At 39.4% G+C, this 72089-nt stretch overlaps 1 protein-coding gene across 1 annotated transcript; it reads left to right on the top strand.

Annotated features, from left to right (window-relative positions):
* Positions 1–50657: 50657 nt before the first annotated feature.
* On the top strand, positions 50658–65568 carry LOC135254792 (endothelin receptor type B-like). The gene is made up of 8 exons (XM_064335295.1): positions 50658–51018; positions 52307–52995; positions 57105–57232; positions 58840–59038; positions 61351–61503; positions 61827–61960; positions 62381–62489; positions 63217–65568. Exons 2-8 carry the CDS (start codon positions 52366–52368, stop codon positions 63352–63354), a joined length of 1491 nt encoding a protein of 496 aa, XP_064191365.1. The 5' UTR covers positions 50658–51018; positions 52307–52365; the 3' UTR covers positions 63355–65568.
* The last annotated feature ends 6521 nt before the right edge of the window (positions 65569–72089 follow it).

The following is a 72089-nucleotide window of genomic DNA, read 5'->3' as shown; positions in this document are numbered from 1 at the left end:
TGTTTGTAGACATTTATTGGTGCATTTACAAATTGTGACATTCTGTATAATTTAACATGAGAGTGTTAATTCAAACCAGGGACACTATTATACTCTGCATGTACGTATAACAAACTGGCGTAACTCAGTCATGTATTTTACCCCCAAAAATATTTTTTTTTTCGTTGTTCCGCACAAATGAGTGAATTGTTTCCAACATGTTTTAATGTATTTTTTTTGCATTGAAAGGTAAGCAAACACAGAAGGCATGAAACAATGATCTATCTATCTATCTATCTCTATCTATCTATCTATCTATCTATCTATCTATATATATATATATATATATATATACATACATTTCCTGTATATATAATATATGTGTGTACGTGTCTGTGTGCTGGCATGTGCACACGTGTGTGTGTGTGCTTGTGTGCATGTGTGTGTATGTGTTTCTCAGATCTGAATGACTTTAAGCTGAAATCGGTTTTGTTCTTTGTGCATATACATAACTATTTGCCTTTTCCTGTCAGTTATTAGGGGAAGTTTTTTTTTGTGTTGCTTATAAATTCAGAAACCATTTTATGACTCCAATGAATGTCCATGAATGTACACTTGTTTGCATACATATTTGTTTTCCTTTTATGACTTTATGAGGCGACCCTACACTAACCTGTGGCATGTCTATCTTTGCTGTATGAAAAGTCACAGTGCATGGAACCTTTTGGGACAGATAAATCAACCTGGAATTAGTCCCCAAACACTAAACAAGGATGTTTTCCACATATTCTACAGTTACCAGCAGGGTCATTAGCCAACCAAATGTTTTAGAAAGAAATTTTTCTCAAGAGATTAGATTCTTGAAACATTTAATGGATAATTTAAATGAAAATGTGGCCACCGCTTCCAAACAGCAAATTCAAGTGTAAACGCATATTCTGTGTGTTTCCCTCTACATTGTATAATTCTTTGAATAATTTAAAGGCCTACAGTATGCAAAATTTATTTGTATTTATTTTATATCAAACAAAGAGAATCAATGTAAACCCATAAGCCATAAAAAAAATATAGAAATGAAGTTGGTCCCATGGATTCAAAGGTCAGAATAAAAATGACATTGGTGTACAGTAATGCTGCAGCCAGGTGGTGTAATTAACTTGAATATATTAAACCTTTAACAGGCAGTCTTTATTAAATTATACATTTTCAATTTGCCTTGACTATATATTGAGCTCAGGTGTGGAACGTGACCAAAAGGAAAGGACTCGGGAACACCTGATGGCTCTGAGCATGAATTATTTTATATAATTGATTGAATTTTTTACAGACATTCTGTTGAGCGCAGTAATAAACCCCTATTTAATACACTGAGCTTATGAGTTATTGAGAAATTGATTTTATTATTTTATACATTCACAGATAGGTTCTAATAATACATATACATATATAATTGAAGATTTTACAAATGTGGCACCATAATGTAAAATGGTCAGACATGGAATCATATGAGGTATTGTGCACATCTAAAATTGATATTTCATAATAATTTTTATTGCATGTATACAGGAAAATATCAAGTTTGTATAGTGAAGATATGGTGCGAAGTGGGGGATCGTTGGTGTGCCTGCATGGCCTTTCATATTTTTGTCCTTAACTGTAAAACATTTTATCGATTGTACCTTTTGTGAAGAATGAGTGTGATTTTCTAAATCTCTTTTTTTCCAAAGACAATAACATTTCTACACTTCAAAGTGTGGTACAGTTATAAATGTATAATAAATGATTTGTAATTGAATTATAAATTATTTGTCACAGAAAATCACTGTTGATGGCTAGTCAGCATTCATGAATGTAAGTATGTTTTTTAAAGAAACTCTAGATTAGCACGATAGCCCAAACAACCAATAAATGTCTACAGTTGCACTGTTGAGATGGAAATATACATAAAGTTTTCTCAATGTGGACACAAACCTCCTTCTTAATAATATAAGAAGTATTAACTTACATTTATTAATGTTAATAGATGATTATCATCTATGTTAATGATGGCACCATATTCTACAGTGTTTGCAAAAATCAATATGGGCCAGAGAGACCTGTAATTACATTGCTTTCAAATAAATTCATGAAATCCAAACAAAATATACCGGTCACACAATTTTTTCCTCCTGGAAATGAATTAAATTCAATTTAGCAGTGAGCAATAGAACCTGATACCACTAATCAGAAATCAAATGTCCCATTTAAGACTTTGTTTGTGTGTAATTAACCCTCCCACTATTCTCTTTGAATCATTACAGATGGCTGACACAGGGATCACAAAGAGATGGTGAATGCTAACTTTCCCATTGTCTTGTCAGTCATGTTTGGGGAGTGCCAACTCACGACATTCACATATTCATTTTTTTGATCCAGAAAGCCAAAGATCCTTTTATATTCAAATGAGATCATTAACATAAGACATCCAGCATTATGAAATCCCTTTCCGTTAAACTCTCATTTGAATGTCTTATATCTTCAAGACGTATCAGGGTTAAAATCATCTGGGCTTTTGTCCCCTGAAAGGGACACCTCAACAGAGTCAAAGATGTGTCATGGACCCAGCCTGTAAATTCATCATGAAAGAGGTCTTGTCTTAGAGGGAGTGAAATTACTGTCACTCTGATAAGTCTGCATTAATATAGGGGACTAATTAGAAGTCATTATAAAAGATCAGAGCATGCTTCCTCTTTCTGAGTTTTTCATACTTTGTTATTATCGATGACTTCATTCGGTCTTTTTTTCCTCTAATCTTTAAAGAGAACATATATATTTTTTGCCCTTGTCAAAAATGTCGCTGATTTTCGAAAAAATTCACGCTGCACCTGAAAATCTCTTGCAGGGCATGCATTATATATTAAAAAAAGCCATTCTCTATCAGAGATGAAGACCGAAATGTTCAGACAATAAAAATGTCAGCATCTCTTAACGTGTGTATCAAATCCTTCAGTCATCTCCGAAAAGCCAAACAAAATAAAAATGACAAGCCCGCTTGCAAAAAAACTTGGGTTGTATGAAAACGTAAGAACTTTGTTTCCGGAACAGCGGCTCTCCAGGGACCGATCCTGACTCCGTCTTTGCTCTGGATTACAATTAACCCTTCACACTCCTGAATTTCAGAGGGAGACGATATCGGTCTACAGATCTGTGTTCATCTGTTTTTTTAATGCTATTCAGGATTCCATAATAAGCTTCCTTCCTTCCTTCCTTCCTTCCTTCTTTTTGAGATCACATATTTCTTAACTGTGTTTTTAGTTGTTCCAGTTATAAAATAAATGAAGGAAGTGGAGCAAGAAAAAGACTGTGAATGTAATTGTTTTATTCAGATACCAGGCCAGTAACACAATCTCTGTGGGCACTTTCATACCTAAACCTTTCTTTGCAGAACTTATTATAACATGGATTTAATTGATGTCCCTTAATTGTCTTGCAAATACAAGCAATGAGACATGCAACAAGTTTTAATAAGTAAGGATATTAGTTATAATGGCGACCCAATGAGACAATGGGGACTAATCAATCATAAATAAATAAATGTTACAAGACTCTGTACCATGATTCATTTTAGAGAGGAACAGGGGTCATGCTAACGGTTTTCTCGGCTAAAGTCGTTGTTACTGACTGTAAAACTCACTTTATGACCAACAGCAGAAGAGACTGTAATGTTCCTCTTACAACCAGAAAATGGCTCCCTCTGATGGATTACCAATGAATGCCACTCCCCTGCCTCATTTATTTCAACCGAAGTACAATGCACCAGTCAACTTGAATTTAAAATCTTCATATTGTACACTGCATAATTCTTGGATAATTATATTCTTTAGCACTGTGGATTTTATTCATGTCTATCCTTTGTGTGTGCATGTGTGCGTGTGGGATTGTGGGACTTGCGAATGTGGTGGATTTTAAACTGAAGAATTTCAAAAACCAACAATGAAATACAAAGTAAAACTAAATGATGAAAGCCAATGATAACTGCTGTATGGCCAACCAAACAGTATCTATTATCTTCCAAAGAATATCATATTTTAAAACAAGTTGCCTTATTTGCAATGTCTTTGTAATGCCCCCTAAGTGTCTGCAGCAAGTAATATGAAAACATTATTATTTTGTGACCATAATCATAATTGCAAAGAGTAGGCTCGTCATTCAAATGAATAATGGTAATTAGGAGATAGCGGGGGGATGTTATGGGATGTGAGCTGACTCTCTGGGAGGGTTATAAAAGCACTGACGGAGGCCCACATTGCAAGAGTCTGTGACGAGACTCAGTGATGTTGAGTGGAGGTACGTGGCCTGTGTCGACACTCCTGAACAAGGATTCACGGCCAATCCCACTGCTGCGTCCTCAGCTCCCTCTCGACTCATTTACATGAGTAATTAGTTAAACTGATTGACACGGCACCTGGCTTTCTGTCACTGCGGGTTTGGTTTTTTAAAGGGCCGGACGTACTAAGCTATTCATTCTGTTAAAACTACTTTGCGCTTTGGGGATCTGCTTGTCTAAAACTAAAATAAATGTTTCCACCTGATTGAAAAAGTTGCACTGAAAAGCAATATTCTCCAGCCTTTGCCTGACAATTTTTAAGTAAGCTGAAACTATTAATTGGACTAATTGGAATTGAAGCTGACTTTATTGCAAGAACAGCTTTGCTGTGCATGTGATATAACATGTGACCAACAGTGGATATGATCTTTAGCTTTCATTTCTTGTATTTTACTGTGGGAAATATGAAGTGCCATGAAATATGACATTTTTTAAAACATAATTGTGACTAATCCTTGAGTTTCTGTTTGACTTCTTGTTGAGGTTTATAAATACAAAATATTAGTTTCACAGAGTGATAAATGTTTAAAAGACAAGGTCGCTTGTTTGCTTCACATAGTGTACAAGTATTTTGATTTGTTTTACTGTATTTTATCATTTTATCATGCCAAAGAGTGAAAAGGTAAAAAATACAACTTTTTGCCTTTTTGTTTACATTGTGTGTGTGCCATGAATACTGTACATCCTTACATATTTCATGTAAGGATGTACAGTACATATTACACATATTACATATTTCAGGTTTTCACTCTCAATAGTATACGTGCCCTTCAAATACTGCCTTCAACCATGTCTTTGCTTAATGGTATTTATTATTTATTTATTTAATGGTAACAAAAACCAAACAAAAATGACCTTTTTAAATGCCCTGTGATTAATAATTGCCTTTTAAGTATAGGGGTAAAGGGTTTTGTCATCCGTACGAGCACATGTGCTATCCACTCTGCATATGTAGTCAGAGTCAAAGCTTTCAGTCAGAGAGCATTCTCAAATAATTTCTCATGAGGGCAAATTGTCTTTAAATGTCAATATTATAAGAAATGTATTCATCCTTCACTTGTGTTATCGGTGTGTTTTCCCTCCTTTACTTATGCAGTGCAAACCTGTTCTTCATAGCACAGGAGACCACGGTGAGATGATGTCAGTCATCTTTAATTTATGTCCGTGAATGTTGGTCCTCAGAATAAGACACACTGCACTCAACAGCTGACTGAGAGAACACAGGCCCTTCCTCAAGAGGCTGACCTGGGTCTTACCAGGGAACTCAGTCAGTCGCTGGATCTGTTGCTTAGGAGGTTTGTCGGGTCCTAGAAACTCTGCTATAGAAGCTGCTCCTTTGTGTGCTACTGCATTTCTCTCTGTAGTTTCTGTCAGCTGTCTTTTCCTGGGGTAAGGAAATAATTTCCTTTCGCTCTCTCTCTCTCTCTCTTTATTTATCTTTTCTGCTATGGTCTTTCCTCTGAAAATACAGTCCAATGAGCAGTTTGTTATCATCAAATGCAAAGATTCACTCCCACAAATAAATGTTGATTGATTCTCTGGTTGATTTATTGAAGGATTGACTCTGATTGAGTCAGAAACAAGCACCTTCAGCCATATCAATGAGTCATATTGTGTGTGTGTGCGTGTGTGTGTGTGTGCTTGCATGTGTGTGCATGCGTGTGCCATTCCGGAACAGGAAGCAGAGAGATTTTGAAGCCCATGTTCAACTTAATGTCCAAAACAATGAACTGCAGGCTAATCAACTTGCATGGCAAGTGGACCATAGACCCTGGAAATAGATGTTTAATAATAACATTTAATGGACTCACACTTTTGCAAGATCAGCATGATCCTAATTCCCATGCTACCACAAGAATGCTGTGAAATATATCTTGATTTTAATTGTCTTTAAAGGGCATTGCTGAAAAGGGGAAACGCCATTTATTTCAGACTCTCAATAAAAGGTGACCATTCCAAATGCTACCCAATCTCTCACATAAAACACCAGAGCTCTCACTGGCCTACAATAACACTAATGTCACAGTGACTTTAATTTATTTCTGCTTACAAACGTATCAAGAGTTCAAGGACCACTGCCAGTTTTTTATGTAAAGGAGACATTAACCACAGGTCTAATAGCTCAAAAAATATGAGCTATAAAGAAACCATTCCACATAGATTTCCATGGTGTGATTTGACATATATTCTATTTCTTGTTTAGTGATAAAAAAAACCACACACACCAGCAAGTTGAGATAAGGGGCAAGCAATATTTTAAGGAACTGGTGTATTTTCTATTTCACAAGAACTGAGCATGTTTAAGTTTCTCTATTCTCATCTACAAAAACATGATAAATTCATGGGGGTGAAAACCCCTGCTAATTCTTCCCTCAGGCCCTCACTGATCCATCCCCTGCAGCTTGGATACCCACAATGCACCCGTTCCCTTGCTGTCTGGGTATGGTTTGCAGTCATAGGCAGGAAGCACTGCACCAGCTGATCACATCGTCTCCCCAGGGACCCTGGTGCCATATGCCATACACCCCCCACCCCCCCACCCATACTGAGCCCTGGGGCCCCGCTTAGGGATGGCCCTCTTCAGGATGAAATGAGGATCTCAGAACACAGGAGAAAGCCCTTATCTTCCCTACAATGAAAGGCCAAACAAACATGTTTCTGTACAAGAGAGAAAAGCAGATTGAAGTGGAGGAGGAAACCCATCAGGTTTTTTAGATATGAAAAAACCTTGCATCTCTGCTCCTGACAATAAAGATTTTTGTGAATAAACATGAAAGGGCAGATATGCTGTAAGGGAGCTTATGCAGTTCTTTCCAGGGCAGAGTACAGTGGCACCAATAGAGAGGCTACATCGTTGTATACTGTAAAGTCAAGGAGCAAAGCTCCTCAGCCAATCAGCACGAGCCCTGCAATCAGCTGCAGCCCGTGGTTCTTTTCTCTCCAGCTGTTTCGGAAGCCCTGGGAGCGCTCAGCAGTGGATAGCCACACTGACATTTCCAATATGGTGCCGCGGCTCGAGCGGTGTGCCAATATTTGCATACCTTTCGTGTTGAAAGGCGGGATTCAGCGATGTTCCGGTGGCGGGAAATCTGGCGGCGAGATGGCGCTCACATCTCGGAGGCCGCCTGCCATGCCTCGCGTCCACATCAATCTAGCCTCCCGAAAGGGCGGGTGACTCAGGGGCCTCTGGCTGCCTTTGATCCTGGGAGACAAGGCCTGGTGCCCCCCCCACCACCCTCCTCTCCTACCCCATACCTCTTTGAGAGTCGCAACAGAAACCCCTCTCCCCCACCCCTAGATGGAAACTGCTGAGCTGATCCTCCATATGAGCAGAACCAATGGCTGAATTACAGAGCACGGGTTCCACATGCAAGTGACACACGTCCCCTGTTGCAGTGTCTTCAGTGAACAGAGTGAGAGAAAGGGAGACACACCTCCGTAAAACTGTGACCCAAGCAGAAATAGAGAGATGTACACACCCACCTTACTCTGCGAACCAGGCACAGAGATGCCCCTGTGAAAAAAACTTGGTGGCAAGACCCTCTGACCCTACCATCTCACATTGTGACCTGAGAGGAGAGACACACTTAAACCCAGGCAGAGGGAGACACGCCCCTCTTCCATTGTGACCTCAGCACAGACAGACACGCCCCTCTCACAAGGTGACCTGCACAAATAAGACCTAATCTCACCACTTTTTAAACACTAGACAGTGTATCCTCACAGTCAACAGCAGCAAGATTTACAACAGTGTTGATACAACATTATGATACTTTATCCCTAAATTATTTGTGATTACAAAGGGCATTAGAACACATTGTGGTTAAAGCCCATATCCCTACTCCTCACTCTCTTCTCCAGCAGTGTCTAATCTTACCCGTAAGGGATGGTGTGGGCGAAGGTTTTTGTTTTAGCTCAGCACTGTGACAGCTGAGTCAACTAAACAACTAATCTTGGTCTTCAATCAGTGCTTTGATAAACGGAATCGGATGTCAGCGTGTTGGGCTAAAACAAAAACTTTCACTCACACTCACCCTTATGAAATGAGACTGGACACCCCATGCTCTTCTCACTGGTGGTTTAAAACCATGCAGCCACAACTAGAAAAGGATCATATACTTTACTCTCCCAAGAAAAAAAATGAAATAAAATTCTAATGCATTTGTGATTCAGTATATACATGCAAACAATTATTTATTTAATTCATTATGATTTTGAATAAGGAGTCATACAAAAACTGTATAGCACAGTGAATCTGGACCATTTTGCATGTTTGAATGGTTTGTGAGGACACCTATTGGAGTACCATGGAAACTGCAACTGTGCCTATTTCTAAATGCGTGTTTCATAAAAATATTGCAGAAAATAAACATATTAATTAAAATTTAAAACATATTCATGTATAGCACAAATTAAAAAGAAAACCACAAGGGCAAAAACATATATGGCATTACATACAAACTGAACAACAATAAAATGCAAAATACATATTTGTTTTTCCAACTGAATTTTTCATTTCTATCCAATATAAAAATGATTTATACATTCAAACACTGAAATATGTAACCAAACTTGCAATCACATTGCACATTCTACTTGAAATATTTAGCAAAGGGTCAAAGGTAAGGCTTGCATTTTTAACAGACATGTCAACATAATCACTTACACTTGCTTGAACTTAACACTGGATATTCATTTACTCAGACTGAATACACACACGACTCAACAATGGCCATCAACATTTCTGTAAGGATGATGAATGCCCTCGTAATATGCATTTCTGGAAAGAATGAATATGCATATTTCAAAGGCTTCTTATCATGTAAGGAATCTAGAGTTACTAAAGAACCCCAAACTGTCTGTATAGTAAGTGAAGATCCATTAAGGGATTGCTAATAAGAGCCCCAGGAAGCACCAGTTTGTGAATGTTTGCTTTATGCGCCCTTACAGAAAAGCTTATTGTTTAACTGAAGAGTACCAGTGTGTACCGATATATTTCTAAGAATCAAAACTGATTATTATCGATATAATATAAAACACATTTCCTATAAATATTGCTAAATGTTCAGTGGAACATATGTATTTTAGCAGTTTATGCAACAATGTATGTTACTGTGAAAAAGGAGCTAATGTATGAATGCCCTAGGATTCAATTGTAGCTTAGCATGCCTGCAGTGACACTATTACTGCTCAACCTTATTCTGTAGGAATGCAGGTTTGATTTGCATGCTTCATGAGGCTGCATCAACATCGAGGCTACAACTTGGTTTTGAAGATACTGATCTTATGTCCACAGTTTCAATAGACTGCCATGGAAAAATCAAGACGTCAGTATAGACCATTATCCATAAAAATAAGATTGGAACTCTTCATTAGGTCTTTTGGAAAGTACAACAGATGACTGAAATTATTCCCTTTCCAGTTGATACTCTATATACAAAATACATTGCTGAATGCCATTGAATTTGAACAGGGATTTTTTTTTTTTTTTCACGTGTTGTTATCGGGAATATTTTAATACATTAACATCTTGTCAGATTTTAATGGCAAGATTAATTATTAATGATTCTGTTCAATGTTGACATGAATGCCTAAAGCGCAATATATGTTTTATTTATTTACTTTTATTGTAAATTAGTACTATTCGTTACACATCTTTCATTTTAATCACCAGCTATCTAAAAATTTTGACACTGTATTTTCATGTTGATCATCGACTGTATGCCAGAAGTATTTTGTGTCAGTGAACCGGCTAAAGAAGGCTATTATTCTCAATTTCTTGGTTGGACATGTATCATTGACTTGACATGCACGAGTCAGATTAGCTATGTGTAGTTGGCTAAAAATGCCTGCCATAAAAGACAAGGGTTATAACTATATGATGCACTAATATTAACATGAACACTAGAAATAAAAGGCTTTAACACAATGCGTTCTGTGTCAACTCTGTCAGCAAGCCATTAGAAAGTCCAGATTTTTTCAGATTTCTTTGTGAAACTGTCATGGTTGTTTCACGACAAGTTGTAAGCCTCTTTGTTTAGGCTACTATAGAGTTCGGCGCTGGCCAACATTGCTTCTCTATGGGGAAGGATGTGTGACTGAAGAAAGAAAAAAGAATCATGAAGCAATCAACCAAATATAGAAAAGAGAGAAGGATCCTTGTTTCAGAAACGAGGAGGTCTGGCCTGACGAACGAGACCGGCGCGATTCAGACAGCTCTTCCCTATTCCCGTTTCCTGTCTCATGCTCCGCGGCGGTCAACAGGTGTCGTTTGTTACCGTAAGTCCTACTTAAAAGAAAGGATTCTCCATGCGATTCATCGTCGGCTTTCATGGACTTGTACCTTTGAAACAAGGCTGTATACAATAAATGGAATAATTCATGGTTTGTCATTAAAAATGAAAGTTTCTCCCCTAGACTTGGGAAATGTTTCAAATCATACATAATGGACCCGCGATGTTCAGAAGTTTCTCACCTCCTCTCGCCATGTTGAGAGACACAAATCCCCACACTCTCTGTGTAGAGGTGCTCGGGGGTGTAATTAATTGGATATATCTCTCATTACCAGGAAGCGAGGCTTCCTGCCGGTTTGATTTTGTACTCTTCCCCTTTCAGGTGTAACGGTGAAGCCCACAGGTCACTATAACCATAACTTTCCAATGTTTCAACGAGACAGATACATTTTATAATTTTACATTTTGCGGTTTAAACAAAATTAATGCGTTCATGTTTGAAATGCTGGCATGTGCTAAACAATAACGACCAATCGTGATATGAACATTGACTTTAATGACACACTAACTGACGCATAAATACAATTTATTATACTATACAATACATCTGTAAAGAAACAACACAATGGGCTACACAGTAGCCTATTATTCAAATGCATAGACCTACAGAAAGTGTGTATGCATACACACACGCGCGCACACACACGCACACACACACACATTCTTACAGGAAAAGGAGGCTGAGGCCCGTGTCATGCATGCTGACATGACCAGTTGTCAAATCCTATTTTACACATAATAGGTAAAGGTTTGGATTAAAAATAAATACATCTGAGTATAGTCAGAATGAGACCTTGCAGTTCATATCCACCCTACTGTGTCTTTGATACATCAGCTTTTTATTTGCATTTGCTAAAACTGTGTGTTTGTCTCCAATCAACTTTATCTCTAAAAGTGAAACTGGAGTCCCAAGCCCACTGAGAGTGGAATAAGATAATTGAACTGAAAAAAATGATCTTGTTACACAAGGGCATTGATGTTACTGTGAAAACAGTGCACATAAAGAAATAAATTTAAAAAAAAGATTTCTTTTGGAAACAGCATTTATTCTGCAAGTGCTTGAGAAGGTGTGAAGACAAGAAGGTGATCAGGTGAGATGTGGATACCAAAGTAGAAAGATGAAAGATGCTTATGGATTGACTGATAAATTCCCACTTTGTGACCGCATGGTATTTTCTTAATTTTTTTTTCTCCACTATTATATTGTCTTGACACATGCTCTGTTCCCCTGGCATTATTTTCCAGTGGAGTCATGACTGCATTTCTGCCCATCTGAGACAGTAGGTTTAGTCTCACCCTTCAGCTGCAATATAAGGAAAATGTAGAAAATATTTAATGCGGGAATCAATGAATAAAATAATAAGGATATAAAAGGCTGTGCAAATGACCCACAGTGGAAAAATTTTCCCTCCAACATGCTTTAACCTTTCATATTAACGGGAATATTTTAATAAGTACTTATTTAACTTTATACATAAAAGATGCTACATAGTCTTTAATGCATTTTGAATGTGGTTTAAAGTTATACCTCAAATAAATTACAATTTACTGTCAAAAGAGCAGGAGAATTATTGAATGAGATTAAAGGTGGTGGCTTATACCTCTGGCAGTGTTTAAATCCACACTTGTAAGTCAAAACTTTAAGGAAGAGGAGTCGCTGTGCACGTGTGCACACACACACGCGTTCGCGCGCGCACACACACACACTTTACATACTTTTGTAGAGTCTCAATGGTTTTTCTGGTGAAATAAAATTTCAATAATAAAATTATATAAACAATGCATATTTCAAATAGCACATTTAGTTACTTTTATTAATGCAGGACGACATATCAGCAATATATTCATGAATTATTCCAAATTAAACAATTTATTATAATTTGAGAATACATTTTGTAAAAATAACGAATTTTTGATTTATTATTTTAACTCATATGAGTGAGTTCAATGCTCATGTGTCATCTGTGTCATTCACAATGTTTACATATTGAGCACAAAGGAATGCAGAAGGTTCATGCTTTTCCTCTTGATTTGCAATAACTGCATGCAAAGGAAGAAAAAAATTTGAAAGCTATGTATAATTTCCAGCTAAACAATGTTTATGCATTTTAATGTTCAGGTCTTCTTTAAATTCTGATTAATTTAGCTGAAACTAAAGGAGTTTGAATAGCTTAATTTGTAAATATATGGTAATTAACCCAATTTCTACATCTCTTCCTATATGCTGAGGCAAGTTTTGCCGAATCAAATCTAAATATACCTGTAAGGCAGATAAACCTTAGACCTGATTTATAAAATTTAAAAAAAGCTTTCTTTTGCTTTTATGCACACTCGGTACTTCTTAACACTGCCATGGCCTTAATTACGTTGTTGTAAACGGGTTTAACAATTGCCGAAGGACAATTAGCTGATATGAACCTACATGTAGATTATGACTAGAATATACGTACAAAAGCAAACCACCTAACGAGGATGCTTGATATTATTCTTAAAACTGAGGAGAGATTTTAATAAAATTTTGCCTGATTTGCAGTTAGTTCTCCCGTAGGCTAATATTTTAATAGTCTCAGAGATACAGAGTTCATTTTCAGAAATGTGCCCCTGTGAAGTCCTGTAATACATTAAAGGCACTTTCATAAAAGATCACAAACTGAGTAGGTACATATCCTTTTTAATGCATTTCTAATCTAATGAATCTCATATTACAATTTAAAAATATGTCATATAATTGTACGAAGTAGCATCTAATGAGATTGAGGACTGTTTGGAAATTGCTTTGGATAACTGACAATGCTAAAACAATGCTACTTCAGAGCTATGTCTGCTATGTCTATATTCTTATAGGCTACAATAGCTCATTTTGGCTACAACAGCTAAATGGGGCGTGGGGGTGGGGGGTGGGGAGGTGGGGGTGGGGTTGTTCGGGTGGTTCAGGGGGAGCAACCAGGTATTACAGGTGAAAAATTTAAAACTAATCCATATTTTTCTCGCTCATAAGTATAGTGCAGTCATTGTTGTTGTGTGTTTGTATGTACAGTGCAGCCCGTGGTCCAGTGTGCTTGTAAGTACAATGAACTCTATGGTACAGTTTGTTTGCAAGTACAGTGAATATCAGCAGCCCTGTGTGTTTACAATACAGTGAAGTATGTGCTACAATGTTTGTTGGTATAATGCTCTGTTCCATGCTGTGTACTCTTAATGGATCAAACATGAAACCGGTTATCCCAGAATAGCCAGTGTGAGTGATATCTAGGAACTAATAACAACAAAAACCAGAGCACACTGGACTGATGGAGCTTTCCTAAATTCAGTCAATGGAGAGGTTCAGATGCAGTACATTTGTGAATGCATTTCTCGGTGTTCAACACAGTTTCTAATTCAGTAGGTCTTGGTGAAGCAGTGCCCTTTGGTTGGCAACTGCTATTTTTCATGCTGCATGTTGATTGGTTTCATGTAGGTTGCGAAAAAAAAGAAGACAAATGGCAGAATCACTGGTCAAACACAATAATTACGTGTAAGTATTGAAAGTATTAATCTCGTGTCCATACCAATATAAAAAGAAGTAGCTTTGAGGAAGATGGTATATAAAGTCAATGAAAAGGTAGATGAAAGTGCACACAGGCCAACATTTAAGATAATATCAGAGGATGCTTAGAGTAGCATACAAGGCCCTCGGTCTTAATCAGTCATTACATATCTTACATATAAGTTCTCCAGCCTGTGCCGTGGAAAAAGGGTCAGAAGGTCTTTTTTTTGCATATTGTGAATTTTACCCTGTGAAACCCACCAGGACCTGCAGAGGACGGTCTCCATAGAACATGAAGTGTCTCACTGGAACTTTCTGCTGCTCATTTGCATTTCGATGTAGGCCAACTGTGAGTGAGTTTTCTCAATACGTCCAGCCAAGTGAACTGAGGTATATGCATTGCCCTTAAACTCATACAGGCAGATTGTCCAATTAAAGCCATCATAACAATGTCACGGTTTCAGAAAGCACTGAACAGGCACCGTCCAATGGCTGGTGTGCCTTTGTTATCGTTGCGCCCTCTAATGGTAAAATATTGTTACTGTAGGAGCCACTACAGTAATTTAATAAATTAGTGGCTCCACCATTTTTTTTTACATTTATTTGCAAAAAAATTCCTGTATCTATGATACAAAATAATGAGGAGGACAATTCTATTGTTTGCAAAAATGTTTTACCAACGCAAGAATTCCAGAGCATTTTTCCTGACAGTCATTTCTGCATAATCATCCTTGAATTGAGGGATTAAAGCCTGTAAACCAGACCCACTTATCCATGATTAAACTCTCCATTTAAAATGAACCTAATTGTCATTTAATTACACCCACGCACACAAATGAATTTAGAAATTTTCTGCTAGATATGGATGGTCTTTTACAGAATGAACTTGGTATTTACATAAGTATAACAAGCATGCATTATTAATATTAATTAAACCATAGCCTTGCATTGCACTCCTGACCACCTGTTGGGCATGTGCTCAATATTTTACAGCTTTTCTCTCTTCGTATTTTTTCCCCCTTTGTGAGCCTTTGATGTTTTGTTCCACATTCTCCCCCTTTTATTTTTCCGTCCTCCGCGGAATAGCCAGAGAATCGTCATGCTCTTCGCTTTCATGAGAGAAACTTTGCATTTTAACAGTTGTCTAGAGATCCTTCTCCTTCTGTGTGAAATATCATCTTTAATAAAAGTGTGAGGGAGAAAATGCTATGAGTCTGTCCTAACCACGCGGAGTTGAGGTCTCAGAGAGACTGATTAGCACTTCGGCTCGGTACAGGCTTCATAATTAGAGGATGTGCTGGTTTGCAGCCACGACTGCTCTGGCCTTGATGCCGTTTCCCAGGGCAGCCCGCGATTATTATAGCCTACATTTCATGGATTCTCTCCCTCCAGCCACTCAGGAGCTTTTCAGATGAAAGGTCTATTAATTTCCTGCAATCTTGTCACAAGGTTGGACTTGCCAAGATGTTGTGTGCATGCCCGGGTACTTAAGAAGACATCAGTGCAGAAATATCAATCAATCAATCGGCTCGCATTTAGCATTGTGCCACTCACAATGGAATCGCCAAAGAGCATTTGGCAGAGAGCGACTCAGAGAAGCCTTTGTAAGAGCATACATATGGATACAAGATACAAGTCACTGGGTACTAGCACTAATGAAAACAACTGTGAGGGAATAATACAAACAGAAGAGAGAAAGAAAGAGGCAGTAGTAATCCTTGAATCAAAATAAAATGATGAATAATTGTAATGTAATTAGTGGCAAAGATGACAAAACAGAATAATTGAGACATTTGTGAGTGAACAGATATTAGGTGCGTTATTAAAAATATGACACAATACAGCTACGGAGTAAGAACCCTTTATATTTCATTAAAGTTTAATTTTCTAAATGTAATTCCAACTTGATTGTGAAAGTGTGTAATTACTTTTGAGTTACCCAATTAATTAGCTCAGCGAGATCCAGATCGGGGTGGTACTTTAAAGGCAAGTCTGTCCATATGGGAGCCGTTACCCCACAGAGAAGCTGTTAATCGCGTGTAAAGTGCCAAAAACCCCTTGGAGTGAAAAACCCTTGCTCTCCCCAGTGAGGTAGCCAGAGGACAGCAGTGAACTGGTCCCCCATAAACCAGTCATTAGCCAGTTAGCAGGCTCTGAGCAGCAGCCTCTCCCTCTATTGGATGGATGTTGGTGAAGATTTCAGATCCAACGTGCATCACCAAGGGTCCATCTTTTACATTTACATACCCCTTTTAATGTTTAGTGTTAATTCAACCCTAACAGAGTACATATGAATCTAATAGGGACCATGTGTAACAATTAGTTTATATAACACTGACCTTTTTACTGTGTAAAATATATGGCAACTTTTCCGTATGTTAAATAAAGACAACTGATTCCTCAAAGGACAGGTTTCACTAGTTCCATTCCTCTTCCACTCAGGCAGGGCGGTGATGTTACAATGATTTTGACATCTGATTTTCTTCAGGTCCATCATCAGATTGACCGTTTTCGTCTCTGGTTACTCGGTTTGAAAAAGGCGAGTTTCTCTTCAGATTTTCTCCATGCGTGCGGATTGCGGATTGCGATGACTTAGTTAATTTTACGTGTTTGACCTTATTTTGTTCGACTTCAATTCTCATCTTGCCTTTCTAGTTTGTCTGTCGATCGGATTTTGTGTTTGACCAATATTTCATTTGAGTTAACTCTGATTGAACTCAGATGCACTGTTATTCACAGACAGATGTGTCAGTTAATAGGGTTCAGTTATACAAAACCAACATCCTTAATTGTTTATATGAATATTGTAGAAATAAACTTTTGCTTTGTTTTTTGTTTAGGTAAAGTTCATGCCAACAAGTATTGAAATTCTAATGAAAAATATGCTTAGATCTTAGAGTCTAAAAAAAGATTTTTTAAATCAGAATCTTATTTACCTCATCATATGATCCTATGTGCCTCTATTTCCCTTTTCGCTTGCAAAAAAGATCTGAACCATTTTCTCTTGGCCTGAATTTTAATCTTTCGCTCATTTCTCCCACTCTCTTACCAAGAGAATTATAATGAAGAGGAGATCTGGCAGTCTGCCGGGATGCCCAAGACCTGGAGAGAGTCAAGAGCGCAGCCATTGATGGCGCGAAATTACCATAAAAGTACAATCAGGTTCATATATTAAAGTGAATGTTTGAGTAGCCTAAGAGATAGACTTTGATTTGCCGTCTGATCAAGCCCGATGCATCTCATTCGGAGAATAATGATTTTTTTTCTTCTCCTAATTTCTCTGTTCGTCTTATCTGCATGCTCTCAGGTAGGGTAACCCCCAGTTGTATTACCTCTGCTTCTGTTACAGAGAGCAAGCGCTTCTCTTGGATGATGGTAACAGGGCAAAATGAATAGCAATTGCAGGGAAAGTCATTAAAAATCTAGACGTTTTTTTCCCAAAGAGGCCAATCCAATGGTTGCAGTTCATGTGAGTATGTATCTCCGCAGAGGCGTATCATATCAGGTTCAACAGTTTCAAATGAAACTGGCCTCGATGAGCAGAGGGGTCCCTTAATGCCCACGAGAATTTTTGGAAATAGTAAGATTGAAATTTTTGAAAGTTGTCGTAAGAACAACCAGACATTTGCCATTTGCTGCTATATCACGGAACATCTGGATAATTTCTTTAACTCTGACCTTTCCATAACAACTTCCTTGACGACCTATGTTGACAACCACAGATGCTGGTTTCAGATTTTAAACATCAGTTTACATCCGTCTGTAGTAGCTAGCTTTGTTCATGTGGCATGGTAACCCGCTGCCTGCATTTTGTCAGAAATGGTGGCATTTTCTTTACTGGCTAACTATAAAAGGCCCAATAAATTAGCCAGATCCTATGAAAGATACGGTCACAAGTTAGTTGAAACTTTTAAAAGGTGTTTGTTGTTTTCACACCCAAAGAGCTCTTTCTGCCCAAGTGCGTGTATTACTTTTTCATGCTCTTTCCTCTGAAAAGGTGCCTGACCGGTGCTTTTCTGGAGAGATGCAGAGATGCTGAATGACGAGATGCAGCATGTTTATTCCAGACGATGCCTCAGGTAAGGGGAGGATAGCCAGAGGCAAGAGCGCTTTCCCCAGAGACGCGCGGGTTTCAGAAAGTGCAAAACTGACATTGCTCATCTATTACCTCTGCTAACTAGACCTTTAAAAATCCGGACAGTTAGCCCGGACTTTGTCTTCCTTTTCTTCAATTTTGCTTATTGCTTATGCATTGTTTTATGTGTAGCCATGTGACAATCATGTGAATTCAGTGTGACTACCTTTATCACTGTTGGGAATATAGCTGGTATATCACGAGAATAGCATTTATATTTCCATGGTACCTTTAACATTTTTCACCAGTGAATCAGCCTTTATATCAACATGGTTGAGAGATTCAGTGGAGTGAGCTGTATATATAAATACAGTGAGGATTTATGCAGAGGTGTGCAGGAGCTGGCGTATAATAGATTATTGTTATAATGGAATTAAATAGCTACAGTAGAACATGATTTTTTCGAAGGTGCAGAGGAATTAAGCTGAAAGCTCTATTAGAAGAGCTATTAGTAGAATGATGTGAAGTGAGAAAACACCAGCCGAGGTGGGAAATGAACTAAAACTAGTAAATGTAGTGAAATGAGATAGACAGAGAAAAAGAGATAGTGAGAGAGAGATAGTGAGAGAGAGGCAGAGAGAGAGAGTGAGAGAGAGAGAGAGAGAGAGAGAGAGAGAGAGGTATGCTCTGTGAGGTGTGAGGGGGAGTGGGGTCACAGAGGTTATGCACTGTAGTTGTTGACAGCAGGAATGCGTCAGCTCCACTGCCGTGTCGCGGTTCCCGTGGCGATCTTTTGGAGACAGGCCTTGCAGGGAGCCTACGGGAATGTAACTAAAGTCAGAGTCCATCCCATTGGTCTCCAGAGGACCAGGTCACCTGTTAGACCCCTGTCACCTCCACTTAGAAAGACAGAATGGCTCTCTCTACCTGTAACTCCTCATAAGGCCTACACCATTGTAACTCTCCATAAAGCCTACTTCACTATGGCTCTACTTAAAGCCTGCTGCATTAGGAGTGTAAATTAAACCTGCTGTATTGTGAGTGCACATTAACCCTGCTCTAGTACAATGCTACATAAAGCCTTCTGCAATATGACCGTACATAAAAACTATTACTCCACATATTCCACTGTTACAACCTACCTTATTCTTGCTCCACTATGACTTAAAATAAATGTGTAACTCTGCTTAAATCGTACTTTACTGTAAACCTGCTCCGTTGTAACCTGTAAAAGCCTTCTCCATATTAACTCTACCTAAAGCAAATTTAATATAACTACTCAAATTCTGCTTCACTGCGACTCTCCATAAAGCCGGTCTTCCCCTTACAATCTCTGTAAATATCGCCAAATATAATTGTATATAGATTCCTTTACTTGCTGCTAATGTTTTCTCATGCAAAAGCCGTTTTTATAAGATAGCTGCATAGTTTCTTGGTATCACATGATAGTCACTGAATAATGGAAAGTTTAAATAGTACAGGGAATTAAGCTGATGCCATCGCCTTGTCAGCATTTTCCTGGCACAGACGTATCAACGTTATATTTGTTTCTTCCAAATTGAAACTCATCAATAACTATGATGAATATGTCCTCCTTTTACAATATTGAGGCTATCAAAATTAAAGTTTATTGGGTGTCTAAGGGGATCAATGTTTACAAGGTCATGGTTTTTAAGTGATTCCTTCTGTCATTAGAAGATATTTAATAATTCATTAGACAAAGCGTATATTTAATTCCTGAAAAATAAGACTGTGATTTTACAGATTATGCCCATGATTTGAATGGAGAACATGAAAATAAACCAGTAACCTCAGATGACACCAATTAAGGTGTTTTTGGTAATGCTCGAGCATAACGCAATTTACTTATTAATTGCCAGTACTTTCATAAAGGCCTAAATTAATAATACTTCTTATTATTTGGCAGAATATTGTTCATGATTGGATTGTGGACCTTTGATGTGTAATTCTTTATTAGAACAATTGACAGGAAAATCAGTCCTTTATGGATTGCAGTACTCAAGAGACAACATTCATTTTCTTTCAAATCAATATAAATGTGACTGCAAGCCTCTTTGATGTCTGGAGCTTCATAAAGGAATAATGTTCGGTATTGATGAAGATTACTTTGGCCCACAGCCAAGGGACACTCAGGGCTGCACTTTCTATCTGATACAAAAAGTCCAAATCCAGAAATCATCTGAAGTGGTGAAATCTTTTCTTTGACAGTATCATTCAAATGTGCGCAATGCCAATAATTAACAGTCAAACTGAAGAAGCATCACATGATGACCGAAGAGAAACATCCGGTTCTGGTTACATTCTCAGTCAAAGTGCAGGGGCCACATATACTACAAACCCAAATTCGGGTCTGGAAGAGTCTGTGACAGAAAATCTGAATAATATTGTTGAAAAACAAAAAAATAGGTTAAGTCTGAATGTAAGGGCTTAATTATACTGTGACACGGAGGCTTATTGATAAAAGGCTGAATTATTTAGTGGGAGGGGGAATTTGATAACGCAGAGGCGAGAGACGGTCCTGCCACACACGGAGAGACGCGGGACCGGGTTTATTATCGTTGGGGGCTGGCGGAGCCCTAATTAAAACATGCCATTGTTTCATGTTTGCTGTTGAATGTAATTAGCTCGGAGAACACGGGACTGGGCCGTCGGCGTCGCCGTGGACGGCGGAGGTGCGAAAGAGCGGGAAAAACCATCGACATGGCGACAGTCTGTGCAGGAGGACCCGCGCTCTGCAGAACGTGGGGCACAGGAACCCCGTTGTAGAGTGAAACTGGGCTAGAGCCTAAAATATTAATTACAGCTTTGTTAACTGTGCAATGGAGCCACGTACAGAGCAATCCCGAGACAAATGAAACTCTATTTTTAGAGCCTCTTGAGTCCTTTTATGGCACCGCAATATTAAATAATAATACATTAAGGATCCTCGTTTTCCTATTCGAATTATATTTTTTTCTCTGTATATTTGTCTGCGTTAAGAATTTGGATCAAATATTTTGCTGATCTGCCAAGCGAGGAAAAACACCACCTTATTTCAAAGAAAATATTAGAAGAAATAATATGTTGGTAAATTGCCTCTTCATACATTGCCAGTAGATCCTATTAAAGCTCTAATTTGTATGTAATTAAACTCTGATGGGGCATAAAGTGGGGATGTGGGGCTTTTGTAGAGTGGTTTTACACTGGAGACAATGAATCACGGGTCCCTTGTGGAATGAGCCAGCCCACAGCTGGGAAAATTACACTTTACATGAAGGCAAAAAGCAGAGCTTTTAATTAAATCAGCAAAATATATTTAGGAATACAGTACTCCACAAAATCTTGCGTCTCTAAATGGTCCTTTTGTACAAGTCTACATAATTGACGTTAAGGCAAATACAAATATTGGTTTACCCATTCTAATGGAGGTAGAGGTTGTTGCTGAACCTATAATTAAAATGCTAAAAGTTCTTTTCCTTTTTTTTCAAGTCACTAATCTGTAATGAGTAACTATGGTTGAAGACCATGAAGTTTTTGATGTCTTGATATGTAACTGTCATTATATGGATTATACAGAACCTGAAGGGAAAACTGAACCCTAAAAGAAGTAGGGAAATTGTTTGGTATTGTTTGCCATCACTTAAAAAGCGCAACACAATAACACAATGGGATTTTATTCTTCATGTATGCATAGCAATTTCTGACATAATGTGGCTTAAGAGGGTAAATAATTCCTCTTAACATGAAAAACACCTAATTAAGAAAAATGAACAGCTTGTTAAAATTCTGAGATTGCAATTGTGGTTGGAACGAAAACCAGCATACACAGTGGGCCCCCAGGACCAAGGTTGAGAACCACTGCTCTAACGAAAAGAATTCAAAAAACACCACAGAACAAGGTGAGAGGTGCCATAGAGATTTGCGCTCAGATCACTGGTTTCAGAGTTTAGAGTGCTGACCTTTACACCATGGAACCCATAGCAACTGCCTGTGAATGAACTCTGTGGAACCTTGGGATCACTGTGGAAGACAGACCATGGATTCTGAAAAGGGCTCCCGATCTGGAACACTGAATGGAATGAATTGGGTCCCAGGTAGCAGTATCAGTCAGAGGGCAATTAGCAGGCCTGTAGAGCGCTTGCATACTGTAGCATGCGAGTGGTAGTGAGATAGATGCCTGCTTTCTCCACCCTTATTTGTTTGACTCCTCTTTCAGGTCTTGTCTTGCAGTCATGCGATAGGGAGAAAGGTATTTAGCATGGGAACCAGAATCCAAGGTGCCCTTTAGCAGTGGTGTTTCATTACAGGCTTTGATTTAGAAAAGAATCGATATCTTGGGTGTGTCTCAATGCTTTTCACTCCTCACCTCCTTTCCTCCACTGATCCTGATGTTGGTAATAAATACGTCCTTCAGATATGGTGGGTTGAATAAATTCATTCATGCGTATTCACATACTGAAATAATGGCAACTTCCATGCTTATTTAGGTTGAGCCACAAAAATGTGGCATTTTGTTATCAGTTGTAAGCAGTCTAGTCTTCGGATTGGATTATATGTGTGATAATAACGTATTGTCTTTCAATCTCTGTGGACGTGAACATGATGATGTCACCCAGAAATGTGAAAAGACTTCCGCAGTAGGATCCCTCGATGTGTCCTTCGCCAGGAGGGGACGAGGAGCAGGAGTTTGAAGCAGCTTTGCTTGTCACCTCCAATATTGGGAATTTGGAGAGGGGGAGGACACAAAGTTCGGGGAAGGAGGAGACAAGGTGGTAGTGGAGGAAAGGAGGTTGGGATGCACTGCTTGTGTGAAGGGAAACCAGTTAATCTTTGACAGTTTTCTCATCTGCAGTGAAAATCATGCCTCGGCGAAAGGTCAATAGAGCCATTTTGACAGTCAGTTATCACAATGCTCCTCCCCAGGAAGCCACATTTGGCTTTTAGTGCTTGTTCACATTTCAAGAACTTAGTTGCACAAATGTCAACAATTCTAAAAAGAAAAACTCTCACACATCTTAGAATTTGCATACTATGAAAGCTGCTTCATCATTAACCAGGAGGCTGAGTGGTCAGCAAATTCAAGCAGAGGGCTCAGTTTCACTCACCAAAAGTCCAAACACCACCCCATGCTGAAACCTGGGACTGAAATCTGGAAATTTAGACCTTCAGTTGGACCCTCTCACAGCTGAGCTATGTGTTGATGAGCAGACACGTTGTCAGACAGTTTAATGGGGATACGCAGCACAATGTTCAGTGCTAATTAAACTGTGTTTTGAGAAAATGTACTCTTTCAGAGTTAATTTGACACTAATCATTTTACCATGGAGGGAAAGGCTGAATGACGCAAATGTGGATTTGCATTCTTGACTGAGACTGACCAGGTGTCCCTGAAGTTCCTACCTCAAGTGAACTCCACAGTCTGTGTTAATGTCCACTGAGGATCAGATAGGAGCAGCAGCAGAGGAGTGAAGCTAGCACTGAGATTGAGATGGTGCTGAGGCTGCACTGTTTGCACTTTGTGTGGTTGTTGGAAGAAGCACTGCAAGCCCCATTAATATTTAGTGCCTCACCTTTCCAGGACACAAAAGAATGGTGTGTGTGTGTGTGTGTGTGTGAGCGTGTGTGAGCGTGTGTGTGCGTGTGTGTGTGTGTGTGTGCACGTGTGCAGAGACAGCACCGATCCCACTGTTGCTAATTACTGGTGTAGGCCTTGAGTTGAGGGCCTCAGCATTCTGATTGGATTTCTGCACTAATAAATAAATGATTATCATGAAAATATAATAGCCACCTCTGTAACCTTTTGTAGGGTTTAAAAAAATATTCTTGGAAACCTGGTGGACATTCATACTTACTGGTTTTTGTTCTTCTCACACCTATCCTCTCTCTACTCACACTTTTTTCCCATTCCAGTTTGTTGCATTGTTACTCTCTTCACAAATGTATGCAGATGTCTTAATGCTATTTTGCCTTCCTCTTCTATGTTGGCCACCTGCCTATAGATTGCATATTCATTTTTGTTTAGTAAGGCAGGTTGATCTAGGTGCTCTCTCATCTTGACATCTTGACAGCTGTTTTATTGTTTTACAGGAATGTCAAAATTCTAAGAAAGTTTTGAACATTTCCCGATTGTTTATATCAAGTTTTAAAAAAGATAAATCAGAACCACATGCATGAATGGATTTCCATAAGAAAGAATAGCCTTTACAGATATACTGTAACAATAGCAGGGCCTGTCTTTCAAGCAGTAGTTGCCAAGTCAAGGAAAGTTTTTAATGCAAATGCATTTGATAAATTTTTCTTGTTCATTCTAAACTACAGTCGTGTCCCCTTCGGTTAAACAAGTGCGTTTGATGACGGGAATTAGTTTATTACGGTGGGCATTGGCAGGGATTTTGAGGTTTTAAGTGTTGGAGAGTGAGACCTTGGGTTGGAATGGGACAAGACTGTTTTTTTTTTCTTTCTTTTTTCTGGCTAAACACACATCCCTTTGAAGCTGCTGATTTTAATGATGTCACAGTGCAGCAGGAAAACTTGGCAGTGGCAGGGGGTGTTGGGGGGGGTTGGGGCGGGCACGGGGGATCGGGGGGCGCCGTCCTAGAGCGGTTCCTCGGGGGGCTGTCCTGCTGGCGCGGAGCGGGGAGCCTTCGGCCAGATCCTGGAGCTGCCCGTCAGCGCGTCTCCCGCGCCGAGCTTCATCGGGCCTGTCAGTTATCAGCCCGCGGTTAGCGCAGCGCTCTGTCACCTTCTGTCAGCCCGCAGAACTCGCTCTCTGGCAGTCCCATCCTCAGCCGTCAGCTCCCCCTCTCTCCCTCTCTCCCCCTCTCTCTCTCTCTCTCTCCTCTTTCTGTCTGCACCGCGCTCCAACACTAATGAGCTCTTTGGAGATTTCCCTTTTTACGGAAGGCGGTAGGGAGAGGTCATTACCACGGAGGACTGAAACTGCTCGAAAAGTTTCGGGTCTGAACGCGGATCCTCTCTCACCTTCCCTCGCCGCGGCTCGGAGTTTAATACGGAAGCGACAGGCGGGGTAATTTAAGATGAAAAAGTAACATTAGGATCACTGAGACGGCGTCTCCTTCCGCGACTGCTCCTCTCAGACGAGGGGAGCGGAGGGCCCGTTCGCCCGATTCGACTCTGCCCTTCTCCCTTTTCCGAAAGCCCGGCCCGTTAAACCGGTGCTCGCGTCGCCTCGCTCGACGAGCGAAAAGGCCGTACTTTTCATCCCTTTTCTCCGGGAGTGTAAATATTGTGCTAGCCGAATATGAAAGTAGCGCAATGATAAGGTACAAAAAAAAAAAAAAAACAGAGCGGCGGGGAAAAAAAAAGAAGATCAAGAGGCGGTCTTGCATGAAGCGAGACCCTGAGGATGTCTTTGTTGTCAACTTCAGAAGGGGAGAGGGGAGCAGAGGAGGGAAGCCGGGAGAAAGGGAAGAGGTGCCAGAGAGCTCAAAGGGCCCGGGGCCTGGACGAGGTGATCAGGATTCTCAGGCCGTCAGCCTCGTGGCTCTGATCTGCAGCAGTGAGCTGGCAGCGGAGCCAGAGGGCAGGTCTGCCCGAACGCACCTTCGGCCCAGCGCTGCTGGAGGTGCCGAAACAAACAGTAATTACCGCGGCAGCATCCTTCAAACGCGTGTTTGGGTTTGTGCGCGCGTGTGCGTGCGCGTGTGCGGGTCTGCGGAGGTACGCGTGTGCCGGGCTGTGTTTGTAGCATGTGTGCACACAGCAAAGTTCTCAGTGATAAATCAATTTATGAGCCTTATATGGACCATATGTACTGTTGGAGATAAAAGAACTGTCTGTCTTTAATGTGTGTGCATGTGCATGTGTGTGTGTGTGTGTGCGTGGAGTAGACAGTAAATCTCTGTCACTGCTATCTTAACCTCTCCTCAAAACACTTGCAAGTCACAGGCAAGCACATCAGCAAAGATGAATATTTTTCCTTCATGTGGTTAGTTGTACTGTCCTAAGAATCATGTATGGTACAATCCATCCATTCTTTCTGACTTCCTATTCATTTATCATGATCTTTCATGTGCAAAGACCACCTTAAAAAGAAACATTGATTGTAGATATCACTTGTACTTCCCCGGTGACTGTATTAGCAGAGTATTAAAATATCATGGCATAAAATAGGTATCATAACTGACTTGAAATCAACCAGGTGAACAGGATGAAGCTCAAGTTGTGACTGAATCAACAACCACATCACGCTGTGATCAAGTCCCAAGGGATCCACAACATTCTGTGATGAAGTCCCAAGTGATTAGTAACATACTGTGTGGTGAATGGCTGGCTCCAGCATACCTGTATCCCCTGTTCTCCCCATACATGTGTCAGCCTCTGACATTGTATATTGAATTCTTATTACGCATCATAGGGTGATCGTAATGTTTTGACATTAAGACTATGTAGAGTTGATATCTGCTATGCTACTACTGAGATCAAACAGCACCATCCTCATGTCAGTGAAACAAACTGGCAATAAAAAGTTGGACATGTCAAATTTATACACTTCACAAGCTGACATGAACTGATTTTGAAAATGAAAAGGTGCATCTCATTTTTCAGAGTATCAAGCTAAAATGAAACTCATAGTACTGGCCACCAACTCCCTGGTTCCCATCAGCTTTCAACTGAAATTCACTCAGATATTCATTTGCATGCAGGATTTGTTCTTGGTCAGACCAATAATGTTCATAAAAACAAATTAAAGCTACAATTTAAATTGCATTTTTGATGTGCTTAATTCAATTCCTGTTTTAATTATATATAATCTTCCAAATCCTACATAATGCATTTTGGTAAATGATCGATATATTTGCATAGCGCTTGCTCAATGAGAACCTCAGAGAGTTACAGCAGCAACCTGATACTGTTCAAGGTTCTGCGTGCAACAGTTCAATGAATCTTCATACAGAAATGAAGAATTATTCAAGTCGTTTTTTTATTTCTGCACAAATTGGTATTTGGTTTGTGATATCAGGATTATGAGCATAACATTGTAAGGTACATATCTGAGAATAAAACACACGCACGCACGCACGCAGGCACACGCACACACAATCCTTTCTGCTTCATGAATCCTGATGTGTGCTTTGCCCCTGATAAGTATCCTTAGGCAGTGCGAAGCTCAAGGTTAGACATTTGACGAGTGTGAGAAATAGATTAATAATAAACAAATAATTAGTTGAGCATCAATAGTTTTATTAACAGTGAGGGGTATAATTGTCACTTTTGGGAGGTCTTGCTTCCTTGTCTGAGCTGCCTAATATTGTTGGGAGTGTAAAAATGTATTCAATTGATCAAAAAGGACCATAATATAGGACCTGGCTGATCGAGCTCATAGGGCTGGGAAATCCCAGTCAGATCTCTGAGCAAAGCACCAAATTCCCTACACAGATTCTAATAGATCTGCAAGGTAATTTGCGCTGTATTCTTTACATTGAAGGCTCTCTCTCCCCCCCCCGACAACAGCAAATAAATCCAGTTTCATGCCTCTACTGAAAAATGAATTGCAGGGCATGAGGTCAGTGCTGTGACAATGCAAGATCTTGCACTGGGATATCATGCCTGAATGTGACTAACAAAACCAAACCAGTCTTATGAAAGAATGCTTGGATATTACTTTACCTTCTCATCATAAGCTCTATATATGTGAGTCCTAGTATGTTGAGAGCGGATCTGAGTTTATAGTGTAATCGCTTTTACGGCAAAACACCTGATGAGCATATAAAGATCACAGCAAATATACAAGTACCTTAGAAGCCTTCCTCCACAGCATGCATAGAAGACGTCTGTAAAGTTCTCAATAGAATAATGTCTTTGCAGTCAGCAAAATTCTGAAGCATTGCATTCTTCAGCTGCGACTCTTCGCCCTTTTTCACCAAGAAAACATCCCTCCTCATTATCAGAGTAGCTTTATTTGACACATTCTGTAGTTAGAAAAGACACAGTGCAGAAAAATCCAAAGCATCTGGAGTTACCAGTTCAGTATTCACATATTAATGAGGAATGGTACTTCTAATAAATATCTGAACGTTCAACAACACACTTAACTTGACATACATACAATATGCATATGGTAACACAAACTGTGCCTTCATTTTGCTGCAGCTTGTTATGTGAAATGGAAATATTTACACTTTACTATGACATTTTTTTATTGTATTACTTCCTTCATACATGCATTTAAAAAAGCCAAGACGATGACTTAAACAAGGGAACCCTATTACACATTTGATTTATAACACTATTATGAAGGATTTTACGTTTTAAGGAAATACTTTGCGAAGAGATTAATTTAGAGATTCTTTAGCCTCTCTATCTGTGCACCTCCAGTGAACAGCTTTGCTTGTTAGAGAGGGTCCTTCATTTAAGTTTTGTTGACTCCTAAAAGCCCTATAAAAGTTGTCTTTTTCCCTTTGTTCTGACCAATAAACATCTAGCGAATTCACCGCCCTGTTTGGCATTGTTAAATCACTGTCGAACACTTGGATTTCAGTGCAGTTAATTGAGGCATGGACGTGCAGTGAGTACACAGCGCAGTGTGTTTCTGGTCTGTCTGTCTCAATCTCGCCCTGGAGACAGTGTAACATCTTCTCCCTGGTAGGCGCTCAGAAGGGGGTACGGCCTGTCAGGGCTCCGTGCCACGCCCCACAGAAATGCTTCCTCTCTGGGGCCGGGGACCATCTGAGCAGCCCTCCTCAGGGCTAGGGGCCTCGTTAATAATGCAGACCTCAACGAAGCACTCGCATAGCTGCTATGCACATGACTACTGACCACACACACCTTACACGCAGCTTAAAGACAAGTTACAAAGCCTTACACACCCCTTACAATACAATTTACATATAGCATACACAGATTATACGACTTATGCATCCCTGATGCACAACTTACATGCGCCTTACACATGATTTATACACCCCTTACATACTGTTTACATGCACTTTACACACCCCTTTCACACACTTTACACAAGTCTTTCACACTCCCTCCACATACATAACACATGCTGTTCACACGGCTTACATTAGCGTACCACCTGCTTCCACTCCTTCCATGCACTTCCTGATGGATCGTTGATTATAGTGAAGGTCCGCTTTAACCATGGCTGAGCAACATGCTGCAGCACATGTGACCATACAGGCGCTAATATCAATGCCACGATGCTAATAGTTTTTTAATATCCCTGCTTTTTGCTTCTGTGGTCTAGAACGCCTGCCTGATGTTTTATTTAATTAAAATGTTCACAGACTTAGCAGTTCTTAACAAAAGTATGACAACTATATCAACACATCTTGGATATTTCATGCTTAAACTTTAGCTCCCCTTTCCTTAACGTTCTGGTTTGATGCAATGATCAAACAAGGCGATTACATGAGCATTTAAGCTCACGGTGAATGAAGGAAATTTGAAGTACCAAGTTATATTTTAAAAAAGATAACATGCACTAATGGCTTAGACTGATTTCAATCTCATAGTTGATATCTTCAAAGGAAAGGCTAATGGCAGTTATGTAGTGTTGAAATTGAGTTAGAACCACATGATGTAATCAAATAAGAGGTATGATGGGTCTGAACTGGATATTTGATATGTCTGACATGATTCTTGGATGTCTCTGTGGACTCTACTGGTTCAAATTAGTTACCCAGTTGGACTCATATACAAGACCAGCATCTGCATATATTAAAATGTGACAGATCTGTGTGAATGCAATATCTTGTCTGAGAAGAACGATAAATACCAAATGAAAAGATTAGTCAGTTGAGTAGCTTATTTGCTTCTACTATTTTCAGTAGCTTTGAAATGTGGAATTATGGTTTAATCTATTAGCACAGATTTATGAAGGGACATCAACACAATGGTACAAAATGAAAAGTCCTTGAGGCACCCATTCTCACATCAATCAGACGAGGGATACATTTTTCTTTCGTTGTTGACCGTACTAAAACAGGTCACTAGATGGGGCAAACACGCAAGGTAATGTGTGTCTGATACTGTTCAGCTATGAAACGTGTAGTTATTATTTTGCTCAGAAGTTTATAATTCAAGGGATTTTTGGAAAAATAATTTAAATTTTTTAAAAAATTAAGTCATTAGTAAATATATTATAATATATATATATATATATATATAATATATATATATATATAATTATATTATATTATATATATATAGTATAGTATATAGTATATGCACAAGTGTGTGTGGTTGTTTGTGTGTGTGTGCCAAATGTAAAGAAAAATGAACATGAAATAAATGATTAAATAAAATAAATAAATATCTGCACCTAATCAAAAAAAAGAAAAAAGTTTTGTGATACATCTCATCATCTAAACTGTTTGAATCCTGGTTTAAAAACAGCACCAAAAAGGGACCACTGACAGTCAGAGTATCAGTAATTAAAAGTACCTGTTGGGCTAAGCTATGTATCTACAAGACCCTGTAGGTGCTCTTTCACTTTCATGTGAATATACTCATCTGGGATATGAAGCACTTTGGTAAGGGAGGGCATTAGAAGGACAGCTTCAGAACTGTGCCAAATAATTCTGTTCCCCCCTAAAGATGGGTTCAGTTTGGGGACTTACGTAGTATTATAAAATGCATCTTTTTTGATTCCTGTCATTTTTATGATGTTGGCCTCTCCCCAGTCGTTACAGTGTAGATCAAAACTGTATAAATGAATCATGAAGCCATTTTAGAAGTCTACTTGTCCTGGGATGGGGGGATATAGTTTTCACAGGCCTTTTCTGTGTAATTAAAGCAGTCGATGAGTATTAACAATTAAAACTGAACATCTTATCTAAAGCCAGGAAAACATGCTCTTCCCGAACGTGTGAATTCCTGAGCTTCTCAGACCTCGAAGATCTTAAAAGCATCGTCCCAGAAGCGTCTCCTCAACCTCCTCTGTGACTCTTACTCCCTGGCCCTTGGCCCCGCCCCTCATGGTAAACACGTTTTTTAAAAACTTGTTTGATAAGTTTTTCTTCACACCAGGGGGACTCGGTCTTATACAAAATACATGTTCCATCTGGTCAAACTTGGTAAACTTAAACGTACCTGTCAAGTGGATCATTAAAGATCGGGTCGAGCCCCAGAGAACCCAGCCTGTATACGTTCCGGCTTTAATTAAGGAACAGCCCCGATTTCGAGGGCCCCTAAATGGGGAACATGGGCCTGGCAGCGGAGCACCCTGGGCCTTCTCTGGGACCGAAGCGATGGCTTTCATCGCTTTCGTGCCGCTAATCTGAAGTTCTGGAGAGAGAGAGGAACATCCGTCTGGGCAGAGGATGAAGGGAAGAAAAGTGAAATTCCTCAGAGAGGAGTGAGTTCTATCCTTCAGCACAGTAAGATTCTCTGTTAAATCGACTCTATCAGAGTTTATGTGAGCCCAAAAAAGGGATAAAATGCAGTCTAAAAGTACTCTGTACACTGTATATTCTGTTGTGCACAGATATTCAGATTGCAGTCTCCCTTTTATTGTGACTCATTCGTAACAAAACCAGCCAACGTCCCATTCGACAGATCAAGCTGTGCTAGCCTACGCACCACCGCATATCTGAGTCAGATATATCTTTGAAGCCTGGTTCTGATAAATGCGGGTCTCCAGCCAAATTTTCAGTCCAGCAGAAAATGTGCGTAAGGTGTGCGTAAACTAAGTGTAAGGTTTAAGTTTTTCTTTTTTAAAATTCAATGTTATTTTTTCTTTCAGTGCTAGTATTATAGCAGTTGCAGTCTTGTGCTATAAAAAACATGTTGTTTAGTGCCCTAGTGCCCAGGACAGTTTACAAAACAGTTTCCACTGTAACTGCACGTCTGAAATAAACAATGTTTAATGTCTCCTTCCTTTTCAACTTTTTGGCTTGAGTTTTATTGGCTTGAGTTTATTCTAGGTTGTTTTTTTTTTTCTCTACCATTTCGTCCTACCATTTGTCTCTAGCAAAATGATCTCTGAAAAACAAAGAACTGCAGGAAGTTAAAGATTCATCTGACTAATGCCTCAGTTCTAAAATGTATTTCATTGTTATATTACTGTGTGTGTGTGCGTGTGTGGTGAGGGGGGGTTGTGGGTTGTGTAGTGTTCTCGTGCTCCTCATAATCTTGGAGTGTGATAACAGTAACAGGACGGGGTGGAGTCGTGGTGATAAAAATCATTTTGATCTTCTTCCAAACAACTGCACCTCATTAAAACCCCTCTATTACCTCGCAGATAAACATAAACATCACATGCAGGAAGTCTGTGATCACTGACGTAAAAGCCTTGACCAGAGATTTCCTTCCTCTGCCCGCCAAAGAGGTGTCTGCCGATTCCATCACTATTACACTGTGGATTCATCCATTGTTGATATTGGGAGCGTGTGCATTGACCACCCTCCTGCAGAATTTATATAACCAAAGGCTAAATTGAAAGCCAGAGAGGCTGCTAATGCAGTCTACATTATCTGCCTATGGTGTCTGTATTTATTTATTTATTCAATTTCTTTTCAAAAGCATAATTACTGTTTTTACAAAGTACTTCTCATGATCCATAATCAACAATTATAATGAGCATGAAGAAAAAAATTGCTCATTTAAGTTTTCTAATTCAATTTAAAAACAGGTTGATAAAATACTTTTTTAGAAAATAAGGCAATGGTTCTTTACTTTAAAAAGCAAGGCAGTGTTATCAGGAGTGTGTATGTTTGCATGCATGCATGTGTGTGTGTGTGGGTGTTCTTGTGCAGGAAATAAACAGGATAAAAATCAGTTTTTAGCTTTTATTTACACCCTTTACCGCAAAGGCTCTTTCAAATCAATCTGTTTTCATTTGGAATGTGAGAAACGTGTACAGATAATATTAATCACCTCCTTTTAGAAACTGGGCAGTTCTGGGCAGAAAAACATGATATATTCTGGAAATAATTTCAGGCGCAGAAGATAAATTTGTGCAAGCAAAAAAAGTAATAATAATAATAATAATAATAATAAAAATAGCAAAAATAAAAATAATTTCCTCAGTGCAAGTAATTGCCGAACTTGAGCGCATATTCATGTTTGTATCCTGCAGGAAAAACCAAACAACCATGACCCCTTGTGGTAATTTAGATCAAATACCTCACATACAAAGAAACATGTGAAAATCCATAATGAGTTCAGTGATTAAACATCAGAATTATCAGCTCTATATTATGTTATATATTGATTGTCATCTTAGAAAACCAGCTCAAAACAAATCATCCAATTGACTCATTAAAAAAAAGTACTATTATGGTTCAATTCTATTGACAAATAAAAGATATGTTCTCAAAGACATTTATGAGAGTTTTCTATGCATTTTATAAATGTATATTAAAATTGGCAGAAGTTGAAGGTAAAAAATACACAATAAATTATACTCTTACACCACAAATAATCATGTTCGTTCATTTCAGCAGCTGTACACAGTTTTAAAATTATTTTCTCCTCACAAACAGACATGCACACTTTTAGGATTGTTTCTCTTTTATTTCTTATCTTGAAGAACTCACAAAAAGCACTTCTCGGTAATTGTTGAATTGTAACGTTTTGATTACAGTCCACTTTGCCGATGTAATGTGATTAAAAGAAATAGCAATAATTATATAAAATCTTTTCTGCGAATCAACTGCAAATTGAACATATTTTCCAAAATGACCAAAATTAATATTGATTGTTCAGAAGTCAGACTACACCCAAATAACCCAGGTAACCAAATAACACCTTCAATAAATGTCGTTTTAAAAACCTCAAGTTTTGTGTGGCCATGTATACACCTAAATGTTCCTGGCAGCGCACTATGCTGGTCTGTTGAGCTCCAGTTTACTCTCACTCAATTCTCCCCCGGGTACACTGCACAATGGTGGCCATGAAGGGAGGACACATCTCTCAATGCGATCACAGTCAGGCGTGCGGTGATACAACTTCATTTCTGAGGGGGGGAAAAAGTGCCTCTATTGAGAGCAGTTTACAGCAGTGTTTATTCTTAGGGCAGTTTTTAGTGAGTCAATGCAATCCCGCTGTAGGCACTCAGCTAATCTGCCTTCAATCTGAGTGTTCTGACCAATAAACAGGCAAGATGGCAACCGCACCACTACCGGAATGCCTGCGTATATAAACACATCTGAGACTCAGAGCTCTGAGTCACAAAGAGAAAATCACACATGAAAGACAGAGAACATATTGATTTGGCGATACAACGCGGAGCATCTCGTCAGTATTTATAACAGCTGTAATAAACATCAATGAGAGGTTATATAATACCTTTGAATGTGTTATTTAGAGCTTATGGTGGTGGTATGTAGCCCATATATAAGAAATGAACCAAAAAATTAATTCTTAAAAATAATATGTTTTTAAACATATGTATTAAAGAAACCACTGATACAAATGCAGTTTCCTACATTTTGATTAAAAGCTAGATTCTGTAGGCCTTTGATATGCAAGAGCTTGACATGAAGAAATTGTATATTGTCTTAGACATTTCCCATCATCCTTCCTTTGAGCCATTGTTTTACAATACATTCGGTCAGAGGAAACCGTTCAGCACTAACAGTAGGCATGCTGCCAAAGTCTAAAGTCAGGGCTGAACTTTGGAAGAGGTTACGGTTTTCACATGGAATTTTTCAGGCATTCATTTAAAGGAGCATTAGCTTGTTATATATGAGCTGAACAGTACTTAAAGGATGCAGTGCTTTGTCAGTTTCATTATGAAGCTGAGCCACATGCAAAAATCATTGTCAGAGTTACTAGAGGACCAGCTTAAATATTTAAAAGGTTCTAGAATCATACTGTTGGTTTAAAGTCACAGGAAGTTGAATTTGCATTAAAGGGCAGACTGATTAGTGGACTTGTCACATAAGGCCTTAGAGCTGAGTTTAGTTTAAAAGTAAAATACCGCAACTACTACTGCTACCACCACCACTACTACTACTACTACCACTACTACTATTAATACTACTACTACTACTAATAATAATAATCAGAAGAAGAAATGGGTAGAGACTCCTGACCAGCACTGTAAGAAAAGGGCAGACAAAGGTCTATGGCTTAGACACATCTGGGCTATATCATGAACTAACTATGACTAGGAGCCTGCAGTAGCTCGACACAACCTCTTTTATCCCACTGGCGTTGGTCGGGCTGGAGTTGGCTAGGGTTGCTCAGAATTTTGTTGCATCAGCTCCCCCTAGCTACTCTCGAGGTTGCCTGCAGATTACCCATTGTTATCAAGGAAAGATGTGTCTTTCCTTGTTTTCCCGTAGTATGCTGTATGGCTTGTAAAATGGATTACAGTCATTGGTTCATGGTCGCTGAGTGTTTCAATTTTTATAAGCATCTAAAAAGTTCAAGCTTTTATGTGTATTTGAGCCAGGTCCTATCCTTTATGTATTGTGAACTCCAATCCCATTCCTTCGGTAGTTTAATAATTATTTAATAATATAAAAAAAACATTACAAAATTGTGAAAATAATTTGATTTGATGCTTACTCTCAGCATGTGTATAAATATCCCACCACAAAATGCTCTAAATATGTTTATTGTTTCAGTATTGTAATAAATAACCAAATAAGGAAATTGACACATTTTATATTTCCAATAAATTCATGATTCAAATTCAAGGTGCTTTCATTAAACCTATAGTGCTTGCACTCGTTCTCGTGTTTATCAAGATTCCCAAGATTGTAACTGTAATCTAATGCACACAAAACTACAAAGCATATTATGCAACTGACACACTTTCCTGTTTGAAGCAAATGGGCCTACGTCACACTCAGACATGAGGTTAACTAAACCAACCATTTCCAGCCTTATCTGAGGCGTGTCCATCTGATAAACAGGCCATGCGACTTCTTGACTGCACTCAATCCCTTTCTTAGAAACGTATGATCCAGACCCTTACAGAGGTTTACAATACGGACATACATTTAAACACACACTTTTTTTCTGAAGCATGGTTACATTAGTTAGCTTTATAAGTTTTTAAAAGTTATAGCTCCTGTGTGTTTTGCAGATTAGTTGCAATTTTAAATGCATTTACTTTGTGTTTTAAAAATGATTTTGTTTTTCCCCATTGATATATACACTGTCATTTTTTGTATTTTACAGTATATTGGGCAGTATGATACTGTGAAATTATTTTACTGTTTAAATGGAATGGAAATGCATTGTGAGCAACCATTTCCTATACAGGGTATGGAATACAGTACTATAAGTTGTACTGTGAAACCTTTCATAGTTAATGTTTCGTCTGCACAAAAACTGACCAATGAAGAAGAACAGAGATTATGAAAAGCTGATGGAAGTGCTCCTCAAAGGTTCAATACAGCTGTTGGACTGGACAGAAGGTCCAGAATTAATCCCCATGTGACATCCTTCATCAGATAATATTTGGACTTTGATTGGGAAAAGTATTAGAGACCCCCCCCCCCTCCCCTCCCCAAACATATACAGAAGCGTTATTGCTATTTTATTTTTAATGTGTGAATAGGCTATGGCCAAATTAAACTTTTAATTAATTTCATGTAGCCTAAATTAATCTCATTCAAAATTAAATGATATATTGTCAGTGAGATACATCCTTCTTTTGCAAAGCTGTGGAACAATACACAAAACTTGTAAAGTTTTGATTTACAGTACATTACTGCGCTTCTACAGACAAGTTCAATTTTTAGCGCAGTGGTTAGTGCAGCTGCCTCGCACCCGGGAGACCCAAGTTTGAGCCTCGCCAGATCCACGCTTGCCACATTGGTGTCAGAGTGGGATTGAGAAGGAGGGGCTTTAATGGGCAGGGTGATGCCTCACAAGGCAGCTGGTGCGTGGCATGTGAGCATGAGGTAGGGTTGCCAGATGCCCGGTTGTCCACTGGAATGTTCGGCCTTCAAATTATTTGTACAGGTCCGGTTTGTGGTACCAACCATACCAACCAGTTTGAGCCTTGTTAGGTCCTCAGTGAGTTACATAGGTTGCACCGTACAGTTTTGTGTTTAACAATTAGTGATTACAGTGTTATACTGTGTTTGGATTTGCAGTAAAGTACTGTATTTCACATTAGGGTAATAAACCTGTAAATTAATTTTCACAGGGACTTTTTTTTAACAGCGTAGCGTGTTTAGCCAGCCAACCAGGGTAACTATCCTCATGTTGTGTGAGACCTGAGGCTGAAATCCAGGCCAAAAGATTTCGAAAATGGCTCCATCTTTTCTCCAGTGTTAAAGAGCCACGCTAAAGGGTCGTCTCCCCGCTCCGTTCCACATCAGAGAGCTCTAGATAAGAGCTGACCCACTGACCCGTGGGAACTCGTACCCGGCTCCCATCGGGCTCATTGAGAGCCGTGTGAAACCACACGTCGCAATCAAACCCAAAGGACACATAAACACGCACAAATATTTATCAGCAAAGAACGAGAGAAAAGAAATATGTGGTTCAGCATAAACAGAGATTTGTTTGGTGTGAAGGGGAAACCTGAAGACTTTCCTTCCTTCTCTGGGTAGCCATCCAATGTTTGGATAAGGGGCGAAGGATAAGACTCCCAAACGCAGGGCGCAAAGGTCTGTGCTGAGTTATCAAAATGGCAACTGCTGAGGGAACCATTTTTCTGCCACTTAGTTTTCATGTCCGTATATAACATTAAAACACTGATGTACTACAAATGTTGGTCAAGACCTGTCCTAATTGTTCACATGCTGGAATTGTTGTCTTGAACAGTTTTTGCATCAGGAACTATATCTCAACCCATAATTACAGAATGGATACACCTGTGTATGCAAACATTGACAAATCTTTTATGTCTTTAACTTCATTTATATTAAAGAATCCACAATACTGATGACTACACTCCAAAATAAAATACTTGTCACAGTTCTTATAGTCTCAGTAGGTATTTTTTCAGTTATGGGAAATTTGGATTTCACACGTCTATGTTAAATTTGTTAAAATATTCTGATTAGGCTGATAACAGTACACACGCACACACACACACACACACACTCACACACGTTCTATTCTGTCAGTGCTTTTACTCACATAACTTATGTGGGCCCCCAATATAAAAAAGCAAATACACAGTGTAGCAGATGCTTTCACAGTGATATAAGTGATTATTTTAAGAAACAGTTCTGCAATCAAAAAGGGAACTGTTTCCAATTTCAGCAGAGCCCCAGAACAAGCAGCTTTCCCCACTGCTCAGAAATCCCTCCTCTCTTTCCCTCTCAAAATGGCTGCCATTTATCTCTTTGCAGTCCTGACCTTGGGCTACATTAACTGGAAGGAGTCTCAAGTGGATCTGGAGAACTATTTTCTTCATGTACCAGCATTAAACTGAGCCTTAGAAGCTGCCTCTCCAGGAGACTTGCTATGACAAAACCAGCAAAACACGTTTCCCTTTTCAGCTCCTCTCAGTGGTTGATGGACCATCAATATACAGTATGAATGCAGTTTCCAAGGTGATTGACTCTAAGAGGCTTTATTAAATTTAATAGCAACTTTTCTAGTTGCTAGTGAACTCCAGACAGAACTTGGACAAGGGGATAAGCATGACGGTATGTCGCTCCAATTACATTCGGTACACAGATTACATTCCTTTCATGGTTTATGCAAGACTTGAAATGACCAGATTCCTTCGTTTTATACAGCTGAACAGCTCAAAAGGCCTGGTTATGGGGTTATAAAGCATAATCTCTCAGACATTTTGTGACAGGGCCGCATTACATAACAAATCATTACTAATCCTTTATTTTTTTGTTGAGCATTCAGTACTGAATGTTGGGCAATGAGAAGGTTTAACCCAAGTGAAAATAAAAGAGACCACATTGTGTGACATGCACAGATGGTCTCACTGAGATCAGAGAAATAACTAAGCCAATGACTGAACATTAGAAGAACACGAGAGAGATAGAGAGAGAGAAAAAAAGAGAGAGAGAATATTCACATGGGTAACAAATAAACAGCCAGTGAGATTTACTGAATACCTGTACAGCACTGGTGTGAAAAGATGACATTTTAACAAACAGGTTAGGTTCTACAACTGTGAAACACATGTTCACTCCACGTGGAAGCTCTATGTGTGCATGTGCTTTTAAATATAAAGTAATGGTATGGGGAAACCTGTGACATTGAAACCTATGAGTTGATTGTTCTCAGACTGATGGAAATAATATGTAAAACCAGATTTTTTTGAGAGGATGACCTGTGGTGCACACTGATTAGGTTCAGAGAAGTCACTGAACAAAAGCAAAAGGACTGACTTTATCACTGAGACAGACTTAGACAGTTCTTGCTCTAAAAAAATCTCCCTGGACCCAAAAATGTGTCAAACAAAGTTTGTTTAGATATCCCAACACCAGTGTCATTAATGTAGGCCTGGGGCCAACTTCCAGCTCTTTCTTTAGATGGGCTGGTTGGAAGACCTCCACTCTAAGACCATCCAAGACCATGTCCTTGACCAGAAGAACTCAGCTGTGTCAATGACCACACACAGCTTTAAAGCACGGCCATGGTCCTACACACACACACACACACACACAGTGAAATATTCAATAATAATGATAGTAATAATAATGATCATACGTAATATTGGAAAGATGACTATACTACAATGTTGAGGAATAGTATGCTGCACCTTGAATCATTACTACTTTCCAATACATTAGCATTGTCCCTGTGTGTACGTGCCTGTTTATTAATATGCCTTACTTCCAGTAATCTATTCCCATGGTAATGGAAAATAGGATAATTCATTTTTAATATGATTGTTGCTGTTCCATATTTTGAATGATGTGTTTTGGAATGTTAAGTGCTACAATCAATACAGGCATTTGTGTGTTTCTGCCCATAATGCTCATAGGATTCTAAATGTGCCATACTATTTCCAGCCTTAACTGCAGTAAGTGCTATTGATGATATTTGTGATGATCATTTATAACGTGTCCAGCATATTGCCATTCTGGGTTGGTCTATTCAGTTGTTACGTGTCATAATTGTGAAACATCAACGCTAGCATTGGTAGCTGAGATATATGCACAGAATGTTAGGCAGCACTCAGCAAAATGATATGTGATTAAAATGAATGTGTAGGCCTTGATACATTTCTAATTCTAAGAATGTGCTATGTTTTTTCTGTTACCATATCTGGGCATTGCTGGTAGCATATAGTCAGAGGTTATAGCCTGGTGGTCACTCTCATTTTTGGATCCTCAGTATGGAAGGATTACATGGTCAGAGGGGCTAACTGATAGTTGCTTTGTGTATTTGGAATTTGAGAGAGTTTCAGGGTGTGTATTCTTAGCGTTCCCAGGCTACGGCTTTCCGACGTCCCAGAGGGCCATTCCCAGAGTCATGTAGCAACGAAAAAGTAAGCTCCTCCCACTTGTGGTCACATGACTGAATCCCATGACAGAAACAGCGGCCTCCAAGTGGCTGTCTTTCCCTGTCACTCATTCTCATCCTCTTTCAGCTTTGCCCTGAAAGGGTGAGTGGAGAGGAATATGGACATCATCCTCTTATATATAAGTTTGCGTTCCAGGAAGTAAATTGTTTATATTTAATTATCTGTGCTATTCAAAGTAAGGGGGAATGTATCATGATAAAGGAACTGCTATAAACAACCACAGGAAATTAATATAACAACCAAGCATGTGTCCACAAGCGGTTACCTTGTGTGGTTGTCTATCACACAGCATCATTTGTCACCGTGGCTACCACATGCCAGTACTATTACCCATGACTAGTGACGATGTTACTGTTGCCAGAGATGTGACTACAATAACACAACACTGATGGACTTTTTAAATTCAAGCTACAGTGTCTCACTGTTTGCTGATATGAAATATACAGACTGCCTTCAGTTTCTGCCTCACCAGCCACAGACTGAAAACACACCTGTTTACACTGCATCTTGGCTCAACAAACCATGACAATTTATAGTGGGTTTACTGCCACGTGGTGTGCACCATTAACACTATTCCCAGAAAACCCATTATCAACTCTACTCTAAAATCCATTTGCTATATGTGCTCGGTCTCCCTTTCATACCTATTATGATACTTAATCTTATGATCTAGGTTTATGTAGTGGCTAATATGATAGATTGTGACACTGACAACTTGATACCATATTTTTATCTTTGCCTAAACCTTAATTCTGTTTTATAAGTTGCTCTGTATAAGAGGGTCTGCTAAATTTCAAGAAGGTATTGCAATGTACCTATATTAGATATGCCACATGCCATTGTGTGCAAATTTCCACCCTGGAAGAACTAAAGGAGAGCCCCACAAGCTTAAGATGTGACTCTGTTGCTTGCAACTTCCATCTGAAAGTGATTATTTTCCATGTTGCTGCACAGCTGCTCAGTGAGCTGGTCCAGAAATAACCAGTGGAGAGGCCATTTGGCATGGTGCATTTTATCTGCACAGGAAGTGGTTCCATTATTGGTTACAGAAAAATAATAATAGTTTTTCTTTTTTTTGTCTTTTCTGAGAATTCAATTTTTGGTACACGTTTTTCAAATGAAACAGACAATGTGCCCCCCTGTTTTAGCATTGATGCTATCAGTGCTATGCCTTGGGGAACAAATGTCATGATCACAACATTCACACTGGGTGGCCACTGGTTTACCGGAGTAGCACTGCCTGACCCTGAAACTTACTCCAAGGGAGAGAAATGAAAGGATTTGGGTCCCATGGTAGAGGCTACCCCACCAGAGGCACAGCTATCTGATTCAGAGCCAGATAGGCCTTGCCCCTTCAGTAACACCGAAGATGTTTATTGACTGTTCTAAGACACAGTCTGCAAGTAAGAGCTCATAATCAAATTTTAACATTCAGAAGCTGGAACTAATTCAGATTGACCAGAAACCATCACGAGGCTCATGCGTTGAAGCTAAACTATTACTGTGTTGCTGTCTTTTCTGCAGGTTCAGTGAAAAAAAAAAATAGTTACTTTAAAATATAATAATAATAAAAGGAATTACTGGGGGGAAGTACTTGCCACCACAATATTATACATGAATTTGTATCATTCTTTGATGGGGAATTTATTGCTATTGCAGGACCAGGCTGAATTGATTATTCAAACATAAGATGTTGACTAAACTTGCCCAAAGCATACAGAATGCATTCTAAAAAGACAAATACACTCTCTGTCTCTCTCACACAGACATAATCATTCCCAGACAGTTCCTACCCTCTTCTTTCTGAGATCTAACCTCTACCACACAGCTGGGCAGATGGAGAAGGACAGAGTCGGGGGAGTGGCTGGGACGGGGAGGCCCGGTTTCATAAAATGGGGAGGGGGATGGGGGTGTGTGTGTGGGGGGGGGGGTGGGGTGGTGGCACAGGATGTAATGGTGGGGGTGAGGGGTTTCCCTTAGGCACATTAATCAGTGCAGAAAATAAACACAGTGCATGCACAGAGAAGATAGATGATTTACTCAATCTCTGCAGAAGGCAGCTGCACCCAAACACATTAATCTCACAAAGGAACATTTCTGTGCAATTCATTGACATCCCGGAATCATTATTTAATTGCACAAGTTTCAGGCATATCAGATCCCCTTGCTTGTGTGAAATATCAGTTTACCTCTGCTTCAAGCAGTTACAGAAGTAGACCAAGAAACTACTTTTGGAATGGAAATTAATGCAGCTGAAATCCAATTAAATGGAATTAAAATGCCATACCAGTGTGGTAAGCATAAACATGATATAACTAAATGACAATATGTCAGATTAATTTAGTCTGTGGAACAGTTTGTTGACGTTTTTGGTTTTGTTTACTTTACCTACAGCATTGTCAACAATGCAAATTGGCAGAATTAAAAAAAAATTTTTTTTAAGTTTGTTTGTTTTCTAAGGAAATAAAATGGATCAATGTGTCTTCAGTTAAAAAAGGCAATTCAATTGCAAAAAGATCTAAAGTGTAGTTTAGGTCCCCAAAATAGCAATACGTTATACTAAACTAAAAACAAAACAAATATGAGAGCTAACGTTAAAGCAAAAATGAGCATCTAACTACTTTATAAACTGAAACCACTGAAGTTGCATACAGAGGCAAAAATTTGAAAATGTTAAAAGCGGTGAAATATCTCTCTAAATTCCAAGGTCACAATCTTCACTTTGCATACAATAGCGGCCAATTTAACATGTCAGCAATGATGACAATAGGTTTCACTGATTGTGTGCTTTGTTAGGTTAAAAAATATGGGTTGCTTTGATAGATGAAAATGTTATAGGAATATTATCACAGCTGTGGAGACGGCCTTGTTTTCACTCTGATGAGCAGCATCGATCACAATAACAAGGGAAGCACCAGAGAGGACTCCCATGGACATTCCTGTAATAATAATAATATATTCCGTCGGAGCTCCAGGTCTGTAATAGCAATGTGCTTTCCTGTACTTGTTGGTATAACCCCATTACCGCCTGCTGTTCTCTATTCACAGGCATTAATAACTCAGGAATTTCACTCAGTAGACCTTTGGTCTTAAAGAAGCATTTGCCCCCTAGAACACCAAAAATGAAGGAGTCATTTCTGGCTCTGAAACAATTACTCAACTTTGTTTCACAGTTCAGACCGCCATCAGAAAGTAATGGCAACAGGTGAATCCAAGTTTCATTAAAGCAGTGAATGAATCCTAATGAGTCTTTTTCCCAGAGGGACTTCACCCTCCAAGACAAGAGTTTATTTCATCCTCTGTGTTTGTGCAAGCTATCAATCAAGCACAGTCACACAGGCAGAAACAAACAGCTAGATGTCAGATTTTAGCTAGGGCACATTTGTTTCAGTAACATGATATATCATTCTGTTTAAATTGGTCCTGCAGAATTACCTGAAACTAATACACAGCTATGCAGTCGTCAAGATAACAGTAAAATTATTGTTTAGTTTGAAGAAGGCTGGCCTGTGAGCTGTGGACTAATTCTTGCAGTCTGAAGGTTTGAGGTGTTAGCTGAGCCAGCAGGTAAGGCTTGCAAAAAAGTCTACAGAACAGAGGAGCTCAATTAATATGTTTCATAAATTTTCAATGAATGCAGGCAGAGGATAAAGACGTTTAATAATGTTTTATAACTTCCGCTAATGAACGCATGCTAATCAACCCATGTGGTGAACATCAAAGTTGAAGGAAACACTGTGTGCAGTCAGAGATGATAAAAAGGGAATACAATGTTCTGTAACACTGGGAAGGAAAATTCATGTGAGGGCCAGCTGCTGTGAAGAGTTTTTCGACGTGTGTTAAAACACCCTAAAGAACCAGCAGAACAGTGAAAACAAAAGAGGTGGGAAAATGGTGTAAAGATATAAGGTACAAACGGTATGGCAATGTGATAAAAGGGTGCAGAGGTATGGTAAAATAATAAAGAAAGGTTGTAAAGTAGTGTAGATATGGTATAACAATTTATAAATGTGGTAAAATGATGTAGAGTTGTGGTAAAAAGGTGTACAATCCTGAGCTCCCTTTATGTGTATTAGCATACCTCATGATTGATTTACATGATTAGCTGTGACCACTCAACTTTAGATGTAGTGGAGAGCAGTTGAGATTGCCATGGATGTCTGGGCAGCTGCATGTTACAAAATAAAATATCAGTTGTTGATTATGTGATTTATGCGTAATTATCAAATCACCTTAAAAGCTGAAGAGTAAACTCAGAAGCTCACGTAATATTTATTCATAAGAGCCTGCCAATCAGAATTTGGTTTACAGATGAATAAATGAATTATATGGTCAATCATTTAGACTGAAGTAGAATAATGCAACATAAAATGAGATGGTGTGAGGATCTTCCTGACATGATGAGGACCACAAATCCTTTTTGTCTTTTTGACATTATATTTTCTGTTTACCTGGATTGTGTGGTGTAGTGCTCAGCACTCAACGCTAGCACGCCGTGCTCACATTAAGCCCAGGTGCTCCAGACCAGCCCGAGTTGAAGCCCTCTGGGTGATCGGACGAGGCCGAAACAGCGTCCCCGAGCCAGCCTTGTTTCACCAGCTCTCTGGCACGCCGTCTGAGGCGAGGGAAGATAAACACTTTCAGACGGAAGCTGAGTGGCTGCCGTGCAGATGTCCGCTTTGATTTGCTCTGGAAGGACGGCTCGTCTTCTCCCTCACTGTGATTGGGAGGTTGCTGGCAGCAGGCTCAGAGAAGAGGAGAAGGAGAAGATGGGTCTTTACATGCGCTTGCTTCACTAAATCTGCTAGTTTTGAGCTTAACTAAAATTTTTAAGTTGTTATGGCAACTACAATTCAGGTTTTATTCAGAAAACATAAATTTTATTGTTAGAAACAAGTACATTTTCTGAATTAATGAATGTTAGTTGCCATAATTTGAACTCATATTTTTTTAATTTAAGTTAGCTGAAAACAAAAATATTTAGTGAAGGAAGTTGCTTTGAAATATTGAGTATTCTGAATATTGTTTTACAGTGTGGGACAATGTCTTATAACAGTTTCACACACACAATTTGGGGTTGACACGAAATATTGAACATGGGTTCATCCTGCGTTTGACCCATTCACACCTCACTATGGTCATGAGTAAGTACCGCCATTCACACAAGACGTGAAACGTTTTAGATAACGCATTATGTGTTTTTTAAATATTCACTCTTACATATTTACTCGTGACAACTGAGTCATCCTCTTCTTGTGTGAATCTAGCTGTGAATCTAGACAGCAAAAAATAAACATAAATCCGGAGGAGTTCGGTTCTAATACATATGTACATAAATAAGGTTTCCATCATTCATATGAAAGTTCTGTGCCATTATTCATTGAGATCAGTTTAGGCTAGTAAAACACAACAAAATCAAGAGTCAGTCAGCTAACCATGCTGTTTAGAGTCATACCAAAGCCAAGCCATGTAAATCCCAGGTCATGAGCAGGGTCATGGACCCGGGTCAGATAACGCGGGTTGACCCTTTCACAACAAAAGCAAACACGGGATTTACCCAGGTCATTGCATGGGTGTGTGGGAATTTTTGTGAGGAAACCTCTGTTCCCCTGTCCTGAGTGACCAAAAGTGAATTGTTCAGTGTACAAGGCCTGACTGGTAAGTTTTTCAAACATTTTGCAAAGTCATAAAATCTTTTAAAAATCTTTAAAGTTGTAGTTAAATGGGGGAAAAAGCAAAGTTAGAGATAAATGTTCATTGGATTAAGGCCAATATCGTTCTAGTATCCAACCAACAATAAAGTGTTTCATAATTATGTGGAAGAACTCTTACGTTGTAGGCAAAAGGATATTTGTTCCTTAGTCTTCTAATAAATTTTACTGTGGGCTAATGTAAGGTATAACAACTAAAATTTCTACAAGGTAGTAAGGTAGTAAAGTCACTTGTACAATCCTGTGTATATAGAACTAGATACTATTGTTTAAAGATTAAAAGAACGGAATAATTTTGCAGCTGAACAAGTTGTTTGTTTTACAGGATGTAGAGAAACCTGAAGTGTTTGGCCATATGTCACAACTTAATTGCATTGCCAAAGACACCACTATCTGAGCTAATGCCTAGGAAAGTGCCTTTGAGAATCCAGGCAGTTCGATGCTGACTCATCCTGCATAGGTTTCGAGAATATTCCAGATAAACAAAGCGTCACACAAGCACAGCCAAATTGGTCAGAAGCTTTTCCAACATTACCAAAATGTTTTAAGTGTCGAGTGAAGCCAGATAATGCTGTGAGTTGCAGCAGTCTTTCAGTAATTTAACAAATTAATGGCTCTCATCGCCCAGAGTTCTGATCCTCATTCATTTCTGGGAAACTGAGAAACAGCTAGTACGTATTCCTTAATTTATTGTCTGCAGTCATTCTGTATTGTCCGATGTGAAGATTGGAAAGAGGAATGGTTCTGACCAGGGGTCACACCTCATCCCTCAAATGAGTTGTCCGGTCATTTGCGAGTGGCCGTACAGACAGAAAAACAGACCTTTCATGACCTTCGTCACATTTTGTGTGCTCAGTAAGAACAAACCGCTTCCTCAACATGTATAACATCTAGCAAAAGACAAGTTTTGCGTCACATTCTCTCTATGTTAGAAGCCAACTAAAGACGACACAGCAGTAAATCTACAGGCAAACTTGTATGCTTTCCCAAGATCACAAAATATTATGTTTTATATGACAGTGGCAATTATTTTCCTTATCTTTGATCGTGCAAGTCCAGTTTGGAAATTTATGTTTCGTTCACCACAAAAAATAGAAAATGTAAAAAATATATAGGGTATTGACTGCATGGGAGGAAGTTGGACAGCGTGCAGCAAGAGTGGTGAGTACACAGATCCTCCCATAAAGGGTTCAAAGCTAATTTTAGCTTCCTTTAAGAAAATAGTTCCAGAAACTCTCCGTGTGTCTCTATGCGAGTCTCAACCGGCATTCCGCAGCCAATGATGCCGCCAATGTGCAGCCATTTCCCAGTGTCAGAGCAACAGTCTCAGTGAAAATGAAACTGGCCTCTGACTTCTTTTTTCATTCTTTTCAGCAAGTGTCCCAGTTAGGAAATCGCTTCCATCCTACCGAGGCCGGGTTTAAATTTCCCACAGGGGATGCGCTAATATACTGGCAGCACATTTCCACAGACACCATCAGAGAACAAGAAGATGAATTAGCAGGCAGCCTGCCATCTTTCAGTTCAGACGGAATGACATTAATACGTTATTAAGACCAAAACAATAACACAACAACAACATGAAAGTCAAAACAACAGGGACCAGGTAAAGGTTTCATCATTTATATATTTATGCATTTATTAACAAAGCCTACTACCTCTCCACAGCGAAAGTGGTATAGAAACTGTGAACTACCAAGGGACTTTGAAAACAGATTCCATCAGCAAGTCACGTTCCGTTTAATAAAATATCAAACACTGTTGACCATGACTAATTCAAGAGTTATGACATTTATGCCTTCCATTACAGAAAACACAATCCTTTAAATTTAATTGACAATAAATATTAGCATTAGCTAATTAGGTCATGTTGTCTAAGTAGTTAGCAAGAAGAACTTACATTGTTATTAAGCAAGTATTACATTGTTATTAAGCGAGTATGTACTGCACTATATTTTTTGTGCATGTGACCACATAATCATATAAATTGCCCTGTATATAATGAATGCATTGTTATGTGTTTTATTTTTACCTAATGTATACCAGAACAAAAGATACCAAAGATTTCAGACAACATGTAATTTGACAAAACTGTGCTCAAATACTAAAAATAATTACATTTTGGAATGAATGCCTGAATGATTTGTACAATAAATACCTCTTATGATCCATTATGGAGAAATATCCATTATGGAGAAAATACATTATTTTGTCCAGGCAATTTAATTATAATCTTGACATTGGATAACATTTAAGTTATCTTCTCCCACATTATTATTATTATTATTATTATTATTATTATTGCCTTTAAAGAATGCCAGTGTTCCTTATGATAAAAAACAGCAATACGCCAGCTGTTTGTAATCAATATTACATAATTGTGCACTCGTGTATTTTTAAGTACACACTTGTATAATGTAATGTGTGTAATTATTCACAATAACAGTTTGCATTATCTGATTAAAATATGCCAGTGCTATGCATATGGTGTCCATTTTTTTCAGATTGATACATAGTTTCTATGTCACTGGCTGCTTTGTGAATAAGGTCTTGTTATTCGTTTTGCTCCTGTGGTAGTAACCAGAACAACGTTCCAGTCCTTCTGGAGAAGAGAGTCAAATAACAGAAAAATATTATCGAATAATAACAAATACTGAATACACTGAATAATAATAAATAATGAATAAACTCAATCAGTGTTTGGGTCATGACTGACTGACCTGTCATAGTGCATTTGAAATGTATTAACTATCATTGATTTCACAGTTAGGACCGTGACATTCTATGTAAGTATTTTCCTATGGGAATGTGTTACCATTGTACTTACTGATATTGTCAACACGATGATGCAGACCCGCACGCTCCATAATAAGCAATAAAAATGACCTTTCCTGGGGGTGGCGTGGGGGGGCTAAAATAGGCTTTGGGAAAAAACACAGCGCAACAGGAAATGAGTATTATTCTAGAAGAGCTGCAGTTCCCTCCTATGGGAATGCGGCAGTACACATTGACTTTTAACTCCTGTAAACACACTGGACGTCACTGCACTACAGGACAGGTTGCTACTGGATGGCGAAGCCAAGCCAGCGGACGTGCATATTTATTTAGCTTCATCCTGCCGGCCCAAACCTCTCCATCGAAGTACACAAAACCTACCATGCAGGGTCAGGAAAGCCTTTGAGACCCGAACGGGGTTTATAACATAAGCAACTGTTACATAAATACAACAACATGTTGATGTCCTCCTGAAGGCGTTTTGCAGCCTCGCACATGATTTTAAAGACCTGCTTCAGTAGTTTTGAAGAGTTTTTGGGTGGTGATAAAACCATCTGTTTAAACCAAACCTGATATGCCTGGTGTGTTAGGTTCCTTTACAACACACTTAAACATATCTGTAGTGGGAGAGACCTTCATCTGCTAACTGTTTCAAGTCACATTGTCTGCTAACTTGCCTGTATACTGGATTTCCTACATCTCTTCTTATCTTTGCGTCTCCCTGATGTCCTTTAAAAAGGACCCCATACTGAATTTAGATAATGAGATAATGGACAGCTTTTTGGGTGGGAGGGAACTACAGGTGACTGACTGTATGATGGCTTCAGGAATGCAGTAGGAAGTGGCTCCTGACAGGTCCAATAACTGTTCGGCAGGTTTTAGACAACCATATCAATGCAGGCTGCAATCTGCTGACTACATGGCTGTGAGATACGTAGTGGACATCAATGCACTGCTGAAAATGTGCAGCAAAAAAGTAAAATTATGTTTTTCCCTTTGGTTGTGACCAGGGGAAAATTGATTTAATTTTTTTTAGATTTATTTAAATGTTTTAGTTTTCCTTCTTTTCATTTTTAACTGGCCTGATCACACTCGTGAAACTACAATTATACCCCAATGCATTCCCTTATTAATGAACACAGGTATAATGTACAACTGCTTAAAGGATGCAGATATTTTTTAGGTAGTCAGGTTATCAATTACATGAGTTGAAATCCCTGACCTTTTTAATAGATAGTCAATAAACAAAGAGTTGAGTGATGTGCGTTTTCTTATCTCAGTCCAGTACTGTAACACGTAGCATATGGTTAAAATTGGAGGAAAAGTTCAAAGTAAAACTTGAATCTAATCCTGATCTATGTGCCTCCCTTTTCATCCAGGAACGTTAAAGACGGGAGATCGGGTCACGCAAAGCGATTTCCCTGCTGCTTTCCTATACCTCTCACTCCTTCGATTCTTAACTCGGGAGCGTTTAGCGAAGGAAATTGCCGCGCGCTGGGGGCGAGCTCGGAGAAGGAGGCAGCGGCAACAGCTGTGCGGTTCCCAGACGCCCGCGAGCCGCGACTCGGAGATGATTGTCAGCAGGCAGGGCAGCGGAGGCTGGCGTTTCCTCTGGGGCCCCGTCGGTGACTGGGGGAGGTGGAGAGATTTACAATCACACCCAGTCAAAGTGCTCCGCTGCTCCACACAAAAAAAAAAAAAAAAAAAAAAGAAAAAGGAAAAAAAGCCCTCCCCAAGACACCGGGAGACAGAGCGCTAGGGCTGCACCTCACAACAGACGCGCAAACCAGGAGGGACGACGCGCGCTTTGATACTCCGTTAATTACTCATGTGATGTGATTCGGGTGTCTCGGGGCAACAGCCGAAACTTCTTCAGCTGGTTCCAGGGGAGGCAAACATTTTAGGAAGGGTAGGTGAAAACCAAATTCATTTATTATTTATAAATGTATCAGTTTGCGTTCTGTCACCGGGTCCCACCAGGGCTGTGCCAATTCTGAAGTGTCATGCTAAGCAAAGGGATGTCTCTGCTAAATAGTTTCTTGTGTAAAAGGTGACATTTGGGAGTTTGAACAGGAAATACGATGGGCCAAAACATATCTAATGCACAGTGCTTGTGATAAAAAATTTTTAAAAAGAAAGCACTAATATAGGCTACAGGCCTTTTCTCATTGACCTTCTTTGTTTGGTGAGATATAATACTGGTCCAGTTGTTCACTATTTGTTTTTAAGGATCTATAACTACTGTTTTTTTTTTGTTTTTTTTTACAAAACTGTTCTGTCTGTTTATAATAGACCGAAGACAAAAATCACTTCCAGGAAAAATAATTCCTTTGCTCAACTGCTTGAAGGTCACATGGTTGCATGTTGATTTAAAAAGTACAAAACTAATATCAGAACTGCAAATGCTTATTGTACTTTAAGGATATGCTTTTGCATTCAAGAATGCTTTTAAACAGACAGTTGAAACATGCATTGATTAATTGTTCTAAAACAAATGAATTGTTCCGAAAGCAAATTTGTGTTGCGAAATGTTGGGTCTGTGGCTTTAATCAGAAACAGAGGAAACTCAAACAGCCGCACCAGACCTGACGAAAGCCACGAGACAAACTGTCAAAACAACAGAAAACAAAAAGACTTGTATTTATCCCCACACCACGCACACGATGCTTTCACTTCCAGGAACTACACGGAGAGGGCACCTCGTCTGCGGTTTGATTGTGACGAGTCATGGCATTGCCATCTGTGCCCCTTCAGCAAGGCTGTGTTTGAAGTCAAGATATTATTGTCAGCTCGGTGTCAAACATTCAGTGTACACTTTCTGTCAAACTTTAATCCTGACAGTTGAACTTTCTGCCATTTTTGTCAGTTTTTTTTTTTTTTTTTTTACCTGCTACTACATTGATACTTTATATACAGTTATTAGTTCAAATTTGGAGAACAAAGTCAGGGATACTTTTAATATTTTAATTTTGATTATTGAAAAAAATATCGAGAATTGGCTGGCAGGGGCGTTAATTATAATAATAATAACAATCAACCTGTGTGTGTGTATATATATATATATATATATATATAATATATATATATATTATATATATATATACATATATGTATATATATATATTACCTGTCTGAACAGCTTGAAGGTATTTCTTTAGAAAAATAATACACTGTTTCTCTCTTTTTTATCTGACCAGCTCTCTGGTGGATTCTTATCTCTTTTTGCCTGCAATCGAAGTGTGGAGTGTGCGTGAACATGGCCTTTACAGTCCTGCTCGCGTTGCAGTTGGTGATCTACATGGCCGGCACTGGAATGTGTCAGAAAACCTTTTTGATCAAATTCCCAGACACTGTCTCCCCCATCCCGACTCAGCCCACCGTCCTGCACAACTCCGGAGCCCCGACCCACACCCCCCTCACGGCCGGTCCCTCACTTTTCATCCCCGAATCCGACAGCACCCCGGCCCCTGACCGCCCGTCCACGTCCGCCGACCCAGCTGCCTCCAACCCCCTCTCCGCCAACTCCTCGGGCCCCGTCCAAAACTCCACTGGTTCCCAGGCCCACCAGCCCGATTTACAGCACGCCCCCGCCCATAACCAGAGCTCCATCCGCTCCCTGCAGAACGAGTCGAACGGCTCGGTGAAGATACGGAGAATCCCTCCGTGCAACAGGTCCACCCCCATCGCCATCAAAACGCACTTCAAGTACATCAACACGGTGATCTCCTGCATCGTGTTCGTAGTGGGCGTGGTGGGCAATGCCACCCTGCTGCGGATTATCTACAAGCACAAGTGCATGAGGAACGGGCCCAATGTGCTGATCGCCAGCCTGGCCCTGGGAGACTTGATATACATCATCATCGACATCCCCGTCAACGTCTATAAGGTAGGACGGGAGAATCCCTTTTTCCTTCTGGAGAGTTCTTTAAGACAGACGTGGTTCTTTCAGACACAGTGTGTCTGTCCCTCTCTGGTTCCGTGATTTATAATTACCTATTTGATCTGTGCGTTCTTAATGGAACATATCACGGTGAACTCAGTTTGCAGGCAGGAACGAAAGGGTTTGCGGCGTTACTACTAGGACCCGACGTGCGGTGTGACCCTTCCCCCAGCTAAATCTTCCCGATCCCTATCGGGACCTCAAAGTCTTTTTTTTCCCATGAGAGCCCTGATATACGGCCAAGTAAAATAAACACATGAATCATAGTGCGGTCTCAGAAGGAGGCATTTGGGCTTTCCAAAAGGTTGCCACTGCGCAACTTTCACATGCACATCCATCATCTGCACTAATACGCCACATAAATAAGCATAAACAGATTGTTGGATTCTTAATGAAGAAGTGGTGCACATTTCCATAGGCCTGTATTTCGAATTCACATGTAAAATGCTCAGTATTATACTAAGTGCATATTTTACTCTAATGGAGTACATGTGACCCCTCTTAGACTCCTATGATCTCAGTTTTAGTTAAATGAATGCTTACTGTATGGATGTATACATTCTCTTATCTCTGCGTTTAAAAAAGTAGTTATAATGAATGTAGGAATGAGTGCATTGAAAGTTCAGTGAAAAAAGGATATTATTTTGTTATCTTGGGTAGTGTTGAATAATTTCCACCTTCTTTAATATAATCATACAATTTCAATTCAACTGTATGATGTGTAATAACAGTATACAGTATGAATGGATCATGGGTTAGACAGGAACAGAGCTGAATGCTGTGCAGCTTTTTAAAATCCAACTCTAATCCACTGAGCCCACTTAATTTACATATGAACATTCACACATCCAAATCTAACTGAGAAATAGATCTCTCTAATTATCACACGGTCTGACATTGTTTCATGAAAAGTGTGGTTTGTATGTACCGGCTGTCCAGTAATGATCATATTTGATTCAATGCACATTATAACTTGTGAAACAACAGCCAGGAAAAGAAAGTCCAGAGTTGCAGTGCTACATTTTTATTTTCTTGGAAACATGTTGTGCATAATTCCCTTTCTTATGTAACTATTGCACTGCACATGAAGCGCAGAAAGCAAGCGATAACAGATGGATTAAAATACTTCACAGACAAGCAGAATAAAAAATCCATATCTCTATGTAAAAGGCCTTTTTTATCTTTGAGTGATTTACCATGATGAGTCAGATGAGTCAGCATTGCTTCAGAAGTTTATTATTATTATTTAATAGCCTCTGCATTTTATGTTACCATAAATAAGACAGTAGGGACTTGGGTAACTGCCAGCTGCTAACAAAAACCATATCATGTAGCGGTCATGATCACAAAGTTGCACATTTCATTGTACTTAAATTTGTTCTTGCACTTTTGTTTGTTTCCATGAGTTATTTTCTTTTTCTGCGTTTGTATGCATATTTGTTGCATAGATTAAATTTAGAGATAACCTGATTAACATTTTAAAAAAATCTTACAATCAGAAAGTGATTTCTCAGCTTTAGACAGGTAAAAGCAATTTATGCATCCGATGCTGAACTTTTATTCCACATACTACATGGAATCTGCAGCATGCCCAATCATATGCTCTTGTCAGTACATTATATTAAAATGCAAGCACCATTAACACACTTGTAAGCTTCAAGAAAGCCTTTCAAGTCTTTAATTTCATCCAAAATGAGTCCTTCACTGTCTTTCAAATAAATGCATGCTTTTTTTCTGGGAACTGATTTAGATTATTGCTGATTGCTAAGTTGGTTGTGAAAAAAAAAAAAAACATTTAATTGTCAGGGGAAATGTTGATTGAATCCAGACCTAACAAAGGTTGGAAATCAGAAAGTGAATTTTCAGCTTCATGCCAAACTGATAATGGGGATCAAATTTAATGTGTAATGTGATATATTCCTGGGTGAATTGCCTTTCATGACTATACTAATTTGAATTATTAGACAATTCATTTATCAGACAGTTAATTTATCATCTACAATGTTCTTGTTAATTCTTCCCCTGGTGAACATTGTACTGTTCTGTGAGGTTTGTTTATATGTTACTGTATCAGCAGGAGTGCGTAAGTGTTTTTGTTTTCAAAGGGTAAGATTCAGAAATGAGGCATTAATATATACGGAGAGGTATTAATTGCATAAAAAGTGCACTTTGGCTGCCATATTACCCCTGAAGTATGCATTTACAAAATTACAACTGTAAAAAAATACTCTCATCTATGTCCACATTTGTGACATGCACAAAGGTTTGCAGATGTTACAATGCATATTAAATGGAAATGTTCACTTATTTCTGCATATTTCTGTTCGCTCCCAAAACATGGAGTAATTCTGTCTGTAAATAAATGTTGGGGTTGTAATTAGGTACAAAATGGACATTTTGAAGGCAGGAGTGTTGATTACCAAAGTCTCCAGGATAAAAGTTGTCATGATAAAATGAACAATCTCTGCAACCATAATTAGTTATTAAGATCTTATTTAATCAGCACTCATAAACTGAATAACATTATCACCCTGCACATTTTCTCTCCCCCCAGACAGTGAAAAAAGCTTGTGTCTCCTTTATCATCTAAAGCCAGTGAGACGAGTGTCACAGATTTGAGTATTCCATGACTACTTTAGCTAGTTTGGTCACTGAACTTTGCGATTCTTTCGGAGAACAGACGACTCTGCTCTTAATCTTGTCCCATCTTGGCTCAGGGCCATCAGAAGGCCACGAGGAGGCAACACATCGCAGGTCCCCCCACCCCCCTCTCCACCCCCCCATGACCATACAAAGAACATAACAACTGAATATGTTTGCCAGCTACCAGCCTAAATCCTCTGTGTTTGGGTTCCATTAGCAGATAAGAGACTAAATAAGACTGAGATATTGACTTCAATTCATTCAGAGCCCAGGGTTTGAACAAGACATTTGAAATCACCTGTGACCGAAGGAAAGGAGGTCACTATTTAGTACTTTTGTATGAAAAATTGAATGCAGGAAAGTTGCCTTGGTTGTGGTGCCCCACATATGTATTACAAGGCCTGTTCCTTTTGTTATAGGATGTTTCCTATGGGTTTCATACAGATGCCAAAATTAATCCACTCCACACACAATTTAACAGCCATAAAATGGCTACCCAGAAGTTGCATTCTGTTATGTTGTAATTAACTGGAAATGTAAATAATGAGTCAGGATGTGTCAGCGAAGACATTTATCTAAACACCCATCAGAAAGGATGTGGACGATCCTTTTCAGGGAAGAGGCAATTTCTGCTCAGGGAACGCTGCCAAACTGGAGCCTGGATGGGACCTTTTGAGGGCAAGGCCGTTTTTCCTGCTGGAGACAGGGGAGATGCCGGTCAAGGGCATCTCTCTGGAAACCACCGCCACGCACGTCAGAGGAGTCATTCCTCTGAACGCCGACAGCCTTCGCCCACACCCCGCTGCTGGGAAACAACTTTTCAAGTCAGAGACCTGCAGCCCGAGTGCTAATTAGTCCCTTAACGGGTCAATAAGGGAGCCTACCTCCTTATATATGGCCTTACTCATGCCCTTGTGCCAAAAGAGGATAGTGGAACTATGGATGAAGTACTCCCTCACCGCAAGTATTTTTTACAGAATCAAGAAGTTCTTGATTCTGTAAAACAGTGAGGCCAGGAGAAGTTTGCTACTGCAAATGAAAACACAAAAACAGCCACACAGCTCCAGACTGAACTCGCTGTCACCGCAGCTAAATTCTTTATTGAGTATTGTAGGGGGTGGACTCTTTTGGAAATGGAAAACACTGAGGTTGCCTGGGTGCTTAAGGCTGTGCGATCCGAAGTGGAAAAGTAGCTACTGAAGAGAATCAGGAGGTGGAGATACAGGTCATCTGTGATTTAATAGAAAATAGTATTTACGGATATAACTCTCATTGAGTTCTGAATCTGTGTAACAAATGAGATGAAGCACCACACAAAGCGACACCTGTAAAAGCTATAGTTCGTTGAGACCCACAGTACATTTTCTGAAACTTGGTAATTGTAATCAATCCCATCATTCTTCTCTTTGTAGCTCCAGATGATGCAGTGGCCCTTTTCTGACAATGCCTTTGGTCTGTTCCTCTGCAAGCTATTCCCATTCCTACAGAAGTCCTCATTGGGAATCACAGTATTCAGTCTAATGGCTCTCAGTGTGGACAGGTATGTGTATGTTTATCTGAACAGGGTCTATCACGAGCTTACATTTATACTGTGAGGAAATATTTGTTTGGTTTCTTGCTGGTAATTGAGATACTGGACAGTACTTATCTATGCCTGTTGAAGCTAGAAGAAGACAAGTTGTGGTTACAAATTTGAAAATATATACATGTTTCCTACTGCTGCTATAACTAAGAAATAAAAATAAGGATTTTTGATATTATCACAGCAGACATTCCATTTTTTATGTACTTTCTGTGAGTTGACTTACTGCTTGATAGTATACAAGCATTGGAATACTTATCAATATTCATCAGGAAATAAATATTTTTGATCTGGCCCAAATTATTTTATCTTATTTCTATGGGGTTATTTGTTTTATATGTTTATTATTTTAGGAGAAAAAAAATCTAATTGCTAAGGAATGTAGTAGAGCAGTGAATTCAGTTCAAGTTTCTAATTTCATCAAAATGTACTTATTCGGTCATACTGAGAATAAGATTTGTGCCATATGTGTGAGTTAATCTAGTGTCATTCCAATTGTTCACTGGAAGAGGACTGGTTATGGAAGTTATATTTACATAAATTTAATTGTTAATCTTGCTGTAACAACACCTCCTTCACTATTTAAAGAATACATTTTGTCACAAGCAAACACAATTGTACAGAAAGGAAACAGGAAATAAACACAGCTTGAGGAGTTTCCACGGTCATATTTTTATGGTTGTGGTTTAGTTGTGCCTGGTGCACCTACTGTGAAGGTGGGGTTCAAGACCAATTGTGCTGTAGAGAGCAATAAATCCCTCCTGGATAAAGGAAGGAAGTGAGTCAGGCTTGTGGCTGTTTGAGGTCAGCAGTAGCGGAAGGCAATGAGGTCACAGAGAGCTGTGTCCTCCTTTAAATAACCTCTTCCTCCATGGCAATATTCACAGACCATCCAGCCACCTGCACTGGCCTGTTTATAAACTGCCCCATAAAAGTCCTGGAAGGAACCAAACAGGCTCAAATCTGCTCAATATATCTGCTATCACTAAATACCCCCCCGCCCCCCCAACCACACACACACACACGTTTTATCTCTAATCTGTGTATTATATTATATTTCCCAGCATTCCTTTATGTTCAGTCACAGCAGGTAAATGCTAATGATAGTATTTTATTTCCAGTTCGGTCATAGGCACAAGGCTGATAATGGTGTGTTCCGAGTTTTTTTGGCCATGGTTACTGGGAGAAAGATGGCAGTGCCTTGTGGGTTTGATCTTAAGCACAGAGGGCTGATGAAGGCATGTTCTTGAATGTTTGGCCAAAGGTATAGGGCTAATGAGGGTGTGTTCCTGTGTGTTCCCTCTTAGGAACAGGTTTAAAGATGGCGTGCTTTCGCGTGTTCCCTCTTAGGAACAGGTTTAAAGATGGCATGCTCTTGTGTGTTCCCTCTTAGGAACAGGTTTAAAGATGGCATGCTCTTGTGTGTTCCCTCATAGGAACAGGTTTAAAGATGGCATGCTCTTGTGTGTTCCCTCTTAGGAACAGGTTTAAAGATGGCATGCTCTTGTGTGTTCCCTCTTAGGAACAGGTTTAAAGATGGCATGCTCTTGCGTATTGTGTCGCAGGTACAGGGCAGTGGCTTCCTGGAGCAGAGTGCAGGGAGTGGGCATACCGAAGCAGACAGCCATCAAGATACTCGCCATCTGGGTCCTAGCCATCGTCCTTGCGGTGCCCGATACCATCTGTTTCAACATGGTCGAATCCAGCCATGGCAGCATCTCATTTCGCACCTGCATGCTTAAACCACCGAACGGCACCATGGAGGTACCGTACTTTATACAGTTATCTATTTAATAATGTCACAAGTGTCAACCTGCCTAACGTTAAAATTAACTCGGGTGTTACATTTCTTCCAGAGGAATAAAGTGTGTAATTGTACCAACATGCTAGAAAACAGCTCACATGTGGGAAATTGTTCTACACGCAAGGCTTGAGGAATTTTCTAAATATATTTACTGAGAGAAGAAAACGCACCGCATCCCAAAAACAACATAAAGAAATATGAGCCAAAAGATAAATAAATGAGCACAATGAACTTTTACTCAAAAGAGGAAACAGTGTGCTACAGACAGAAATAAAAATCCAAATAAACAAGAACAACATATGATTTAGAGTTTTAAAATGACTGTTGCAAATGAGAATTGACTTCAGCATAAAATAAATGCATACTAAATTGATTTTAGGATAAAGTAAATGTGTTCTCCGATATGAAAATCCAGGGGGAAAAAATTAAGAAAAAAAAAGCAAAATGCATGCTTTGGAAATGAGCCCTATGTTATTAAGGTTACTCAGTATGCAGGCGTTCCCACACCACAAATGTTACAGTAAATGGAACTCCTCTTGGGCACTTATTTGACCATCATGGTCTGTATGAGGTCCCTGTCCTCACCATTTCTTTTCTTAATATGTCTCATGCTGGCTTGAAATGAATCCACCTACTCCAGAAATAAAGCCAGGAGGGCTGTGAGAGCTGGCTAACGTCATCACTAGAGCCAGGGCAAAGAGAGCGGGTCCACAGGAAAAGGTCCATGGCCGCATTGTCTTAAGACTTACCCATTCACAACTTTACTGCGCCCATGGAATACGATGTACGTCAGAAAAGCACCTTGACTCTATCACAAGTCAACGCCCATATCCACTGTTTTTAAACAGGAAAGTGAGGTTGCAATGTGTTTATTTTAAAAGGCAAGTGATCCATCACAGAACAGTTCCCAGACCTTTGAGAAAGTCCCCTTATGGACATAGAATATACAGCAATATAGGAAATATCAACATATTTACTATACTTTACAGTATACAGGCAAATATACTAATTATTGCCATCTTCAGATATTGCAATATATTTATTTCGGTAAAATATATTTTATCATTACAATTCCACAACTCCACAAATTCATAAAATATTGCAACATATTCATTTTCCATAAGGGTCAGAGGAATTCTTAACATCATTTTCCAGAGTCTGGAAGCATTAAACATTAGGTGAAAGAAACAATACACTACACAACATAAGGCACAAACAATATTTCACTGTTTGTATGGTAATGGCAAAGGCTACGATGCTAATTGCCAGTCACATGTCAGCCTGTAATTCCATATGAAGCAGAGTTAAAGCAACACCTAGCTACTCACACCCTCTATATACATGCTACTGTATATAAACACCAATCAAAAGCCCAGCTACACTGCAAAATCAACTCTGACAGAATACTTTTAACTGTAACACTAACAAAGTAATATAAACTCATATAATCTCTATATTACAGTTCATTTAAAATTTTTCCGTATACTTCACATTAATATAAACGCAGGAGCCACCCATTCAACAGCTGAAGGACATTTGCAGATTTTCACAAGGACAAGAAAGTTAGAAGAATATTGCAGCCAGTGCTCCCATTGTGCCAACAGAATTGTTGTTTGAAAGTAAAAAAAAATTTTAAAAAACTGTATGAACAAACTCCGAAAATGCATGTATATACAAAAGCAAGAAAGCAAAATCAATAGGCTGAAATTCTTAACTCACCGTCCCCACCCCCTCAGTGTAACACTGTCCTTATTCATAGAAATGGGGGTTGTTAATTGATTGCAGGCTGGCAGGTTAGCACCAGAGGGTTGGATGTGTGTCTTTTCAAAGCAGAGCCAGATGTGCCCATATCCTAGAGCATTGTGCCAAGACTTTGAATAAACCACAGGAAATATATGGGCCAGATGCATATGGAACCTGCGCTAACCTGATTTAAATCAGATTTCAAGGGAAATTATGCTTTGCACTGTGTTTCTGGAGCAGTACCATGCACCCAGAGCTGTACTGATATAGTGAATATATGTGGCATAGACAGATCTAAATGGTATAGATCTATTGGTCCAAATCACAATGGTGTCTGTAGTGCACTTTTGCCTCACATAGAACTCTACACAGAAACTAAGCAATTCTGTTTAATCATATTGTTAAAAAATATATACAAAATATTTAATTATTTGACACAATGGTGCAGTGATGAAGAAGGCCGTTGCTGTGTTGGTTGAGCTGACTCTTTGAGGACTAGCCTGAGCTAACTCTTCGCTGTTCCCTCCAGATGTATGTGCATGTGAAGGACTGGTGGTTCTTTGGGTTTTACTTCTGTATGCCCTTGGTCTGCACGGCCATCTTCTACACCCTCATGACGATCAAGATGCTCAACCACAGAAAAGGCAGTCTGAGGATTGCTCTCAGCGAACACCTTAAACAGGTAAGACAATACCATCACCTGCTCCCCAGTGCACCCACAGACACAATCAGAGAGACTCTGTAGGATTACAGCAGCCCATCTGCTGAGAACTACATCAGGAAGCAAATAAAGCCAGAGGTCTGTATGAACACAGAGCTCCCCCCTCTGGGTGGCTGCTAGATAGTGGTACCATTAAAAGTTCCTTTCTCCCATCAAGAAGTCCAATCAGTCCTGAAAACTCTGACATGAGTTTCCTGTGTCATTACAATCTCTATCCACTGTAAGGCCTCTGACGCAGTAATTTCTCTGAGGATAGTAATTAACCAGGAGTTGGTTTCTTTCAGAGGCGGGAGGTGGCTAAAGCTGTCTTCTGTTTGGTTCTGATATTTGCTCTGTGCTGGCTACCTTTGCACATGGGCCGCATCCTGAAATGGCTTCTGTACAAACCAGAGAGCCCCGACCGGTGTGAACTACTCAAGTAAGTAAAGCGAGAGTCATCAAACCACAGCACAACTCGTAAAGCAACGGTTTTCTGTTTTGTATGAATATATTCTGCGCCAACCTAATGGTGTCTCTGAAACATGGCAGAAGATTATTACAGGTTACGAAAATTGGTACAATGTCTATCAAATGAACAGTACAGGTAATGCCACTGGTGACCATGCAGTAGACATTCACTTGGATTTATTTGGCATGTGTTGTTCCCCTGTGGAATGTTTCTTGGAATGTGTGGCTTTATGCTTAAGAGGAAGACTAAAATAATTGCTTTTATGTTAGGATTAACATACTGCACTTCCACCTGTCACACACTGTACATCCCCGATTTTGTCTTAATTTTGAAAACGCTATGAGGTAGTCACACTGTAGTTGATATTCACAGACATTCCCTTGATTTTAGCTTCCTGTTGGTGCTTGACCACTTGGGCATTAATTTGGCAACTGTGAACTCCTGCATCAACCCCTTCATCCTCTATTTTGTCAGCAAGAAGTTCAAAAATTGTTTCAAGGTAGGTCTCTCCTTGCATTTTACGGAGCACACACATTTCTTTTTTCGCTCAGTTCATCCCATCTGAAAGCATAAGTCTCATTCCCTCCCAACTCCCCTGCTCCCCGACCCATGGGACTCTCAAAGCTGTGGGACAATGAAACCTGATGGAACATGTTGAGAACATTCTTCTGAGAAAACCAAACTTTGGTGGTGATTTGTTGCAGACTGATGTCACATTCTGCATTCTGACAGAGGACCCTAGAGAGAGATGAAAGCAGTCCCATTCTCTATGCTTCCAAACAAGCGATAATGTTCAGTCCCAAAGCCCAGTCTGGTATCTTACAGGTTGCTGGGACTGCAGACTTCACTGTCACCTACAAGAAAGCATTATGAAGCAGTGATACTGACAAACTAACCTGCTTTTGTGTTCACTGTAAAACTTAAAGGCAAAATGTTCAGCAGTCTTTGGTCTGCACAGGCCCACACCTAATCACAGCTAATATCCTGAAATAGAGTGGCCTTTCAGAACACTGGAAGACAGTACAACATGGCATACATGTATATGCATGTGTGGTCCATGAAGCAAAACAGCACGGTGAATGTTTTCGTCTCTTTGCTCTGTAATCATGGCAGGAGTCTAAACAGTGCGCTGTAGTTGCATAGTATGCACACTTGATGATCTCGCTCTCTCTCTCTCTCTCTCTCTCTTCTCTCTTTCCTCTCTCCCTCGCTCCATCTCCTCACAGTCTTGCCTGTGTTGCTGGTGTTACTCTGGGACATTAGCCGCCAGTACACCGCAGAACGGCACAAGCATCCAGCAGTGGAAGAACCAGGACCCCAACAACCAACAGGCGGACCACAGCCAACGTAAAGACAGCGACTGAGTCATGCGCTGACTGTGGGCCTGGGTAGAGGGGGGTTTCAGCGCTTTTAAAGAGGGTATTTGGGCCCTTTCCATACAAGGCACTGAGGCTACACTCGCTTGTGCAGAGCACCGTAACAGTTCTGAGCCAAACGCAATGAAAAAAAAAAAAAGCTAATTGTGTACAAGTACACAGACAATGGGACCGATGTGCTCACAGCGTTTCCCAGATCGCACAGATTTGGCAGCGAGCGTTTTTCCTGAGACGATGAAAGCATTGTTTGCGGCGGAAGAGGAGGGGAGAGAGATTGGAACAGGATACACCTGAAGCCGAGCTGTGCGTAAACCTAATCAGCGGCCTCGCACTGAGGGCGAGGCTTCTGGGAACAGTAGGAAGGAAGTGCGGAGTGGCCTCCATGTCAGAGCTAATGGAGGAACCCAACGCTACTGTCAGACCAGGGCCCTGTCCTAGCGTCCTCCTCACTCACACTCATATTCTACATGTACTACGCAGGGTATTTATACACATCTGTGCACTTGGTGTATGAATGCATACACCCAAACATATCTAAAGTAGGCTTGTTCATAAGGTCATGTACACACTCCCTGGAAGACTGAAATGAGAGCCATTGAAGCGCAAGGCAGAGGTCGTTTCTTCTTTTAACCTCGTAAGCGTTTGGATTATAAAAGGTTATATGCTGTAATAAAAATGTACTTACGTGAATAATCCAACAGAATATTTTGTATGTGCTCACACCGCATTGTATAACCATCTGAGCACGTTAGGAAAAGAAAAGCATAACGCATCACTTTCTATTGAAACGAAGAGGTGCTGTCACCTTGATCCGCTCTTACAAGTTCATTAGCATGGGTATGCTTGGAACTGTATTTTGTGAGTGATTCATGCACACTGTTCATTTGAGCTGTTGGGTGGTCCATTCTGTTATGGCAGAGGTCTAATACACTGATGGGCCCTGAGGTTTGGCATCGAATCTGGACCGTGGCTTGTAGCACTGAAAAGTGAGATGCAATTGGCTGCAGCATTACATTAGGGATAGGAGGGTTTCAGTTACAGTGCCTTATCAAGCACGAACAACTCCCATTGGATGATCAAGTGAATTGAATTGAATTCAATTCAATTAGGGCGGCATGGTGGTGCACTGTAGCCTCACAGCAAAAAGGTCCTTGGTTTGAATCCAGGGGATTTCCGTGTGGAGTTTTTATGTTCTTCCTGTGTCCTGCGGGTACAGTTTCCTCCCACAGTCCAAAGACGTGCCTGTTAATTGGAGAGTCTAAATTGTGAGTGAATGGTGTTTGTGCCCTGCGATGGACTGGTGTCCTGTCCTGGGTGTAGTGTCATTCTCCAGCTCATATCCATGGAAGCGTGACTTGATGTGCATTAAGAAGCAGTGCTTGGCATGTCATGCTTGGGAGCAAGCATGTGCTCATAATATGTGGTTGGACGTTCCCAACTAGGGAATCGAAATAAAATAAAAAAAATCATAAATACTGTTCATTTAACACTTTACATGTCTTAAGGAAGATCTCAAATACCATGGAGAATTAGGTCACAGACAAAATTATACCTGCCAATATTGCCAAGGGGAAGTGAATGTAAATATTTAACAGTCTATTCCAGATATACAAATGAAAAACTGCATATAACAATGCATTCAGCCAAAGCTTTATAACTGTGAAACATGTTCTTCAACTGTATAGTAAATCTATCATTATTACTGAGTTATTCATGTTTGTATTCTCTGTATTGTCATGTTTGTGTATAAAAATCATATTTTGTGTATGTCATCCAATGCCTGGAGCAGGATTGACTTGGTCTTGTTTAAGTCTGAAATACTAAACTGTGGATGGGAGGTGTACAACATAACCTAAAGAAAGGGAAAACTTCACTCATAAGGAGCATGTGTGCATTTCCATATTTATGATTTTATTTGTGTGCGTGTGAGAGAGTGAGAGAGAGACAAACTCAAGACTTATACCACCAATATTGTAAGAAATTGCTTTGTAAACTTTATGTACTGCTTATGTCCACGTTTTATTTTTTTAACAACATGAGGTGTGACAATTTTCAGCATCACTCTCTCCTTAGAATAGTCATGTAACCTCTCTGCACAGATAAACAAGAAAAAACATATTTGTGAAAGATTAATTATGAATGGTCAACAGTATTAAAATACTCTATATTCAGAGTCAATAAATTGCACTTAATATTTGTGAACTTGTTCATGGGATCTTTTTTCAAGGCAATGTTGATCAGCAGAACATTATCAAATTATCGAAGTTATTGCTGTGATCTTGCATTCTCCTGTATTCAAGACATTTTAAAAGTATTTCACTGTGGCACTTAAGATGGCAACAGTAGCCTTTAGCCATCCAGTATTTGCAAAAAAGCAGGTTTCTTTTTCTTATTAACATTGTCAATGAAAATCCACAGCTTATTTTCAATAAAAGACCATTTTAAGGACAGGCAGCTGGTTGTTCGGCTGCAGTTCTTCTGATTCGGGTCAGTCACGGGAGGACGGCGCTGTCGGCTACGGCTGTGGTCACGCAGCGACGCGCTGTCTTCGCACGGAAGGGAAAAGGATCCTTGTGGGAGCCGGCTTTTCAGTGTCCCGTGAAGCAGGAGTTTTGTCTGGGAGTGATTTAAAACGCGCTGTGACCCGGGGCTCTGGCGGGTCGCAGGGATTGGGGTCATTTGTGTCAGTTCCACGGATGTGAGGGGCTTCGGAGGCACAGGAAAGAGCGGATGAGAAGGACAACTGTCAGGAACTCTGGGGAAACTTCTGTTTGGCACACGGGTTGAACCTCGCGTCTCTTTTGAACTTGGCACAGCTCTAGCGTAGCCCGTACTCTCAGATGGGAGTAAAAATATCACAAATAGAACTGCAACCTAGGAAATGATGGCCAGAGGGAAAATAAATGGAGGTTTAACTTATCTGATATGGCTAATATGTGTATAGATTTTTGGACCCGAGGTGTGCGCTCAACTACAATATATTAATCGTACTCAGTCAAAATGGAGTGTAGCGGTACTGCTTAGCTATTTGTTTAATTGCAAGGCTATTTTATGAAAAAAAAGCAAGCGCAATGCGCTTTGCTAAAATAATAATAATAATAATGAAGGAATAAAAATAAAACTTTTTTTGTGCTTTTTGAGAACAGTAAAACAGCACTGGTAGATTAAATGTTTATTAAAACTACTATCATACAATTCAAACATTCAGCCTATACAGATAAACAAGGCGTTACAGTACAATGACCTGCCATAAAGGCAAGGAAAGTGGAATGGTATCAGTCCACATCACACACCATCCACGGAAATAGTATTACTGATGCTCAATATTTACATGTCAATGTTCATTAACTTGATGAATGACAGGGTGTTGATGATACATTAGTGACATTTCCTTGGTCTAGAATAACAGCCAAGAAGTTCTGTTACTTATCAAGTGCAATGGCTGGTGTTTTTGTGTTGTCCATTTCCGCAGATTTATATAGTTGCTTAGACTGTATGGTACGAAACATTTGGAGCTGTTCTGAACCAAGTATTCAACAAGGTTATACGAAACTTAAAAACTGAAAAAATAACTGACAAAAATAACTCACTCACCAGCTAATTAAGAAACACAAAGCCTATGCCAAAATCACAACTCTGTCATCAGAATCTTATTTTAATCTTAATTCATGATTTGTAACTATGTTTTTGTAAGCACTATACAAATAAAGTTATTCTTCTTCATCATCTTCTTCTTCTTCTTCTTCTATTTCTTCTTCTTCTTCTTCTCTTCTTCTTATTATTATTATTATTATTATTATTATTATTATTATTACTTGTACTCAAAGGTTAAACATTAAGAAGTGTTAGGTTAATGTAATAAGCTAGTTGTGATAGTGGTTAGGTCAAAGTGTAAACTTACAGCTTAAAGAATGTTTGTAACATTTTTTTAAAAATCAATATCTCTACATCAACTTTCAACAAAAAAAAGAGACATTTCTTGACTTGTTTTCAACTGCTCTGTTTGTCAAAGAGATTCCGGGGCAAGTTTTTCTTGGGAGTCTGGTGTATGCCAATGTTTCAGAATTCCTCTTGAACTGTGGTTGAAGACGTGGAAAATTATGTCTGCCTTTTGACGTAGGAAGGAGCAAAAAAACTTTGTGAGTTTGTGTGACGTGCTTCTGCCTGTTGGGAAAGAGAGACCAGTTTTAGTTCTGAGGAATTTGGTGGGAAAATGATCTCTTGCCAGCACTGAGCTGAGTAACGCTCTCAGGCGAATAGGGAGGGGGCACAGAGGGGCCAGGGGAGGGCCTTTATATAGAATATGACTGTCAGGGCCAAAGATGTTTCCTAGCTAAATATGTTGAAGGCCAATAGTTGAAAACAAGAGGGAAAATCGTACATTCAGTTCCCTGCTGACATTTAGAGGCCTCTGTGTACCGTTAGAACCATCCTTCATTCAGAGCGTTTTAGATCACAAAAGCCTGCTGTTTTCCCCTGTCATGCCTGCATCCACAGTGTTTGTTAAAAAGGTTCATATGTACTGTATGTCCTACAGACTGCTACCACAGCCCTCTGTGTAAAACATGCATAGTCTCACCTCTAAAATAATTTTGAATGTAAGAGCTACTAGGGGGTGCATCTGAACCGCACCGCAATACCATATTGGGACATGCACAGATAATGCAATGTATACAGGTTTTAGCCTTCCTGACGTTCACCAATGGTATTTGGATGGTATTTGGTAAATAAGAGCAGTGGAACAGGTGAGCACAAAATGGAGAATGAAACAACGCTAATTAGTTGTGTGCAGAAAAACACATTTCTCTCCACATTGCCAAGAGTGTAAGATGAAAAGATGCCACCACCAGATCTGCCAGCCAACCGTTTGTTGACACAAGTGCTGATTGTGATTCGCAGCCTTGCCGGGCTGTTTATAATTGCCCATAGTGTCACTCCGGCAGAGACGCTTTCATGTCCAAATGTAATACCTGCTCCAGTGGAACACCTGTTCCCGGGGGCCAGTCTGTTCCCAGGTGAACATTTGTAACAGTGGATTACCTGTCTCCAGCCTACATGGTCTAGGACGTTACTCGTCTGTGTCAAATACCTGTGGTCATACTTCATGCCTCTGTAATGAGAAGGCTTTGAACCTGTGACTAGCATTCCCAAGACTAACTGTGATGTTCCTAGTTTCTGTAAGCCACTCCGGATGAATGTGTCTGCTAAGTACATGTAATGGCTGTTCAAGACCCAGATTGAAGTTATCAGCTCAAAATAAAATTTTAAAATGGTTCTGGACCACAGCTGTGTGTTGGATTCCCTGTGAAATCTTCTTCATAAAAGCCAAAACAGACAAACTGGCATAGGCTTGCAAAATATGTCTGTTCGGATATATTATCAAAGTGTGTTTACTTTAAGAATGAGAATGACTTCATCTTTCATGCAAAAGAACTGAAAACTTTTCTCATGCCAGCTCTCTCATATGTGCTGTTCAGAGCGGGAAATGATTCCTGATTCCCTTAATCAAATAGCAATGCAGCAAATTCAACCCTATTGCATACTGTAGCAAAAACTCCTTAAGAGTCTGCCGTTATATACCATCGTTCCCTTCATTTGCATAAGTCTGCTTAAGGCATATTATTTCTGCAGATGACTTGAGACCTTCTGAGGCAGCTTCCACAAGTATGTATATCATACTTTTCAGCTAACAGCCATACCAGACTTTGACATTTCATCTGAGGGCTGAAGCGATGCAGAGTTGGGCTTGGTTAGCATTTGAATTCGAAACTCCAGGCAAAACAATGTTGCTGGTGGAAGTAGCATTTGTGAGCCAGAAGGGAGCAATCTTACCTCTGGACCACATATAAATCCAATGCCCTAGCATTGCAATGGGAAACTGTGTTGTAGGAGGTGCCATCTATTGGATTGGATGTTGAACTGTTGTCCAGAGTCCGTGTAGTCAATAAAAATTACATGATACATATCGTAAAGATTTCCTCTGGAGTCATGGATACATTCTCAGTCTGGCCACTTAATCACCTGCCAGTATAATTGATTCAACTAATTTCCTCCCTCTCAATCTTAGCTGATGTGTCAACTGCCACAAGATGGCTGCCATGCATCACCCAGATGCTACACGTAGATGGTGGTTGAGGTGATGTCCCACTTTCACTGTAAAGTACTTTGAAATCATAAAGCGAGATATACGAGAACCACCGATCATTACATTGTATTATGACATTACATTATTTTCACTCATTGAGTTTTCTCAGGTCTCCCAAGAAATAACCAAACCCAGTCCTGCTCAGCTTTAGCCCTAATATGTGTCCCGTGAGACCTCCTAATGCTTCTATCTCACCCTGTCACGTTACCAGCATGTGAGATGTTTTTTTTTTCTGTCCCCAAAGCTGAATAATCATAAATGTGAGAGGTACTGTGACCTGATTTACTGCATGAGCAGAAGCTGCCATATTGGCTAGTGCCAACACTGTGCCCTGCTTCCTGCATCTACAAAGCCCTAAGTAGCATTGTATCAAATATTTGTAATCATTGTTTAAACCATTCTACATTATTTAATCTCATTCTGGTTGAATGTGAATGATGAAATCATCTGAAAAATGTTTTGGTTTCATTGAAGCTGTTCCCTTGTCAAATTAAACAGAAATGAGTAAGAAAAATATGATGTAAGACAGATATCTGCGGTCACATTTGCATGTTTGGTGAACATTCTGAAAGTATTTTTATTACAGGTAGTTATGCCTAACGAAATTGCAGTATTTAAATCATGTTTTAAAAATGTACAGTATAAGGAAACAATGCATGGCTAGAAGTTACAGCTGGTTTCATTTATCTTTGCCGATACGCTATTAGCACAGAGTACTTTATTTGATGAAGTATTTCTTTCAATTTTCGAGAATTACTAAGATCACCTCTCCTTCAGCCACAACAGACCACAGCAATGGCCACCCCTCAGTTTTCCGTTATCGTGCTTCTTCTGATTGTTACAATTCTGCATTGATTCTGTAGAGTCAAGCGACAAGCAGCACAAAGTCCAACCACAGGCCACTGCTCAGTGACAACACCAAAAACTGTAAAGGAATATCTTAACAAATGTTCTCCAAAACAGACCAGTAATCAGCTTTGCTTTGCTGTACAGGTTTCCCTTCTTTTTTTTTTTCATGGCTAGGTTAACCAGCATGGTCTATTGCTTGTAAAAGTTACATGAAGGTATCACAAAAAGCAGATGTAGAGTAAAGGTTTTCATTTTGCTCAGATGGAATTGTTATTGATTTCTTCTGTCCCAAGTTAGCCATGTGGTTCTTCCCATCCTGCATAGCAGTCCCTCCAAGCAAATATCCCAGGCCCTGGGTTTTGCTAAGCCCATTTTTAATTCATAAAAGCCGAAAGGATGGATTCAATATTCATGAACAATCTGTCTATAAACAACAGATAATGCATCTGTGGGGCAGTATATTCTAACACAAAGGAAAGTTCTGTCGACCACAAAAGAAGTGAAATGCCGTGGTCAAACAGGATACAAATCTGGCATAAATAGGTTTACGTCTCCCTTACTACACTGTTTGGAATGATACAGCCCGAGAACTGAAAAATGAAAAATTGACAGATAAGAGTGCAAAGAATTTGCCGGAAATGCAGGGACGTTTTATATTCTTTAAAAACTGGCAGATAGGGAGGGGATAAGACCAACCAATGTAAACGTCATTGTGAAACACTTATTTTTAGATAAGACATTTTAGTTAGTAATTATGAGGGTGAGTGAAATGGGGCAATGTAGATGAATAAAGCCGTTATGACTTTGAGAACAACAGACAAAATAGCAGTTAGTGACTTCATGTTATGCATCAGAGTTAACTGGAAATTATTTTATTCTTGTGTACAAGGGCTAAGGTCAATTACTAGTTTCTGAGTTCCAAACCACCCCCCATTATTTTACATTGAACTACTTACTTGCTTTCTAAAATCCTGAAAGAGACCAGCAGTTTATTTTGCATGTAATCAATCCACACAGCTGGATATGTACTTGAAGCTATCACAGTTCAGTCCATTTTTCAGTAGTGTCCGACCTGAGAACTGAACCTACAGCCTCTGGTTTCGAATCTAAGCTCCTTATCAAATATACAGAACAACATCGCCATCCTGAAAGACAATGTCATTTATTTAACAATATTAATTTAGTCAGGCACAGGAAGAACATACAATGGATGTTTCTCACTAGTCCGTGAGAAAGCATGATTTTGTTTGGCGTTCTTTTTGACGTAGTAAACATGCAACCAATTTGTTTACAAGTGTTTCTGATAAACAGCAGATGATTTCCCAAAAACATCTTAACATCAAAACATTTTAACCTCTGCACTGCTTCTCTGAGAGATGAATCTGTTGTTTTGTTTCCAATAAATTATTCTCAAATGCAGAAGAGTACAAAGTGGAAATGTCTATTAAAATAAAGAGAAAACAACCCTTCAATAAAATACTTTATATTCATTATGTCATCATTTAACGGGGGGAAAAGAAACTCCACTCCAGTTTCAAATCCAAACCATGGCTGTTATAATGTATCTTTGAACATATACATGCAAATTATTCAGTTTAAGTGCATGTACTGTCTGAATGTGCTTATGTGTGCTACTTTAAAGCATGTTTAATTCCCAAATCCAAAGCTTAGACAATTGCCCCATGAAGCCTTTCACATCTGAGGAATCTTAGTAAGAAGTGGTTTATTC

The sequence above is a fragment of the Anguilla rostrata genome, chromosome 5 (genome assembly GCF_018555375.3).
Source record: "Anguilla rostrata isolate EN2019 chromosome 5, ASM1855537v3, whole genome shotgun sequence".
Taxonomy (NCBI): Eukaryota; Metazoa; Chordata; class Actinopteri; order Anguilliformes; family Anguillidae; genus Anguilla; species Anguilla rostrata.
The sequence above is the reverse complement of the archived record's forward strand: the minus strand, read 5'-3'. Positions and strand labels throughout refer to the sequence as shown.

Excerpts from the sequence above, each read along its gene's own strand:
- LOC135254792 (XM_064335295.1), top strand. The coding sequence starts at position 52,366 with ATGGCCTTTACAGTCCTGCTCGCGTTGCAGTTGGTGATCTACATGGCC. Across the intron at positions 61,504-61,826 it reads TCAGCGAACACCTTAAACAG|AGGCGGGAGGTGGCTAAAGC; the intron begins GTAAGACAATAC and ends GGTTTCTTTCAG. Across the intron at positions 61,961-62,380 it reads GACCGGTGTGAACTACTCAA|CTTCCTGTTGGTGCTTGACC; the intron begins GTAAGTAAAGCG and ends CCTTGATTTTAG.